At 46.6% G+C, this 61,658-nt stretch overlaps 2 protein-coding genes and 1 long non-coding RNA gene across 3 annotated transcripts in view; 2 read left to right on the top strand and 1 right to left on the bottom strand.

The window, feature by feature from the left end:
* Positions 1 to 10,559, top strand: part of LOC138829843 (uncharacterized) — a 15,535-nt gene extending 4,976 nt beyond the window's left edge. Inside the window, exons 2-4 of the long non-coding RNA XR_011372755.1 lie at positions 7,198 to 7,324; positions 8,258 to 8,403; positions 10,148 to 10,559. This is a non-coding gene — a long non-coding RNA (uncharacterized lncRNA). The remainder of the gene's footprint in view (positions 1 to 7,197; positions 7,325 to 8,257; positions 8,404 to 10,147) is intronic.
* A 22,876-nt stretch (positions 10,560 to 33,435) lies between these two features.
* Cdk5r2 (cyclin dependent kinase 5 regulatory subunit 2) lies at positions 33,436 to 36,006 on the top strand. The gene has a single exon (XM_070016906.1). It carries the CDS (start codon positions 33,605 to 33,607, stop codon positions 34,742 to 34,744), a length of 1,140 nt encoding a protein of 379 aa, XP_069873007.1. The 5' UTR covers positions 33,436 to 33,604; the 3' UTR covers positions 34,745 to 36,006.
* Positions 36,007 to 55,000: 18,994 nt separating this feature from the next.
* On the bottom strand, positions 55,001 to 58,958 carry Fev (FEV transcription factor, ETS family member). Its single transcript, XM_070026199.1, has 3 exons — positions 58,681 to 58,958; positions 57,866 to 57,940; positions 55,001 to 56,126 (listed from the first exon to the last, which is right to left on the bottom strand). Exons 1-3 carry the CDS (start codon positions 58,730 to 58,732, stop codon positions 55,534 to 55,536), a joined length of 720 nt encoding a protein of 239 aa, XP_069882300.1. The 5' UTR covers positions 58,733 to 58,958; the 3' UTR covers positions 55,001 to 55,533.
* Positions 58,959 to 61,658: the final 2,700 nt, after the last annotated feature.

Genomic DNA, 61,658 nt, shown 5'->3' with positions numbered 1-61,658 from the left:
AGTTCTTCATGGGTAAGTTAGGGAGATGCTATCTCAAAAACAAAATATAAAATAAAATGGCTGTGTGGCTCAAGTATAAAGCACTTGTCTGGAATGCTTAAAGTCATAGTTTCAGTCCCCAATATTAAGAAGGAAGGAAGGTAGGAAGGAAAAAAGGAAGAAAAGAAAGGAAGAAAGGAAAAAGAAAGAAAAAGAGAAAGAAAGGAGTGAGTCAAGCACTAGTGGTTCTCTCCTGTAATCCTAGCTATATCGGAAGGTGAGAACTGGAGGATCAGAATTCCAAGATGGTCTTGACAGGAAAATCTGAAGACTCCATCTCCAGTTAGCAGTCTGACAGAAAAGTCTGGAAAAACTCCATCTCTAGCTAGCCAGCAAAAAGCTGGACTGGAGGTGTGGCTCAAGTAGTAGAATGCCTGCCATGAGCAAGAGACCCTAAGTTCAAGCCCTAATTTCAGCACAAAAAATTAAAAAAAATAATTAAAAAAAGTCCGGGTTAGGTATGGTTCAGTTAGTGGAGCATAAGACATGAGTGAAAGCATCAGGTTCCAGTTTCGGGTTAGAGAAAGCCTGTCAGGCACTGGTGACTCTCACTTGTAAGCTTTGCTGCTTGGGAGACTGAGATTGGGAGTTTTTTTTTAAAATTTTTTTGTCAGTCGTGGGGCCTGAACTCTGGGCCTGGGCGGCGCTGTCCCTCAGCTCTTCAACTCAAAGCTAGCACTCTACCACTTGAGCCACAGTGCCATTTCTGGTTTTTTTTCTGCTTATGTAGTGCTCAGGAATCGAACCCAGGGCCTCATGCATCCCAGGCAAGCACTCTACCACTGAACCACCTTCTCAGCCCACTTGGGAGGGTTTTGAAACCCACTTCTTGACCAATAGCTGGTCATAGTGGTATGTGCCCATCAGTCTAGCTATGTAGAAGGCTGAGATCGGAAGGATCAAGGTTCTAAGCCAACCCTGGCAAAAAAAAAAAAAATCTATTAGACTCCATCTTAATGGAAGAAAGCTGGGTGTGGTGACATGTGCCTGTCATCCTAACTATGCCAGGAAGCCTAAAATAAGTGTTTAGTTCAGTCATATACTTAGGGCCCTATCTCAAAAATAACTAGTGCAAAAAAGGGCTGCAGGTATGGCTTTCAGCAGTAGGGTACTTACCTGTTAAGCATTGAGGCCCTGGATTCAAACTCCAGTACTACCAAAAAAGAAAAATTGGAAAAAATGGGCTGGAAATGTGGCTTAGTGGTAGAGTGCTTGCCTAACATGCATGAAGCCCTGGGTTCAATTCCTCAGTACCGCATAAACAGAAAAAGCTGAAAGTGGTGCTGTGGCTCAATTGGTAGAGTGCTAGCCTTGAGCAAAAGAAGCTCAGGGACAGTGCCCAGGCCCTGAGTTCAAGCCCCAGGACTGGCAAAAAACAACAACAAAAAAAAAACAGGGAAGGGGCTGGGAAGGTGGCTCAGTGGTAGAGCACTTTCCTTGCATGCATGAGGCCTTGGGTTGGATTCCTCAGCACCATATAAGCAAAAATAAAAAAGCTGGAAGTGGCGCTGTGGCTCAAGTGGAAGAGCACTAGCCTTGAGCTGAAGAGCTGAGGGACAGTGCCCAGGCCCAGAGTTCAGGCCCCACAACCGGACCCCCCCCCCCCCGAAAAAAAAAAAAACAGGGAAGAAATACATCATGTGTCTTTCATGATAGTTTTTTTCACTTGTCCTATTTTTAAGGGTTGTGAATGCTGTTGCATATGTGTATTGATATGTTGTTAAATTCCAGATGACAGGCCACATTTTATCTAGTCGTTAGCTGAAGGACATTTTAAAATATTATGAATTAAGCTGCCATGATTGATCCTATAAAATTCTTCTTTTTTATTGTGAAAATACTGTACAGAGGGGTTACAATTACATGGGCAAGATAATGAGTACATTTCTTATCAAGCATTGTAGCCTCCTCCTTTGTTTCCCCTTCCCATCCCTCCCTATAAAATTCTTTTTGTATGAATATATGATTTAATTTCTTGGTACATGTTTATAGGAGTGGAATTACTGGGTCATATGGTAACTCTTATGCTCAACATTCTGAGAAACTGCCATTCTGGTTTTCAGAGTGACTTCATTATTTTACATTTCCACTAGCAATCTATCAAGGTTCTAATTTATCTTCTTGCTGCCATAGGTTGAATTGTGTCTCCTACCTGAATTCATATGCTGACTCCCTAACCCCCAGTACTTTATATGTGAACGTATTTGGAAACAGGGTTATTGAGGTATAAGTAATTAAGAAATTGTCATATTGGAGTAGGTTGGACTCCTGGTATCCTTTATAAAAAAGGAGAATGCTGGATGTCAGTGGTTCATGCCTATAATCCTAGCTACTCAGGAGGCTAAGATCTGAGGATCACAGTTCAAAGCCAGGCCAGGCAGGAAAGTCTGTGAGACTCTTACCTCCAGTAAACCACCAGAAAACTGGAAGTGGTGCTGTGGCTCACATGGTAGAATGCTAGCCTTGAGCTGAAGATCTCAGTGACAGCATCCAGGCCCAGAAATCAAGCCCTGTGGCCGACAAAAAAAAAAAAAGAGGGGAGAAATTTGGATACTGATAGGCACATGAGAAGATTACCACATGAAGATCAGAATTATGCTGTGAAGAGGTAGGAAAGAGGTGTTTCCTTTCCTAACCCCTCATAAAGGTCACAATTAATACTTTCTTAACAAAAAAGCTAATATAACTATAGAAAGACATGACATTTAATCCAGGTTTTATATGACATGGGAAACTTCAGGATGAAGATCCCGGAGCAGTGATACAGAGGAAGAATGTATCTGAATTTATGCTTGGGTTGAATGAAGCCAGGATAGTCAGTTAGGGTTAGACAAAAAAAAAGATGTAAATAAATGGTAAAAGATAGAGGGTAAACCCAGCCAGGTCTTCTATCTAGATTCTTCTTAATCTCTTTTTTTTTGTAGCATTTCTTCCTCTCTGATGTGGGGCAGGTTCCCTCTAGAATGAGAGTTCCAAATTTCTTTATGGTCAGTTATAACATACATAAAGAAAGTCATAGTTTTAGAACTTGTGGCTTTGGAGAAGAAGGACTCCAGTTTCTCTGACCTGCCTTAGGGCAAGGAATGAATCCCCTTTCCTTTCCATTCCTTTCCTTTTCTTTTCTTTTCTTTCCTTTTCTTTTATTGTTTTGTTGGTTTTGGGGCTTGAATTGTGGGTCTGGCCTCATGCTGGAACAGTTCTCAACTCAAGGCAGGCTCTCTCCCACTTTGAGCCACAGGCCACAGTGCCACTTCTGGTTTTCTGGTGGTTAACTGGAGATAAGAGTCTCACAGACTTTCCTGCCGGGCTGGCATTGAACCGTGAACTTCAGATTTCAGTCTCCTGAGTCACTAGGATATAGGTGTGAATCACCAGTACCTGGTGATAAATTCCATTTTCTAGGATTTGCTTGAATGGAGAAAGTGTGAACAGGAGACAGAACAAGGGAAGCTGGGAAAAAAAGAGGGTAGGGCAGAGAAAGAGAGGGGGGGGGAGAACGTGAGAGATTGTGAGAGAATGTGATTGTTTCCTGAGCCCTTCTAGTTTCTTTTTGCTCAAAGGACTCTGTATGCCAAAGTGCATCCTTTTGGGGATCATTTTCTGGGCCTAACAATGTCTCAAGCCAGCACCTATCAGAAGGTGGAAGAGGGACCCTGGCATAGCACCTTCTATCAGCATGGTCTATTATACCCTTGATCTTGGACTATCTAGCAGCCAGCACTGAGACAATAGTTTGTTATTGAAACCACTCACAGTAGTACTTTGCTATTACCTCTGCAGCAAGCAATACACTCTGTGACATTTGTGTTTTTTTTTTCATTTAAAAATTATTATAACCATCCGACTGGATGTGATGTGGTATCTCACTGCAGTTTTGTTTGCATTTCCCCAGTGCAGATGATGCTGGGCATCTCTCATCTTTCACGGCCATGCCTAGTTCTTCTCTGACAAAATGTCTACCAGAACCTTGTTCATTAAAAAAACCTATTGGGGGCTGGGATTGTTGCTTAGTAGTAGAATGCTTGCCTAGCATGCATGAAGCCCTGGGTTCAATCTTCAGTACCATATAAACAAAAAAAGCCAGAAGTGGCACTGTGGCTCAAGGACAGTGCCCAGGCCCTGAACTCTAGCCCTAGGACTAGAAAACACACACACACACACACACACACACACACACACACACACACACACACACACACACACACACACACACACACACACACACACACACACACACACACACACACACACACACACACACACACACACACACACACACACACACACACACACACACACAAAACCGGTGGTATTTGTCTTGTTATTGAATTTTAGAAGTTCCTGATATATTCTAGCTAGGTCCCTTATCAGATATTTCTGTTCTGCATTTTCTCTTGTGCTTAGATTGTCTTTTCATTTCTTTGATGGTGCTTTGTTTTCTTTGCAATGCTAGGGATCAAATCCAGGGCCTCATGCATGCTAGGTAAGTGCTATATTATTATGCTACACCTCTAGTTACACCTTGATGGTGTTCGTTAAAGCACAAAGGTGGCTGAGAATGTGGCTTAGTGGTAGAATGCTTGCCTAGCATGCATGAAACCCTGGGTTTGATTCCTTAGTACTGCATACACAGAAAAAACAAGAAGTGGTGCTATGGCTCAAGTGGTATAGTTTTAATCTTGAGCAAAAGAAGCTCAGGAACAGTGCCCAGGCCCTGAGTTCAAGCCCCAGGACTGGCAAAAATAAAGAAAGAAAGCACAAAAGTTTTTAATTTTGAGGAAGTGTTGCTTGTGTTTCTGGGGCTGCATTTAGTATCCTTCTGTCTTGGTTTGTGACAAATGTTACTTCTTCAGGGAAATTGCATTCCCTTGTTTTCACAAAGCCATCTTTATGGAGCTGGGAAATGTAGCTCAATGGTAGACTGCCTGCCTAGCATGTGTTAGGCCCTGGCTGATCCTCAGCATTGAAAACAAAATGAAACACCCTCTTCCCCCGCCCCCAACAGTTTCCCATCTTTACTACTGCAAAGTTTTTGGTGAAAGTTGTTGGGTAGTCTTTTGCTCTAAACTATAAACTACAGCAGAGTGGGAGCTCAGTCAGCTTTTCTCTTTCCTCATATAGCTTTTCAGTGTTATACATTTTTAAGTATTTCTTTCAGCAGCATCCCACCTATGTCTTGTTTTCTTTTTCTTTTCTTAATTACTTTATATTTCTTTATTACTTTTTTGCAGTACTAGGGTTTGAACTCAGGGCCTTGAGTTTGCTGGGTAGGTACTGTACTGCTGCACTTCCAGCCCTTCCTTGCACTGGTTATTTTGGGATAGGGTCTTGCTTTGTGCTTAGACCCATGCTTGGACCATCATAGCTGGGAATATAGCATGCACCATGACAACTAGCTTTTTTCTGTTGAGATGAAATCATGAGCAGTTCTGCTGAGCTGGCCTGAGCCTCAGTCCTCCTGATCTCAGCCTCCTATGTAGCTGGGATGATAGGTATGTTTTGCCATATCCAGCTATTGTTTGAGAAAGGGTAGTGCCTGGGCTTGTCTCCAGCCAAAATTCTCCCAAGCTCAGCTTCTGAAGTAGCTAGGATTACAGGCCGAAACTACCACTCTTCCTTTCTTTTCCTTTTCCTTTTGAGTTCTCTCTTTCTGTTCTTCCTTCCTTCCTTCCTTCCTTCCTTCTTTCCCTCCCTCCCTCCTTCCTTCCCTTCCTTCCCCCCACCCCCACTTCCCTCCCTGCCTTCCTTTCTTTTCTTTCTCAAGGCCTCACACTTGCTAGGCAGGCACTCTACTACTAGAGCCATGCCTCTAGTCGCTCCCTCTCCTTCTTCCTTTCACTCTCTCTCCAGATCTTATTCTCCTGAATAGCTAGGATAATAGCTGGGCCACCAGGGCCTGAATATAGCCCATGTCTTTACATTAATCATAATCTATTATCTTTACATTCACTATTTTTTTCTCTGTAATACCTACTCTGCTATGAATTTGTTTCTGAGTATAGTTTATCTTACATAGTATAGTTGTCCTCTTCAGATGATTGATTTACATTGTCAATTTTATATAGCTATCCCATTTGTTACCTAATTTTCAAACATGTAGGATATAGATATATGACTGTTTTAATTTGTTTTAATATTCTCGTTTGGTAATCCCAACAGTTATGCTAGTTCTGAGTTGGTTTCCTTTTTCATAACACAGGTATGTTAGTCAAGTTAATGTAGCTTTGACAAAATACCAGAAATAATCAGTTTATAAGGTTTTAGTTTATACTTGATTGCTTTTGGGCCTGTGGTGAGGCAAATGTTATGGGAGGGAGCACATGGCAGATTAAAGCCGGTCCCCTCATGGCAACCAGGATGCAAAGGGAGAGGAGGGTCTGGGGTTTCAATATCCCCTTCAAGGTCATGTCCCCAAAGAACTAACTTTCCGACCATAGGCTGTACCTCTTAAAGATTCCATCATCTTCCATCAGTGACAGTCTGGCAGCTTTTAGTTTATGAGCCTTTGGCGGACATTTAAGATCAAACCACAATGCTAGGTGCACTTTAATTTGGTGTCAAACATTATAAGTTTTACTTAGTTTAGTGCTAGATTCTTTTTAATGACTTTAATTATGTTGATATCTGTTCTGGGGTACAATCAAGTATTTGCAAAAAGTTTAATTCTTTGTTGTTGTTGTTGTTGTTGGTTATGGGGCCTGAACTCTGGACCTGGGTGCTGTCCCTCAGCTCTTCAGCTCAAGGCTAGTGCTCTACCTCTTGAGCCATAGCACCACATCCAGCTTTTTTCTGCTTATGTGGTTCTGAGGAATCAAACCCAGGGCCTCATGCATGCAAGGCATGCACTCTGCCACTGAGCCACCTTCCCAGCCCCAAGTTTGATTCTTTTAAGCCTTGTTTTAAGATAAGCCATAGAAGTAACATCAGTGAATTTGACTGAATTAAAGTCCCTAACAAATCAAGAAATCAATAACAAAAAACAACTGCCAAATATTTTTAAGTGAAGACATTTGAAAAATTAATAAAAAATAACAAGACATAATAAGAGGCTTACTAAGATCATCAGATAAAATACTATATGATATTTAAATGACATTTAAAAATATAGCAATAGGAGCCATGCACTGATGTTTCACATCTATAATCCTACCTACTCAGGTCACATAAATCTGGAGGATGATGGACTAAGGAAACTCCATTAGATTCTGTCTACAAAATGGACAGCAAAAAGCAAGACTGGTGACATGGATCAAGTGGTAGAGCACCAGCCAAGCAAGAAAGCTAAGTGAGTATAAGGCCCTGAGTCCAAATCTCAGTGCCACTGATGATATAACTTGTTAGTTATGTTTTACTATTTTAGTAAGTATTACAACGTGTATCCTTGACTCCAAGTTTCCTTTAAATGAGTACTTTTACCCCTTTCTAGATACTCTTCTGGTTTTCATGCTATTGTTGTCAAACTTTCATTGTAATATATTATAAATTCTATAATAGGCAGTGTTCTGCAAAGCCATTTTCAATGACATTGACTATAAATTTAGTTTTTCCTTCTTTTTCTGGTTCTGGTATTGGGGCTTGAACTCAGCTTCATGCTTACCAGGCACTATATCATTTCAACCTTCATCCTTCTCCACGCTGAGCTCTCTCTCTCTCTCTCTCTCTCTCTCTCTCTTTCTCTCTCGCTCTCTCTGTCTGTCTCTTTGTCTCTGTCTCTCTGTCTCTCTCTCTCTCTTCACACCACCCGATAATTTGGCCTTATCTCTGGTTAGAAGAGAGACATACCGAGCTCCGCATGCAGTGGGTGAATTCATAGAAGCATGTTAGAGCTGATAATAACAATATTTTCTTGTGCTGGTACTGTGGCTTGAACTCAGGGCCTTATGCTCTTCCTTGGCTTTTTTTTCTCAAGGTTGGCACTCTACCACAGCTCCACTTGCAAGAATAATACCTTTTACAATGACCAGTATTTACTGAATGCTTACTAAGTGTAATTTTAAGCCTTTCTTAATAACTTGAGATGAAATGATATCCAAATGTCTGGAATTGATTCCTGAGATCTTTCAGAGGGTCTTATAAGCACCCTCTGGCTAATTCTAGAGAAAGTCCAGAAGCACAAAAAGAAATAAGGAAAATTGCAAAAATGTCATATTGTTTTGGCCCCGTTATCAACACCACTAGAACAAGGAAAAATATAAATAATGTCTGATTTTGCAACCAGGTACAACCCAATGGTGCCCTTGTCGGCTTTCATTTCAGCAAGCTTTCCTATGAACAGTCGATGTGCCAGGCACCATGCGTGGGGGCACTGGCCCGGAGATGAAGAGGATGAAGCTTTTATCATTAAGGCATGAAAAGAGGGAGGAGGTACGTGGATAATTCCATTGCCGGTGATCGTGCTATGACTGAGGTGTGAACACAATCCCATGGAAGCAGAGAAAAGTGACTCATCTTCCCTGGGGGTGTCTGGTAACATCTAAAAGATGTGGAGGTCTTTTAGTTGGGTCTGAGGGAGGATTAGCAGATTGCCAGGTGGCATAGGGCAGAAAGGGACCTAGGCAGAGGAATAGTTTGTGGACAGTTTGTTGCAGAGGCTGTGCATGGATAACCTGATGAATAGTGAGGGCATGAAGGCAGGGGAGTCCACAGGGATTCCTTAGACTTGTGTTGATTTAGGTTACATGAGTCAGTTCATAGGAGCTCAACCTTGCTTCTCTATGCAGAAATCATCTAGATGGCCACCACAGCTTTTCCAGCCTGTGTATCAGACAAGGTGTCATGTGTATATTCCTCAACAGAGATATAAACTGCCATAATCCCTATAGAAGGCAGATTGGCAACAGCTGTCAAAATTACAAATGCATATAGCTTGTGAGCCAGCAATTTCTCATCTAGAAATCTGCCCTCAGATGCATGCACTCATGTGTGGGATAACTGATATATAAGCATTCATCATACAAATGTCACAGCAAAAGATTAGAAACTAAATAAATGTCCACCAAGAGGATTGACTAAATACATAATGATATCTTTTAAAAACAAAATAGTATTTAGTATAAAAAGAAAGTAAAATATGACATGATGGGGGAGAATGATGACAGGAGTGACTCTGAAAGCACTGGACACATAAATGGAAATATTGAATTGTAATTCCTTTGTACATCATTTGAATATTTATTTATCTATTTATTTATATTTATTTTTGCCAGTCCTGGGGCTTGAACTCAGGGCCTGCCACTCCCCCAGCCTTTTGTTCAAGGCTAGTACTCTACCACTTGAGCCACAGTGCCACTTCTAAGCTTTTTCTGTTTATGTGGTGCTGAGGAATTGAACCTGGAGCTTCATGCATGCTAGGCAAGCACTCTACCACTAAGCCACATTCCCAGCCCCTGAATATTTTAAAAGTTAAAAAGTATAAAGAAAGGAAGTTAAAAGCTGGGCACTTAGGAGGCTGAGGCAGGAGAATCTTAAATTCAAGGCCAATCTGGACTATATTAGTTAAATACTGTCCTAACATACTAACATGTTTGAAAGTCCTATAAAGCTACCAGAGGAGTTTGGGATTAAAACTTGTTTTTCAGCTGGATGCTGGTGGCACATGCCTGCAATCCTAGCTACCCAGGAGGCTGAGATCTAGGATCGCAGTTCAAAGCAGCCTGGGCAGGAAAGGCTGTGAGACTCTTCAATGAATCACCAGAAAACCACCGGAAATGCAACTCTGGTTCAAAGTGGTAGAGCACTAGCCTGGAGCAAAAGATTTCGGGGATAGCACCCAGGCCCCAAGTTTAAGCCCTACAACTGATTAAAAACAGACAAACCCTTGTTTTAATCTAGGACTGTTTTATCTATCACATAATTATATTTAAAAATGCATATACATGGTCCTGGTGTTAGATAGATGTGTTTGGAGTTGTACAGTCTTAAATAAAAATTTTGGTTCTATTCTTTCTAAATAGATAAATAGTGTTGTCTCAAAACAAATGTCAAAAACAAAGCCCAATCAAATGAAGTCAAAATAACTCTTCCTCTTCTTCTCCTTCTCTTCTTCCTTTTTGTCTTTCTCCCTCTCCTCTTTTTCTTTCTTCTCTTCCTTCTTTTTCACTTCTATTAGGAATGATTAAAAAAAATCATCAAATGAGAAAAGCCAAGGGGTCGACAATGTACATGAAATTGGGATGCAGAGAACTCAAGTCCTGTATAGACTGCTGAATTAAAAGAGCCCTAGGCTGCTTCACCTCTAGACTTCTTGTAATGTGGGAATTTCATTGTGATTTCTGCCAGCTGAAGAATCTTCTGTGACTTGAAGCTAATGGCATTCAGATGTATAACTCTAAGGTTTGGGGAACCCTTTGCATTTGGATTTAGAATAATGCATAAGAGAGTATCAACTCTTCGATTAGCAGAGTTTCTTCATTTTCCCCTGCTAAGTCTAATGGACACCCCAAGTATTTTACCCCTGTGTATTTGGGGTCTTGAACTGCAGAGCAGCTAGCTGCTGTTCACACAATGCAGCTGAGGGAGTTTCTGTGTAGAGATGCAATTTGGCAGGATTCAACCTGTCTGCCTTCTTTTTTTAGCGCAAGCTCATCAGAGCACAAGCTAAAAGCCTGGCAGAATCTATTTCCAGCCAAGGGAGCAAGAGGGCAATGCAGCGGTTGCTAGAATCAAGGCTTGTAATGTGGAATTCACACAACCCATTCTCTGCTCACAGGAGGACTCATAATGCAGACTGGCTAGAGTGACTACAGGGCTTCTGTGTCAAGCCATGCATGCAGTTCCACACCTGGTCCACACAGCTGAAATTGTCCTGTCAGTATCAGACAGACAGCATAAGGATTCAGTTGTCCCATTCAAAAAAGGAAATATTCATCCCCTATACTCTGTTAGGTGCTACTAATACAATGAGCTAATACTAATACTAATGAGCACAATATTTATTGGCTTATAGTTTAGAGAAAGGATGGCAATTAGTTAAATAGGTATACAACAAAGCCGAATATTATAGAGGAAAGGTTCATGTGAATAGGAATGGTTAAGAAAACTACCCGTGGTAGAGTGGGGATCGGGCCTGCTTGAGGAAATGATGCTGAGTTGAGATCAGAAGAATGAGGATGAGTTAACTAGATGATATGTGAGAAAGAACACTTTGTGCAAAGACTCTGGGGTGGGAAAGAGCACAGAACACTTAAGAACTGAAAGAAAGCCTGTCTGGTTGGAGGGAAGAGGGGCTTTTTTTTTTTTTTTTTTTTGCTGGTCATGGGGGCCTGAACTCTGGGCCTGGGCACTGTCCCTCAGCTCTTCAGCTCAAGGCTAGCGCTCTGCCACCACTTGAGCCACACTACCACTTCTGGCTTTTTCTGCTCATGTGGTACTGAGGAATCAAACCCAGGGCCTCATTCATGCAAGGCAAGCACTCTACCACTGAGCCACCTTCCCAGCCTGGAAGAGGGGCTTTTGATAAAGGGTAAGACTAGAACATAAGCCAGGACCACAGAGGCCATGCCAAATGTTTTTATAATTTGAGGTATAGAGTGTTAATTGTCTCCTAATATTTATTCCTCCTTTATTTTACTATTAGAACACCAGAGTTTTTGGCTTAATACATGACTATTAATTAGACTGTTTCCCAGATTCCTTGGCATAGAGGTTAGCCCATGTAACTAAGGGAAGTCAGGGAGTCTTTGATTTCTTCTTCTTCTCTTCTCATTGACTAGAGTGCAGTCATGATGGGGGAAGCAGAAGGCATATCTGACACCATAAGGTGGAAGTCATAAACTGAGGATGGCAAAGAAATAAGATAGAGGGGAACTGGATCCCTGTCACTACGGAGCAGCTAATGCAGCAGTCTTGGGCCATTAAGCTCATATGTGACACATAGATAAACTTTTAACTTGGTCTTTGAAGTTACATCTGTCTTCATAATGACACACCATTGATGTGTTCTAGGTGAGAGAATCTGCTTTCCATCTTGAGATGTGACTACTGTGTGGAGCCGCTTTGAGGAATAAAGGCAGTGAAGTCACTTAGGGACCTTATAGCAGCTGTGGAGCTGGAGCTAGAACTGGTAGGAATCTCTTGTGCCTGAGGGAGTGGGAAGAACATGGACTCCAGCCTCAAGGAGCACAAAGCTCTCCTTGATCTACTACTTTCCAGCTGTGGCACCTGGGGCAAAGTACTAAGTATCTCTTAAGTCTCACAAAGCCAAATTAAGGTTCTTCTCTGTGGCCTGTGATGATTAATTTTAAGATGGCTTTCATACTTGTACTATGACAGTGGATCTTTCCTGAGTCTTCAAGTTGACAGCCCACCCTGGAGATTCTGTACTCAGCCTCCATGATTACAAGAGCCAACTCTTACAATCTCTCTGTGTCTCTTTCCCTCTTTTTTCTCCATTTCCTCTCTCTCTCTCTCTCTCTCTCTCTCTCTCTCTCTCTCTCTCTCTCTCTCTCTCTCTCTCTCACACACACACACACACACACACACACACAAACACACACACACACGCATTAGTTTTGTTTCTCTGGAGAACCCTAACACAGAGGTTAACTTCTCATTGATTTATAACACATATAGTACAGAGCACACAAATATGAAGAACATGGCTCAGTGTTTACAAAGTGAACATATTCAACCAGTATTCCACAAGAAGTTATAGAACCTTGGAGACCTGTAAAGATAGCAGTGGCAGAGTACATCACTCACTATTTCTACATGAAGACAGATACCCAGTGGCAAACCTAAAAGCCCTTGGATAATAGTTATAACAAAACTAGGTATTAAGGTATTCCCCAGTACAGGGCAATAAGACTTGCATGAAGTGGGCTATGGTGGCCTGTGCCTATGTCCTAGGCCAGGGGATTGTGAATTCTAGGCCAGCCTGGACTACATAGGAGACTGTCTAAAATGATCTGTATGGTATTGGTGTCTGGTAGAAAGAGTAGGGCTTCTGAAGAAATTGAGACCAGGAGGATGGCATGATAACCAGCAGGTGTGCACAGGCTAAGGAAGAAGCTGAGATTGGGCAAGTGTTTGGCCAGATTCAGTGGTAGATGAGTAGGCCCCTTGCAATGAAAACTGAAGGAACATGGAGCACCCAGCCCCCATGAATGCCCAGCCCCGACCAAGAGGCTTTCTTTTAGGGCAGGGTTCCATACTGAGAAGAAACTGTGGCCAGGTGCTAGTGGCTCACACCTGTAATCCTAGCTACTCAGGAGGCTGAGATTGTGGTTTGAAGCCATCCTGGGCAGGAATACAGGAGATGCTTATCTCCAATTAACTAGCCAAAAAAGCTAGAAGTTGAGTTCTAGCTCAAGTAACAGAGCACTGGCCTTGAGCAAAAGAAGCTCAGGGACTGTGCCTAGGCCCCAGGACTGGCATGAAGAAGGAAAAAGAAAGGAGCAGGAAGCAGAAGGAGAAGAAAAGAAGAAGGAGGAAGAGGAAGAAACAACTAAAAGAAATAGGAGAACGAAAGGAAGAGAAAGAGAAGAGGAGGAAGAGAAAGAGGAGAAGGAGGTGGTGGAGGAGGAGGAGGAGGAGAAAGAGGAGGAGGAAGAAGCAGCAACTGTGAGAAGAATAAAAATTAAGCTACCCCAAACCACATCTCTCTCCACCAGTTCAATAAATTAATTTCACATAAAAATAAGTAACTGAAAAACAGGCCAAATCACATTATTAAAATGAATATGAAGCTGAACAATAAAATCCATGAGCACACACAGCATGCTCACCAAAAACCGTAAGCATAACTATTTGAAAAGAAGATAAAGGGAATTAAGAATAATATGAAGCATGAAAGAACAGCATAAACCAGAGTCAGAAAAGCTCTGAAATCAGAAAGGAATTAGAAATGGAAAAAGTGAGGGCCTGGGCATGTGGCTTAGTGGTAGAGTGCCCGGCTAGCATGCATGAAATCCTGGGTTCGGTTCCTCAGTACCACATAAAGCTGGTAGTAGAGCTGTGGCTCAAGTGGTAGAGTATTAGCTTTGAGCAAAAGCAGCACAGGGACAGTGTCCGGGCCCTAAGTTCAAGCCCCAGGACTAGCAAAAAATAATAAGTGATTGAGAAGAGATGGCTAACCTGGAAGATCACTGAAGTGGGTTGATGCAGCAATTGATATCTGAAGAGAAATGAGGTGAAAAAGAAGAAAATATGAAAAACTGAAATTTCATAAGACTTAAAAAAAGAAATTGGCAATTACTGAAAATAGGCAGTAAGGTCCATGACAGTTAGTGGAAGCTCCTGGAGGAGAAAAGCAAGGCAGGGGGACTGAATGGACACTGCGGAAGGGCCCCTGAGAAGAGGAAGCCAATCCTGACCATCAGCATCAAGGAAAGGAGGCCAACATTCACCAGTGCTATCACATGCCCATTGAAACCTTCACTGTAAACTCACAAGAAACCCTGACCAGAACTAGTTGAGTCACTGAGATATCCCTGATTTTAAAGGCTTTCAGAGTTTTGAAAAAAAATAGGCATTTTAAGTATTATGCTTTGGAAGTCATTTTTATGCAACAATAACTAATAGAAGTGGCATCTAAGTAATACTATTGTATGTTAATACATGTGCATGTCTGCTGGATGTAAACCTGGGAGCAATTTCAATTGTGCTAAGTCACAGATTATACATGTTTTCAGCTTAACGAACATTGTGAGCTTTTCCACAACACAATTTCAATTGTGCTAAGTCACAGATTATACATGTCTTCAGCTTAACGAACATTGTGAGCTTTTCCACAACACAATTTCAATTGTGCTAAGTCACAGATTATACATGTCTTCAGCTTAATGAACATCGTGAGCTTTTCCACAACATGATATCAGTTTACACCCTCACCAGCAATAAAGAGTTCTTATTTCTCATTTCTCACCATCATTTGATATTTTCCATTTGTTTTACTCTGGCTACTCTGGCTATGTGTGGTAATGGAATCTCATTGTGGTTTTAATTCACATGTGTCTTGATGTTTAATGAGGTTTAGTACCTTTTCAAAAGCTTAAAGTATGCTTAGACACTACCATTTATGAAACACCTGTTCAAGTCATTTACCTATTATAAAAGTCGAGTTGTTGCCAGGTGCTGGTGGCTCACACCAATAATCCTAGCTATTCAGGTGGCTGAGATCTAGAGGATTGTAGTTTGAAATCATCCCAGGCCAAAAGTTCATAAGATCCCCACCTCAGCTGGGAGGGTGGCTCAGTGGTAGAGCACTTGCCTTGCATGCTCGAGGCCCTGGGTTTGATTCCTCAGCACCACATAAGCAAAAAAAGAAAAAAGCCGGAAGTGGTGCTCTGGCTCAAGTGGTAGAGCGCTAGCCTTGAGCTGAAGAGCTGAGGGACAGCGCCCAGGCCCAGAGTTCAGGCCCCACGACCGGAAAAAAAATAAAATAAAATAAATAAGATCCCCACCTCAACCAATAGTTGGCCCTTGCTGGGAAGGTGGCTCTGTGGTAGAGTGCTTGCCTCTCATGCATGAGGCCCTGGGTTTGATTCCTCAGCACCACATAAGCAGAAAAAGCCGGAAGTGGTGCTGTGGCTCAAGTGGTAGAGCGCTAGTCTTGAGCTGAAGAACTGAGGGACAGTGCCAGGCCCAGAGTTCAGGGCCCATGACCAAAAAAAGAAAAAGAAAAAAAAAAGTTGGCCCTCGTGACATTCACCTGCAATCCCAGGCTAGGTTGGGGAAAAAAGTTTGTGAGACTCCATCTCAACAGACTGGGCATAATCCTAGCTACTCAGGAGGCTGAGATCTGAGGATGGAGGTTGAAAGCCAGCTGGGCAGAAAAGTTCCCATGAGACTATTATCTACAAAACTGGAAGTGCACTGTGGCTCAAGTGGTAGAGCACTAGCCTGGAGTACAAAGGGGCTCAGGGACAGTGCTCAGACCCTGAGTTCAAGCCCTATAACTGACAAAAAAAAAAAAAAAAAAGCTAGACATGGTTGTATATGTTTGCCATCTAGTTATGTTGTAAAATAGGAAGATCATAGTCCAGGTATGTACCTGGGCAGGAAATGAGACCTCCCAACTAAAAAATTATCAGTGCAAAAAAGGCTGGAGGCATAGCTCAGCAGTAGAGTGCCTGCTAGTATGTGCAAGGTTCTGAGTTCAAACCCCAGTACAGCAACCAAAAACGAAAAGAGAGAAGCATTGGCATTTGGCTGCTTATACTTGAGCAGTCACTACACAATCACCAAACTGTTTGGGGAAGTGTCACATAAGGAGGCCTTCAGTTTTGTATCATGTGCTAACTCTGCCCTATTTGGAAAATAAGTCCCAGGCCTAACTTTGGGCAGCTGGCCTTTAACTGTTCATCCCTATCTTTCCTCATGCTGTCATTTCTAAGAGAAACTTTTCACAATGTAAGTCTCTCTTTACTGTACTTTCCTTTGCCTATTGATTCTCCTCCTTCCTGCTACCAGGATAGTGTTCCAATTTTAAGCACAATGCCTAAAGGACGGATGTTATTACAATGCTATCCTACCCACAGACCGCTGAAACTGGTGTGTTTCCTCCATCTATTTTGGTTATCTTTGATTATTTTTCTCAGTAAAAAGCTTGCTAGTTTTGCATATAGAATCTTGAATATAGTTCATTGGAATCATTCCTAGATATCTCATTTTTGATGTTTATATAAATTGTTAAAAATTAATTTTAGGAAGAAACACATATTTTTAAATGGTGCCTTATTTCTATTTTGCCTGTACTCATTAATTCTGCCCGGTCCTTTTTATTTTCTTCATGCACAGTCTCCAATAAGCAGATTATTTTTTCTTTTACATTTATTTCTCTTCAGCTCAGAGGTCCAACATAATGTTGACTAAAAGGAATGGTCACGTCATGCAATACTTCATTAGCATTGTGATGCTTGATGTGGAGATGTCCTGAGTCTCTGAGCCTGGGTGTGGGTGAGGCAGACATAGGAGGACACCTGGCCTGAGGCAGGTATGGAGGGTATCCTCATGAACAGGGTCCAGGGCAGGGTGTCAGGGCCCAAGAGGATAAAGGAAGGCACCTGAGGGTTATGTGGTCTTACATGGCACAGTATGAGACCCTATGAGGACACAGAAGAGCTTTCCCATCACAGTTGACCTGGCACAGTGGTGTCAGAACCCAAGTGGAAGGTGCTGAGAGGAGGGTGATAGAAGGCTGATAGCATGCAAAGCAACTTGTGAGGTGAAGACATAGAGTGAGGAAAAGGTGGACCAGAATGAAGTTACAAATGAATGCTGATGGTATTAGAGATTTAAAGTCTTTAGAGCCCTAAAGTCTCTAATATGCAGCATACATAATGATGTGTGTGTGAAGATGTGTGTGTGAGAGAGAGAGAGAGCAAGAGGGGGGGAGGGAAATAAGAGAGAGAGTGAAAGAGAAGGGGGAGGGTATGTTTCCTAGCTCTGTCAGAGGAGCTGAGAGCAGCAATAGCTCTATGGCTATGAGCACATCTAGTACTCAGATCTTACTTTCTTTTTTTTTTTTTTGGGGGGGGGTCCGGTCGTGGGGCCTGAACTCTGGGCCTGGGCGCTGTCCCTCAGCTCTTCAGCTCAAGGCAAGCGCTCTACCACTTGAGTCACAGCACCACTTCCGGCTTTTTTCTTTTTGCTTATGTGGTATTGAGAAATCGAACCCAGGGCCTCAGGCATGCAAGGCAAGCGCTCTAACACTGAGCCACCTTCCCAGCCCTCAGATCTTACTTTCTAAATCTCTCTTTTTTCCCTAACAGAACAGGAACCTGGCTTCTTCAAAGAAGATTGCTTCTAGTTTTGAGACAGGAAACATATAAGATAAGCCTACAGTATCTCTTTGTGTCAGAAAATAAAGAAGTACTTAAAGAATTACGTTCATTCTCTGAGAGGGGTAGAAAACAGCTTGAAGGAGCTCCCATTGGCCAAATCTAGGACAATTTGAGACAGAAATAAAGATAGTAACAGATTATGCCACATTGTATAAAACAGGAATCCCAAAATTCATGTGATATAAATAAATTAATTAATTCAACTTTTTATGAGGAATGGGGTATTCACATAGTCCCTAAGGAAAAGAGGAATAAGGAGTAACTTCACAGTTGAGAAACTAGCAGATACTGTTTTCATCCAGTGACCAAGTTAAAATCACCAGGGAAGAGACATAATTATTAAATACAATGTGAGATTCAAGATTGGTTTTCCTGGAACTGAAACAAAGGGCACTAATGAGCTAGGCACAGTGGCTCACACTTGTAATCCTAGCTACTCAGGAAGCTGAGATCAGGAGGATTGAGATTTGAGGGCAGACCAGGCAAAAAAGTTCATGAGACTCCCATCTCATCCAACAAAAAGATGGGTATGGTGGTGTGCATCTATTTTCCCAGCTAGGCAGGAAGTAAAAATAGGAGGACTTAAGTTCAGACCTTCACAGCAGTTACTCACTCAAGAAATATTCAGCCGGGCACTGGTGGTTCACGCCTGTAATCCTAGCTATTCTGGAGGCTGAGATCTGAGGATCACAGTTCAAAGCCAGCCTGGGCAGGAAAATCTGTGAGACTCTTATCTCCAATTAACCATCAGAAAACCAGAAGTGGCGCTGTGGTTCAAGGTAGAGCACTTAACCTTGAGCTGAAGAGCGCAGGGGCAATGCCAGGACCAGAGTTTAAGCCCCAATACACACACACACACGCATATACATGCATATATATATATATATATATATATATATATATATATATATATATATTCATTGAGTTCTAGGTACTTGGACTCTGTTAGTGGACAAAAAAAGACAAAAATCTTGTCATTCATAATTTGTGTATGGGCAAACAAACATAATAACCAACTAAAATAACCAAATAAAATTATATAATAGTTTAAAGGTTCACCAATTCCAGAGGAGAATAAAAGTAGAGAAAGTAAAGGAGATTAGGAGAGGGTGCTCAGGAGAAAGAGAACAGGTTGCAATTTTAATTTTAGTCAGCTTGGTCTGCAATACCAAATATCACAGCCTGGGAGCTTAAATTACAGAAGTTGACTTCGTGCAGGCCTGGAGGCCAGAAAGTCTGAGATCAGAATGTCTGCACAGTCAGGTTCTGTCCTACCGGTGACCCCTTTCTCACTGTGTGCTCCCATGGCAGAGGGAGAGAAAGAGGGAGAGGGAACTGTGGGGTCTCTTCCTACCAGGACACTAATTCTAACATGAGAGCCCCATCTAGTCTCATCTAACATCATTATCTCCCCAAGGTCTCAGCTCTGAACACCATCATCTGGGGGTTAGGTCTTACCATATGGGTCACATCATTCAGTCCATAGCAGGCTAGTTATGGTAGATCTCATTAAGACAGTGGCTTTTGATTTCCATCAAAATTTGAATGAGATAAGGAACTAAACACACACACTCACACATACACAGTATATTTTTGTATATACTTTTATTGTAAAAATACTGTACAGAGGGGTTACAGTTACATGAATAAAGTAATGAGTCTACTTCCTATCGTGCATTGTTACCCCCTCCTTTGTTTTTCCGTTCCCATCCCTTCCCTCCCCAACTCTTCCCTCCCCACCCAAGTTGTAAAGTTCCTTTTCAACAAGTGTCTTGTACATTTCATTGTTACAATGGGTCAACCTGTATCCTTATTTCGGCATTTTGTTATTTCCCTTCCCCTCCCCAAATTAGAAAAATGTATATACAAGATGCAGGGCACTGGAGTCAAATACAGTGAAACCAGGGGTTATACCATAGGGAAAGAACATACAAAAGAAACAAAAAAATCACATGGTACATTATAAATACATTAAAAACAGCAAGAAAGATAAAACCACTTTTGTCTCTAGCTTGGTATTCATTTAGTTTAGCATCATCTTACATGGTCATATGTACATAGCTTTTGACCTTTTCTGTTTGTCCTAGACATCTGGTTTTGCAAATAAGGGAAACCATGGGACCTATGTTTTTTTGGGTCTGGGTTATTTCACTTAATATGATTTTTTTCCAAGTATTTCCATTTCCTAATAAATGGTGTGGTGTCATTCATTCTGATGGAGGCATAGGACAGGAAATTTGTTTATTTTGTTCAATCCTTGATATTTAGTAGTGCTGCATAATACTTATTTGTTGAACAAAATTAATATGTTACTATAATAAGTTATTTCACAAATATCAGGGTAACCAAAATTAAAAATCTGATAATATCAAGAGTAGTGGGCTTTGGTTATAACTCAAGAGATCTAGCAAGGGTGAGGCCTTGAGTTCAAACTCTAGTATTACAGACATATAACACACATGCACACAAGTTGGTGAAGACACAGGTGTGAGTGTGGCACACTCCCCTAGGAGAACAATTTAGTAACAAATAGCAGGTTGAACACATGCATGCCCAATAGCCCAGCAATATCGTACTGAGGTATATTCCTAGAAAAATGACTGAACATGTACACTAGACATATAAATCAATAGTTCTCACAAAAGTGTTTATAATAGCAAAAATATTGAAAACAACCTAAACATTAGTCATCAGGAAAACAAATAAAATTTGCTATACTCATACAGTAAAATGTTATGGGGAAGGAAACGTCAACTTCAACAGGATTGACAAGGGTGAATCTTATCAACGTAATGACAAAAAGAAACAAGTTTCAGAAGAATGTGGTGGTCTGTAGGTTCACTTACACGAAGTTAAAGCCATGAACACTGTCTCTAGATAGATAGATATATTGTAACAGAATTCTAAGATAGCCTCCATGGTCTATGATTATGTTATATGGTGAGGTATATTTTTTTCAGATTAATTTACAATTGCTAATCAGTTGACCTTAAAATAAGGATGTTATGGGGGAGGAGGAGATACAGTTAACCTTACTGATCATATGAAACCTTTAAGAACAAAAAGCTGGGCTGGGAAGGTGGCTCAATGGTAAAGCACTTGCCTTGCATGCCTGAGGCCCTGGGTTCGATTCCTCAACACCATATAAGCAAAAAAGAAAAAAGCCAGAAGTGGCGCTGTGGCTCAAGTGGTAGAGCACTAGCCTTGAGCTGAAGAGCTGAGGGACAGCACCTAGGCCCAGAGTTCAGGCCCCATGACCGGACCCCCCCCCCCAAAAAAAAAAAAGAACAAAAAGTTTCCTTCAGCTGGAAGACATGTAAATAAGAGATATTCCAGGGCTGGTGGCATGACTCAAGTGGTAGAACACCTGCCTAGCTAGCTCAAAGCCTCCCAGTTTATGTGGTGAGGGATCTGGTGGGAGACATATTGCAGTTCTGGGAAGGATTTGATGCACAATTGCTGACCCTGATAATGAGGGGGACAAGTGATAACGAATATGAGAAATCTACAGAAGCCAAGAAAGCTCCCAACCCTGAAAATAAGCATCTCAGCCCTCTAACTGTAAGGATTTGCCAGCTTAAAGAGCTTGGAGGCGGATTCTCCAGAGCCTGCAGATAAGAAGAACCCAGATCTTGGCTTGAACCTTATAAAGTCTTAGCAGAAAATCGAGGCAAGCCTGCCTGAATTTATGACCCATAGAAATGAACTACACTGATATTGTTTTAATTATAGAATGTGTAAATTTGGAGTCATTGCTGCTGCAACAACACACACATATACACACATGCTTAAACAGGGCATATGTACACATGTAAGAGAATAACCATATGGAAAGGATAAATATCAGATTTGGATCTTTTCTGTAGGGAGGGTTTGTGGGAAGAGGTTATTGGGGAGAAAATATGAAGGGGATTAAATTGCCTAAATTATTTAAACTAGGTGGTAGATATGTTTTATTAATTTATACCTTTTTTTTTTTTGGTTGGTCATGGGGCTTGAACTCTGGGCCTGGGCACTGTCCCTCAGCTCTTCAGCTCAAGGCTAGCACTCTACCACTTGAGCCACAGTGCCACTTCCGGTTTTCTGGTGGTAAATTGTAGATAAGAGTCTCACAGACTTTCATGCCCAGGCTGGCTTTGAACCGTGTTCCTCAGATCTCAGCCTTCTGAGTAGCTCCACTAATTTATACCTTTCTATATGTCTCACATATAATATTTTTGTTTTTGTTTTTGTCGGTCGTGGGGCTTGAACTCTGGGCCTGAGTGCTGTCCCTCAGTTCTTCAGCTCAAGGCGAGTGCTCTACCACTTGAGCTACAGCGCCACTTGCAGTTTTCTGGTGGTTTATTGGAGATAGGAGTCTCACAGTCTTTCCTGCCCGGGCTGGCTTTGAACCGCGATCCTCAGCTCTCAGCCTCCTGAGTGCTAGGATTACAGGCGTGAGCCACCAGCGCCCGGCTCACATATAATATTTTTAAAAGATTTTTGGCCCTTAGTCACAGCCTAGAAATGGTAAGATTTTTGCATTTGTGGGTTTGGATTACAAATTCCTTCAAAGGAGCTAGAAACCTTCCTTCCTTTTCTAAAAATATTGTATAACCTTTAAGAGAAGGACAGAAGACTGATAGCTAAGACAGAATTGTCCCTCCCTCCACTCTAGTAGAACCAGCATTCTTAAATTTGTATTGACTGGCTGAAGTAATAGAAAAATGAAAAGATGAATTATGAATGGATGCCTGTGTCAGGCAGCTTTCTGTTAATGTAACAACAACCTGAAATAACGAACTTCTACTAAAGAGAAAAGAATTGTTTTGGCTCCTACCTAGTTTTTTTTTTCTTTTTCTTTTTTTGCTGGTCCTGGGGCTTGAACTCTGGGTCTAGGCACTGTCCTCGGGCTTCTTTGGCTCAAGGCTAGAACTCCACTTGAGCCATAGCTCCACTTCTAGTTTTTTTTGATGCTTAATTGGAGATAAGAGTCTCACAGACTTAGCTGGTGCCGGTGTATCATCCCTATAATCCTAGCTATTCAGGAGGCTGAGATCTGGGGATCACAGTTCAGAGCCAGCCCTGGCAGGAAAGTCCATGAGACTCTTATCTCCAATAAACCAATAGAAAACTGGAAGTGGTGCTGTGGCTCAAGTGGTAGAGTGCTCTCTTTGAGCTGAAGAGCTGAGGGATAGCGCCCAAGCCCAGCGTTCAAGCCCCAGACCCCCCCCCCCCCAAAAAAAAAGAGTCTCACAAACTTTCCTGCTTGGGCTGGCTTTGAATTGCGATCCTCAGGTCTCAGCCTCCTTGAGTAGCTAGGATTACAGGCGTGAGCCACTGGTGCTCAGCCTCTTACCTAGTTTTAAGGGTTCAGATCATGACTGGTGGGTCCCATTTCTTTGGGACTATGGTGGTGCTCCACGGTAGGAGCATGTGTAGAGCAAAACCAGTCACCTTACCTCATGGTGGAGAAGCAAAGGAGGTGAAAAGAATGAGGTCCTACTATCCCTTTGAGGGTATATCTCAAACTTTCCTCTAAGCCTACCTCTGAAAGCTTCTACCATTTCCCAATACCACTATTCTGGGACTAAAGCCTTTGGGAGACAGTTAAGATCCAGATTATAGCAATCCCCAACTACTCATAGAATTCCACAGAATAGCAAGCAAATAGTGTACTATTGCAGAATAATCCAGAACCTACTGAAAAGCAAAGAGCTTTGAATTTAAAATTTTAAAAATATTGGGCCATGTTGTTACTGGGTAATTGTGGTTTGATTGAAATTCCAGCCACTTCCCTGAGAAAATTCCCCTAAAGCAAACCAGACAAGGGGTCCTACCTAGAGTCATATACAAAGACACTGGAGCAACTTTAACCTCAAGTCTGCTTTCCTCCTCCCTCAAAGACCCTGTTCTACAGCCTTGGGGATAACAAAGGATCTGTGTAGCCACAGACCATGCCTCACACTGGGGGGCAAATATAATTCAGAAACATGACAGAGTGAAACATCAGATTTCTTACTTGAACCAGGAGCCTGATTCAGAATACAACCTGGTCACAGCCCAGAAGACTTGTCACTTATACAGGGCAAAAACTCTTCTGTTCCAAAGTTTCCACTTTAAGGAAGGGTCATTGAGAACCAATGAAGACCAAACATTACCTGTGGCTTGAACAAAAAGGTTGGAGGAATCTAGTAGGAAATGGACCTTACAATCAGAACCTAGTGGAAGTCAGCATTGCCTTTTCCAGATTTAGTCATTTACTGACAACAGAATATAAGGGATCACCCTTTCCAGCCAAACACGTATTTATCTGAAGCTCGAGACGGATTTCTGAAGTTTCCAAGTAAATCACATAGGTTGAGAGTGTGGGAAAAGTGGTTTTCTGAGGTAAATTAGGATATTCCTTCCAAGAAGAGGCAGAATGGGTGGTCACTTGGTCAACAGTAATAGTGACAGTAGTATCCTCCACAAAGACACATGGATCCAGCCATCTCCCTTCTGACTTTAGCTTGCAGAGATTCCACTTGGAACCCACTCCAAGAAATTAGGACTTCATAGATCTGAGGTAGAGCCAGAAACCATATTTACAGAATCCCTTCAGATAGTTCTACTGGGCAGAGTAATTTAGAAGCCATTAATTTGGTGGAAAATTTACTTCTTTCAGCTTCTTACTCAAAATCAAAAGTCAGTATATATGGGCATTTAGCTTAGAAAGTTAGGAGGTCAACAGAAAGAATAGTCTTCATGTTTTGAAACCAGAAAGAGGCAAGTGTAAATTAGTGAGCCTATTTCAAAGCCCAGGATTTGTCCAGGATTGTCTTCTAATTCTGGACAAAAAAAAAAAAAAATGGTAAACAAGAGCGGCTTCTATGTGACAAAGATATTGGGGCAGTAAGTAGGCCCACCACAGCCCTTCACACAGGAGCTATTCATTAACCCTTATGAAGCTGGGAGTGAAGGAGTGGAATCATTATCACTGTAAAAATGGAGGGGGGGGGTGTTGCTGAACTCTGGCTCTATCTTGGCAAAGGTTCTTATCATCTTGGGGTCTGAAAAGAAAGGCCATGGAGCTCAGGAAACACAATACCAGTTGAAGGAACTGAATCTCAATTAAAAGTAGGATTTCATTCCCTGCCCACGAGAATTTAGGACAAGCTGGAGCTGGATTAGTTGTTAGGATGGACGGTGGAGGGGGATGGGCAGGATTAGCTGAGTGGAGTTGTCAAATCCTATCTAAGTAACTGATCCTAGGGTGCAGATCATCTTACTGTCTGCTATCATCTCACCTATCTATGCTGCCCATGTTGCACATTTGTTGGGAGCTGGCTCCCTACCTCACACCTTTTGTATTCCTATCACCTAGCCTAGTACCTTGCAGGATACAGCTTGTTAAGTAGATTGGTTCTTCACACAGTGAAAACAAAGGAGGATATTCTTAGGAGATGATTGCAAGGGCTCAATAACTATGTGCATAAGATCATATAAAATGGTGCTTATTGAAATGAACTCCAAGAAATGGGTAAAAGGTTTTCTTTTTATTATATTGTTAGTGGGTTTTTTCTTCTTTGCTTCTTTCCTTTTTTCTTTGGTTAATTCTCTTCTGTCACTGTTTTTGATTTCTTTTTTTTTTTTTTTTGGGTCCGATCGTGGGCCTGAACTCTGGGCCTGGGTGCTGTCCCTCAGCTCTTCAGCTCAAGGCTAGCGCTCTACCACTTGAGCCACAGCGCCACTTCCGGCTTTTTTCTTTTTGCTTATGTGGTGCTGAGGAATCGAACCCAGGGCCTCTGGCATGCAAGGCAAGTGCTCTCCCACTAAGCCACCTTCCCAGCCCACTGTTTTTGATTTCTGTACCCTTTATCTTGTATAGAAGTTTATCTGATTTGGGGAAGGGAAGGGGAAGCACAGAAATGGTGGGACAACGGGTGAACCAGTTCAGCAGTGAAACCCACTAGACACTATGTTGGAAATAAACTGTATGACTTTGGGGGAAGGGAAGCTGAGAGGGGAGAGGATGACATTGTTCAAAGAAAATGTACTCATTACCTGAATCATGTAACTGTAACCCCGCTGTACATCGCCTTAAAGAGATTGATTCATATGAATTTTATAATTGTGCAGAACATTTTTCTCTAAGCCCTTAAAGTGGGCTTAGAGAATGCATTTCCCATTGAGTCTCTAGAGTTTTGGGGAGACAGTGGGACATAGAATGAGCAACTAGAAAATGTCTCCTGAAAAGCAGAGTCAGAATGTGGGGCCAGTATGGTACCTGTCACAGAACAGGTTCACAAAGTTAATGAGACCACAAGATCTTCTTGACTACAGGAATCAAATCCACCCCACAAGAATAGTTCGAGTTCACATAACTCAATATAGAAATTGAGAAGAAATAACAGCTGTAAATGTTGGCATCAGAAGAAAATTTAAAAAAATATGATAGTACTGCCTTGACACTCCAATGAGAGAATGACCACATGCTAACAATACAAGTCAAGCAAAGCTTTCCTGATCATGTAATGATCATATAATGTGTGACAACCAACTTCCCTTCCTCCTCCATACCAGGGCTTGAAATCAGGGCCTATGTGTTGTCCCTGAGCTTTTTTCTTTTTTTCTTTTTTTTGGTCGGTCGTGGGGCTTGAACCCTGAGCCTGGGCACTGTTCCTCAGCTCTTCAGCTCAAGGTGAACGCTCTACCATTTGAGCCACAGCACCACTTCCGGTTTTCTGGTGGTTAATTGGAAATAAGAGTCTCACAGACTTTCTTGCCCGGGTGGACTTTGAACTATGATCCTCAGATCTCAGCTTCTTGAATAGCTAGGATTACAGATATGAGCCATCAGCACCTTGCTACAACTTACATTTTTAAACACCAAGCATTGTGCACACACAATATGCAAGCACTGTTGAATATTGAAAGATTAAATAAATTAAATAAAATCTATCAATAACTGTATTATGAGGATCCACTTTTTTTTTTTTTGTTTGTGGAGCTTGAACTCTGGGCCTGGCACTGTCCCTCTACCACCTGGGCCACAGCACCACTTCCAGCTTTTTCTGTTGATGTGGTGCTAAGGAATCAAACCCAGGGCCTCATGCATGCGAGGCAAGCACTCTACCACTGAGCCACCTTCCCAGTCTGAGGATCCACTTTTATAGAAGTTAAAGAAATTAAGAAATTTGCCTAAGCAGGGTGCCAGTGGCTTATGACTAATCCTAGCTAATCAAGAGGCTGAGATCTGGGGATCGAGGGTTGAAGCCAGCCTGGGAAGAAAAGTACCTTTGAGACTCTTGTGGGTTTTTTTTGGGGGGGGGGAGGAGGGGTCCGGTCGTGGGGCCTGAACTCTGAGCCTGGGCACTGTCCCTCAGCTCTTCAGCTCAAAGCTAGCGGTCTACCACTTGAGCCACAGCACCACTTCCAGCTTTTTTCTTTTTGCTTATGTGGTGCTGAGGAATCGAACCCCGGGCCTCAGGCATGCAAGGCAAGCATTCTACCACTGAGCCACCTTCCCAGCCCAGCTTTGAGACTCTTATATCCAATAAACTGCTCAGAAAAGCCAGAAGTGGCACTGTGGCTCAAGTGCACTAGCCTTGATCACAAAAAGGCTCAGGACAGTGCCCAGGCCCTGAGTTCAAGCCCTAGGATGGGCAAAAAGAAAGAAAAGGAAGAAAAAAAAAAAAAAAAGAAATGCAAGCCAGGCGCAGGTGGCTCACACCTGTAATCCTAGCTACTCTGGAGGCTGAGACCTGAGATCAAGGTTCAAAGCCAGCCCGGGCAGGAAAGTCCGTGAGACTCTTATCCCAATAAACCACTAGAAAACCGGAAGTGGTGCTGTAGCTCAATTGAACTGAAGAGCTCAGAGACAGCGCCCAAGCCCAGAGTTCAAAAAAAAAGAAAGAAAGAAAGAAAGAAAGAAATGCAGAGATTGCAGCTTCTAAGTAGAGGAGGTGGATTGGAGCCCAGACCTGAGTGACCCCAGAACCCAGATAGGAACCCCCACAGTGTCTGTTTCTTGTGAGGTGAAAAATAGTTTGTGTTATTTGTGAATGAGTCCAATATCTTCCTGGCCCCTCCTTCTGCTAATAAAGGAATCTGAGCTCTTTGTTGGGATTTCAAAGGAGGTCTGAGTTTCAGGGGTCAGCCCTTCTCAGGAGGGATTCCTGAAAATCAAGCTATGAAAGGTTCTCAAAGTCATGAATGGAGTCTAGGGACCAAGTATTCTGCAGGAGTTGTGTGGGCCAGAGGAGAATCGGCCTTGGGCAGAGCGGAGAAGGCTGTGTGCTGCTCTGGGGTACATCAGAGCTGGAGTTCTCAAAGGCCTTTCTTTTTCCCCAGTTCCAGCAGCTGAGTTTGCAGGCCTTTCTGGGCTAGGCCAGGTGCAGAGGGAGCCTCTTCATGCATGGTACAAGAGTAGGAACAAGGCTTCTCTGAGGGTCTGTGCTCACGGTGTAGAATGGGGACAGGGAATGGATATGGAAGTAGACCCAATCACAGCAGCAGCTCCTGTCAGCCACCTGCCTGGTTGAGATGGAAACGCTGATTCCAGCTCCAGCCCCCAGACAGGCTAAGAATATCTCAGCCGAGCAACAGCCACCACCCCCGTCCTTCTTGATCTGCTCCTACATCTGTAGTGCTATCCTGGGCACCGTGAAGAGACTGACTGAGTGGGGGTGATGCTTGGGGTACAGGACAAAGGGGTGGAGACCCAAAAGAGGCTTGGTGGAGGCAGGTGAGGTGAACCTGCATTACAGAGAGAACTGGGGAGACAGGTAGGATTGGGTTAAGAGCTTTTCTCGGGAGGCATCAGAACCCTCTGTGGGTTCTGGGGTCACTCAGGTCTGGGTTTCAGTCCACCTGGATGAGAAAGGGAGAAAGACATGGTTCTCCCATCCTGGAAGGACACAGCTGGTACTGGGGCTTGAACTCAGTGCCTAGGCACTGTCACTGAGTTCTTTTGCTTAAGACTAGTGCTCTGCCACTTGAGCCACAGCCATATGTCGGATCTCTTGTGGTTAATTGGAGTTAAGAATTTCTTGGACTTTTCCTGCTGGGGCTGCATTTGAACTATGATCCTCAAACCTCAGCCTCCTGAATAGCTAGGATTATAAGGCATGAGCTGCTGGCTCCCAGCTTACCTCCATTCTTTTCTGTCCCTTCATTCTGGGCCCTCTACCCTCATAGCATTGGTTCTTTGTCTCCACTCCTGGACAGCACATTCCTCTTCTGAGTTCCCAACTCTATTCTCTGTCTTAAAGAACCTGTATTTGGATCCCTTAAGGCCTTCTAGCAAGGAGTCTATTAGGGAAAGAGGTAGAGGGTCTCCTTCTTAGCAGCTAGCAGCTCCTCCATTGTCAGCTTCATGGCTTCTCTGTGCTTACCCTCTCTCCACACTCCTCTGTTACCTGGGAAGGGGTTCTGCTCCCCTCCACCATCTCCCTAAGCACTCCCTCCTTTCCACCCCAGATCTCCTGGTCTAAGATTCTCAGGTGCAGGGGGAGGGCAGGGGTGGTACATAGCCTCCCTCTTTGCACACCTCAGGAACTGAGAGCTTGAGGTGGGGGTGTTGTATTGTGAGGAAGTTGTGTGTGTGTGTGTGTGTGTGTGAAGGATCTAGACATTCCAATGCCCAATATTCTCAATTCTGGCTGTTTTAAGAACCCTTGCTGCTCTTGGTCTGGATGCAATGGGGATACAATGACCTTGGGATCTAAGATCTATAACTTTGATGTCTCTTGGGGAGCCCTGGACTTTGGACTTCCTGGCCTCTTTGGCCTCCTTTCTTGTGCCTCCCTACCTTCTAACGGCTCCTCTTAGGCTTGGAGGGACTTAGGGACATTTACATTGCTTAGAGCCAAGCTCGCCTCCCTCTTACTTCACAGGCTGAACTGCAGAAGTGCAGGCCTCACATGGATGCTGTGCAAACAGACTGAGCTTGTCAGACAGAAACAGATTAGGGAGAACCAGACAGGGCTGGAGCTAGAGACTGAGACAGATTCCTAGGCAGATTTGATTTGGAATCAGATCTATAGAACTGGTAGAGGCCTCCGGAATCCTCTTTAGTGCAATTCCTAAAAATGTTATCATATTCTTTTAATGCTCATTTTTTAGCTGATAATAAAAGTAAAATATGTAGAATCCTTGCATTTCAACATGAACAAACAGAGTCTCACAGAGCTGAAATGATGTTCTCAAGGTCATCCAACCAGCTAGCTGTAGATAGAACTCCTGCTTCCTAGACTACATCATCTCTCAGAGGGAATCATGAACAACCAAAAGGTGGGAGACTCTGGGCTGCATTACCTGGAGACTGTCCCTTAAAGATGGTGTTCATTTGCCCAGGTAGGTGAGTGACAAGCTCTTCCAAGGTAAAATTGACAGTAACTCTCATCATTGAGCCCACAATCCTACCCAGCTAAAATCTCAGTCTGGGTCCTAGAGCTCAGTTGGTTGGAAGAAGCTTCAAGAATAACTAGTTATCTGTATAGAGTGTTGTTTGAGGTAACTTGAAGAGTGATGGACAAAGACAGGAAGCCTGGCCTCAGGGGGTTTCCATCTATGGCAATTGGGCACAGCCAGCACTGTCCCAGAGGAGCACAGAGGAAATGGCCAGATCAGAAGCAACATCCAGACACGAATATAGACACGGCAACAATAAAATACAGACTCTGCACATAGCCCAACCAGAAACAGAAGCTCAGAGCACTGAAATGGCTTCCTCAAGGTGGTGAGGAAGTCATTGCCCTTCTGTAAAACCCACCCACTCTTGGTTCCACTACTCTTATCCCCTGTGGCCTCTACCCTGTAGAAACACAGCCTTCCGGAATGGGAAGGTGGCTCAGTGGTAGAGTGCTTGCCTGGGATGCATGAGGCCATGGGTTCCATTCCTCAGTACAACATAAGCAGAAAAAGCCGGAAGTGGCCCTATGGCTCAAGTGGTAGAGCACTAGCCTTGAGCTGAAGAGCTGAGGGACAGCGCCCAAGCCCGGAGTTCAGGCCCCACAACCAACCAACAAAAAAGAAACACATCCTTCTTCTCCCTCTACCCCTCAGTGCCTCTAGCTTATATATAACAGCAACACTGTCCCTCTTTATGGATCTGTTTTGATTACTTGGCTTTAAACTTCTATCTATACTCATCTTGAACATTCTGGGATTGGGACCCAGAGCCTAACTCTCATCCAAGTTACCAGAGTGGAAAAAAACTAGAAAGCCTGGAGTCAGAGAAAGCTTCAAGCTCTCCTATCCGTCCAGAAAGGTTTCCTGGAGGAGGTGGGATTTCAAGAGCTAACAGAATACAAGGTGATGTTCTGAGGGGTGAGTTCTAGCCTATGGTAACCCTCAGAGATGCAGGAGGGGTTCCTAGAAGCCAAAGGAGGAATACAGGAGAGCCAGAAAGAGGTCTGAGGATATGGTGGAGGGGGAATGAGACCCCCATGTGGGTGGCTTGGGGATCCTGAAGCACAGAAGAAAATGCTTTATTCTGACCAAGAGGATGACAGGCCACAGCTGTGTCTGCAGTGGTGACACCTGTGAGTGTTGCAGCGCACTTGTCCTAGATGATACCAGCAATAGGCCTTACGTCAATGAGAGACTCCTGGGAGCAGAGCTGGGAGGACCCACGTGCCATCCAGATCCACGTGCCCAGTGTTTCCACCAGCACAACTCAGTCTCTGTGGGGCCTGTCCTTAACTACCGGTGAGCCACTGTTCCTTGAGTGTCAAATAAAGGCTGACTCAGAAGGGCTTGTAGGAGGAAGTGGGGCCAATTACAGGAGCTGAAAAGAGGGAACATTTCCCTGCAACTTCAAGGGGAGAACTGGAGGTTGGCCAGGTCAGCTTGAGCAACAAGAGCAAAAACATCAGACCCTTCGAGGCAAGAGAAGGGACCCTACTGAGAAAATGCACATTGGGCAGGAAGCATACATCTCTGTGTGGTAAAGGAGAAATCACGACAACCAGACTACAGGCTTCCAGGAGAGTGTGAGGGGGTGGGGTGGGTGCTGAGAGACTGCTGAGAAAAGCTGGAGCCTCTAGGGGCCAGAGCTGCAACCCAAGGGAATTCTAGAATAGTCTATTTGGAATGAACACACACACACACACACACACACACACACACACACACACACACACCGATCCCGATAGGAGTATATCCCTGGAGCAGTGTAGGGTCTATGAAGAGATGAAGAAAATTCTGAGGATTTTACTGGTCTTCTTGCTCCTCCATGAGATGGTATCAAAACCATACTCACCTGCAATATCGACCTAAGAAATTGGAAGAGTTCTGTGTTGGGAAGCCAAAGATAGCAGGCCAGGATGGGGCACTCATTAAGGCATTCATGAAGGGTGGATAAAGCAAACAGAACAGGCCCAGACCAGTAGTGGTCAGGGAGGTGGAAGTACGGCTCACGCAGTAGAGTACTTGAGCACTGAGTGAAAAAGCCAAGCAAGAGTGCAAGGCCGAGCCCAAGGCCCACTACTGTCTGTCTTCTTCTCTCTCTCTTTCTCTGCCAAAAAAAAACAAGAACAAGGGCCTGCAGGTAAAGTTCAGAGAGTCCAAACTCCAAGGACACTGATGAGGAAACAGCCAGATCCCGAGATAAATAGAACTCAGCCTAGCAACTTGCTAGGGCCTAGGTCAAGTTGGATCTAGGTCTGGATGGGAGGTTGCGCCAATCCTCATGGGGCTCCTTCCACATTGAAGGCCCTGTTCACTGTCTAGCTTGAAGAGACTGACTGTTACAATTTCCAGTATTTCCCCCAAAGACGAATCCATCATCCACCCAAGTGTGAGATCAGTGTATGTTGGTGGGAACAACCAATCAAATTGTGCCGTCCAGGGGCCAGAGCCATAGGCTCCCCTGCAGAAAACCAGGCCGGCAATTAGAGGCATGAACAACATATTCTGAAGATCTTGCTTCCCTCACTTGGAAGCCCCTCTCGGTCCCCGTCTCCCCCTCCCCCGCCCTGCAAAGGAGGAATGCTTTGACCGGCAGGAAGTGTAGTGTAGCTGCCAGCATCTTCTCACAGGTAAAGCCACCCAGCAGCACCTGCTTGTAATCTTGGTATTGACAGGAGAGAGAGTTCCCAGCCAGTCTGGAATACATAGTGAGGGACTGTGGCATTAAAAAAAAAAAAAAAAAAAAAAGCTGCAGCAAACCTCCATAAAGTAAGTGGTGGAGAAAGGGGATTGGAAGAGCCAGTACTGTGAAACCCAGCTGGGACTGGACCAGCTGGAAGAGGTCACTTACTACCACGTTGACCCCCTAAACAAACTCAGTGGCTTTCCCCATGGCTTCTATACAACCTGCTTACCGCCACCCGGTGCAACAAAACAAGCTGACCCACAGCCCTGGGGGGGTGTGTGTGAGAGCAGCCTCCCCCCCCGTACCCATGAGAGACCCTCGAACCACCGCCATCTTCCCTGGTTTCCCCATTCGGGTTTTCGGGGAAAGGACCCCAGACTCAGGGTGATGGATAAGGCGGGACGCGATATTGCACGCGAGATCCTATTGGTTCGAAGAGCCGCCGGTCAAAAAGACAGCTTGCGCGAGGATTGGCTGCGTGAGGCGGGGCGCGGCGCGGCGCCGCGAAAGAAGGGGCCCAAGGGGTGGGGCCGACGCTGCAGCTGGCGCAGCTCAGACTCGGAGCCGCCGCCGCCGAGTAGCCAGGCAGCTCCTTCCCCAGCCGGCCCGCGCGACCGGGCCGGGGCCAGGGCCCCCCACCGCCGGGTCCCCCGGGGCTGCAGCAGCAGCGGCGCCGCCCGCGGTTCCCGCCGGGGCCCGGGCGCCGGCCCCGCTCTGCAGGATGGGCACGGTGCTGTCGCTTTCCCCCGCCTCCTCGGCCAAGGGCCGGAGGCCGGGCGGGCTGCCGGAGGAGAAGAAGAAGGCGCCGCCCGCGGGGGACGAGGCGCTGGGGGGCTACGGGGCGCCGCCCGCCGGCAAAGGCGGCAAAGGCGAGAGTCGGCTCAAGCGGCCGTCCGTGCTCATCTCGGCGCTCACCTGGAAGCGCCTGGTGGCCGCCTCGGCCAAGAAGAAGAAAGGCAGCAAGAAGGTGACGCCCAAGCCAGCGTCCACGGGTCCCGACCCTCTGGTCCAGCAGCGCAACCGCGAGAACCTTCTCCGCAAGGGCCGGGACCCCCCCGACGGCGGCGGCGCGGCCAAGCCGCTGGCTGTGCCGGTACCCACCGTACCCGCGGCGGCCGCCGCCGCCGCCGCCGCTGCCGCCGCCGCCGCCGCCGCCGGCGAAGCGCCGTCCGCGGGCAGCGCTGCCGCCCCGCCGCCAGGCTCCGGCGGGGGGAAGCCGCCGCCGCCGCCGCCCCCAGCCCCGCAGGCGGCGCCCCCAGTGCCTGGCGGCTCGCCGCGGCGGGTCATCGTGCAGGCGTCCACCGGCGAGCTGCTGCGCTGCCTGGGCGACTTCGTGTGCCGACGCTGCTACCGCCTCAAGGAGCTGAGCCCCGGCGAGCTGGTGGGCTGGTTCCGCGGCGTGGACCGCTCGCTCCTGCTGCAGGGCTGGCAAGACCAGGCCTTCATTACGCCCGCCAACCTGGTGTTCGTGTACCTGCTGTGCCGCGAGTCGCTGCGCGGGGACGAGCTGGCGTCGGCCGCCGAGCTGCAGGCCGCCTTCCTCACCTGCCTCTACCTCGCCTACTCCTACATGGGCAACGAGATCTCCTACCCGCTCAAGCCCTTCCTCGTGGAGCCCGACAAGGAGCGCTTCTGGCAACGGTGTCTGCGCCTCATCCAGAGGCTCAGCCCGCAGATGCTCCGGCTCAACGCCGACCCCCACTTCTTCACCCAAGTCTTTCAAGACCTCAAGAACGAGGGCGAGGCCGCCGCGGGCAACGGGGGTCCACCAAGCGGGGGCGCGCCCGCCACCTCCTCCTCGGCCGCCAGGGACAGCTGCGCGGCGGGAGCCAAGCACTGGACTATGAACCTGGACCGCTAAGGGTACCGGGGGGCCGCGCCCGATCCCCGCCCCAGCCCTCTCCCCCAAACCCCCCCATACACACCCGGAACCCCCCCGGGACCATCAAACCACCGCTGCTGTTAACCACCGCTCCGCGCCCAGGCTGGGCCTAGGAGGAGCCGCCCCTGCCCCGCAGGGGAGGGTGGAGGCTAGGACACCAGAGGCCAGCGGTGTTTGGATTTACTGGGTGTGGGGTGGGGATGGGGGTGGGGGTGTGGGTGGGAAGGGCAGCCCCAACTGCACCCTTTCGGTCTGTCTGCGCCCTCATCTCTCCATTTTTGCCCCACTCTCCCCTTTCTCGGCTGTGCACGTCTGTAAATCCATCTCCCCTGGATCCTGTCCGCTTCCTCTCTCCTCCTCCTCCTTTCTGTACCTTCATTTTTTCCTCCTGTCTGCATTTCCATGTCGTAATCTGCCTTGCTATTGAACATTCCTTGAGAGAGAGAGAGAGAGAGAGAGAGAGAGAGAGAGAGAGAGAGAGAGAGAGAGAGAGAGAGAGAGAGAGAGTCCTATCATCACTTCGCCCTGAACCTGACTACCCAATCGCCCCTATCCTCCCTTCTCTTCTCCCTTGCTCCGGTTATGTGTCACCATCCTTTCCTTCTGTCTGCCTTTCCCCTCTGCTTCGGTCATCCTGCATTTCTTCTCCTGAGACCCCATACCCACTTCCCCAGATCCAGTGGACCCTCCGTTTTTCATTTGGATGGACTGAGGAGCTTCAGTCCCAGGTGCCCAGACAACCTCCAGGATGGTCCCTCGTCCCCCCCCCCCACCGCCCGCCTCCACACAGCCTCTCCCCCACTTTTTCCAACGTGTTGCATGCTGGGAGATGGAGGGGGAAATGGGCTGCCGGCTTCATTCAAGAGGCTGAGATTTGGGGGCACAATCCATCTGGGAGATCATCCCGGCGGCGGTACCCCCTGTGGACTGGTGGAAAGAGGAAGAAAACCCTTCTTATTGTCGGGGAGAGGTGCCCCCTCTTCCTTAGATTTCATATTATCTCACCCCTTTTAATTTATTTCTGCTGTTTCCGAAGGGAGGGGGGTGGGGGTGGGGGAAGGCTGGGCCGGGAACTGTCCGAGGTGCTGAGTTGGGGCGGCCCTGAATCCTTCCGGGAGAGTACCAGGGACTGGGTCGGGCCTGGGGCCGTGTCCAAGGTGCCAATGATGCGGGCCGACGGCGCGGGCCGCACCGTCTCTGTCCGTCCTGAAGAGAACTATAAAGCGCAGAAAGCGCCTGCAGATGGTTTTGCGCCGGCCTTTCTTTGGGGTCCTGGGTGGAATGGAACGGGAGCGGGAGTAAAGTGATATGGGTAGAGCATGGAAGCAAGAAACAGGTCTAGTGAGGGAGGTTATGTCCCCTGAGAGAGCTGCTACCCTCTTCTCACCCCCATTGACTTTTTACAGAGTAAAGTGAGGTAACCAAAGGCTGAATCCACCCCACCACCCCAGCCTCCATCTTGTTAGACCTAGCTCCTTATTAATGCCCGGGCCACTTAAGGACAAGTGGTAAGGACAGCAGAAGATGTTCCCATTCCACGAGGTGACCCGTTGAGACAGAACTAGCAATCAGAAATAGCTATCACCATTTTTCTGCACTGTTCTCTTGTCACATATTGGGTCAGGAGTTTTCGTCAGACCTAAGTCTATGTTTACCAGTCTCAAGGTGCGGCCTGATTTACCACACTTGACCTTTCCTTCTTAACCTGCCCTCCCCCCCCCCGCCGTGACCAACCCTCCCTCTCTCCCGGGGAATCTTGTGAGGCCCATTCCTTTTAAGACACTCAGACCCTATCCCTTTATTTCTGGGGAGGAGCAGGTACAGGCAGAAACAAAGTGGGGGAAAGAAAGCTATTAATTGGGGTTCAAGAGGGAAAAGGCGAGGAATATGGCCTAAGATCTCTGCTCAGTGCCCACTGCCATCTCAGCTACAGAGCTAAGCGTTCACTATTACGTTGGCGGGCTTCAGGTGGAGTGCTTGCGGGTCCGACCCTGGACGCCTGTGTGGCCGCGGAAGACTCCAGAAGCCCCCAGCAGGCGAGGCCTCTAGCTCGCTGTCCGTGGTGCTGAGATGGGTGAGGGATGTACCACAGGAAGCGTTGGGACTCAGTCTCAACTAGGTCTTCTGGATAATTTAGGAATAAGGTGTGCGCTTTTCTGGTGTCGAGTTACAGAAGTCTTGGCCCAAGAACCCAGGAACGTCGCCTCCCGCTTTTACTCCTAGGGCCTGGGCCCAGGTCCTAAGCACCCTGCCTGGAGCCGGAAATCCACAGTCCAGATTTGTGAATTGAGTTCCCGGGGGGGAGGGGGGGGAGAGCTGGCGGAAAGGGAGGCGGGAGCAGCCGCCCATTGGCTGGAATTTGGCGCAGTCAGCGCGGTGCCGTCATCTCTTTGGGTTTGGGAGGAGGGAGGAAAGGAGGAGCAGTTGGCTCACTACGCGGCTGTCGCCAAGGTAACCAGACTGCGAGGGCGGGGCCTTCTCTCTACTCTAACCTCTGCCTAAGAAACAATCCTGGTTCCCTTTTGAACTAATCAGTGGGACTACTTGATTGGAATTTCTGAATTAGGGGAAACTAAAGACCAGAGAGCCTACAGAAATCCCAAAACATCCTTTTGGGAGGACCCTGGATACTCCCCCCAACTCCTAGACCTGGCACCTTTCCTTTTTTTACACATGTGTGTACAAACACACCACACACACAAACACACCGCACGTGCATGAGTGCACCTCCAGGAACCTGTGGTCTGGCATTAAATGAGGGGGTGAAAAAGCTACAGTGAGTACTGTCACTTTCTTTTACCATGTACCCCAAGCTGAGACACCGTTGTAATCTTATTAATGGAGAGAAGCTGGAAAAGGATCAACAGGAGTAGATGGAAGATTTAGCCTCCAGGGTAGAGTTTCATCTCGTTTTTTTTCTGGGAGGGGGACAGTGGAAAGAACGGCCCAGAACTGTCTTCGGAGAAGGCAAAGGGATAATGAGTCATGCCTTCTCTTGACTGCCGGTGAGTGGATTGGGGAAAGTGAGTCCAGGGTGGTAGTATAGCAGTGAGGAGGGACTAAAGGGGTAGCAGGGGTGCTAAGCCTTTGTTCTGCTAAGAGTCATTTGGGATATTTACATCATCTTGGGGCCAGATCTACTGACTTGATTTGGGAAAATAAAAGCTCCTAGATTTATTGAAGATTTTAGTCTTTTCAAAAAAAACATATAAAGGTGATGTACAGGAGGGTTACTGTTTCATAAGCCAGGTAATGAGTATACTTCTTTTTGGACAATGTCACCTGATTTATTGAATTTTGAGTCCTGTCTTCAGTTGCTTTGACAGGGTCAGACCAAATGATTTAGAGGGCCTTACATGGTTCCAGGCTGTGGTTCCCCACTTCTGCAGGTCTGGGACATATTGAGGAAAGCAAGGAGATGGAGGCCTGGAGAAAGAAACACAACTGGAGCCATGACTCAGCACCTCCCCCCCTGCAGAAAATGGAGGCCACTCTTCCAACACGGGCATAGGGGAAAAATGGAAGGATGGCAGGAGAGCAAATAGATGGGTAACAAGTGATCCACCCCTTGGTACAATATATGCACTGACACATAACCAAATGCTCAAATTATAACTCAGAAGCCTTATAACAAATGCACGTACTGCATGAAGGTTCAGACACAATTTACACACACCTCTGCTTCCTGTGTTCCCTGCCACCCTTCCTGGAACAGAGGACATTCTGTCCTCAGAGCTATGCTTGTCTGTCCCTAGAATACCTTGGTGTTTATTGGAAAAAGGGAAATGCAAAAACCTCTCAGAAGTATGGGTGTATGTGTGTGAGGGTGTGTTGCCATGGTAACTTCCTGCCAAGCAGAGTGCCCAGCAACCAGAGCATCTGGCAGTATCTGCGAAGACATCCTATGGCCTCTGCACACTGAGACCCTGCTGCGGGCACACAGATGGGCATCCCTGGAATATTGTGACAACAGAGCCACCAAAGCAGTCCCTCCAATCGGGAATAGCTGGAAGCCAAATATAAACATAAAATATATTTATTATACAATGTAAATATTATATAACCTGCCTCCCCATGATTGCTACCCAGGGCCTCCTTACATATGACAGGCAGTTTTGCAGTGAGTGGTCCAAGACAGTAGTGATAACAGTTCAAGACCACAGCCTATCTCTCTACACATCCTATGACACAGAAATGTAAATGGCAATTAGAAAAAATTGGTTTTATGTGATGAAAGATTGGGTAAAAGACAAACTTCAAGGTACAATCTCAGAAAGTTTAATACATCATGAAATTTTTGGAGGCAGGTCTCTGTTATATTTGGAGGCTAGTTGGCTGATTACTCACTTCAAGCCTTTTATTTTTATTTAGTATTCTCTTAAGGATTTTTTTGGGATGGGATTTGAAGTTATGGCCTCCTGTTTGATCTATAGGCACTCTACCACTTGGGCTGTAACTTCAGCCTGGCTTTTTTTTTTTTTTGTCGGTCATGGGGCTTGAACTCTGGGCCTGGGCGCTGTCCCTTAGCTCTTCAGCTCAAGGCAAGCGCTCTACCACTTAAGCTACAGCGCCACTTCCGGTTTTCTAGTGGTTTATTGGAGATAGGAGTCTCACGGTCTTTCCTGCTCGGGCTGGCTTTGAACCGCAATCCTCAGATCTCAGCCTCCTGAGTAGCTAGGATTACAGGCGTGAGCCACCAGCGCCCGGCCAGCCTGGCTTTTTTTGCTGATGATTTTGGAAAATAGTATCTCAGGACATTTTTGCCTAGGCCGGCATTTGAACCTCAGTCTTCTGAATCTCAGCCTCTTGATTAGCCAGGATTATAGATGTGAGCCACTGGCGCTTAGCTGCTATAGGATTTCTTTATTATTATTATTATTTTTTGCAGTTGTGGGGCTTGTACTCAGGCCCTGGGTATTGACCCTGAGCTCTTTTTCTCAAGGCTAGCACTCTATTACTTTGAGCCATAGCTCCACTTCCGGTTTTGTGGTGATTAATTGGAGGTAAGAGTCTTATGGGGACTTTTCTGCCTGGGCTGGCTTCAAACCATGACCCTTAGATCTCCGTCTCCTGAGTAGCTAGGATTACAGGTGTGAGCCACTGGTGCCCAGCTCTTAGAGGATTTTTAAGCCACCCAAGAGCTAAGGGTATGCCTAGCAGTACAAGACCCTGAGTTCAAACCCCAGTACTGCCCAAACAACAACAAAAGACCAAATATTCTAACCCAGTTTAGAAATTCATAGACTTTCCCCCTCTCATTCTTTCTACTGTCTCTCTCACACACAAAAATGTCTCATGATGCTAAAGTAGTTAAAATATATGGTATTAATACAGGAATAGATGTATTAGTAGAACAGAAAAGATAAGTCAAAGATACATACATAGGAATTTAATACAGTATAAAAGCACCCTTTGAAATTCATTGGGGGAAAATGTAGATCAGTCAGTAAATGGTTCTGGTGTGGTTGGGTAGTTATTTAGACAAAGAGGTTCTTATTGCAAAAATAACCAAAGCCAAAAGGGTTAGAGATGTGGTTCAAGTAGTAGAACATCTGTATAGCAAACACAAAGCTCTGAGTTCAACCCCCAATAGTGAAGGGAAAAAATAGCCAATATATTGGGGCTGCTCACCTATATCCACAGCTATTTGGAAAACTGGGGTAATGGACACTTGAGCCTATGAATTCAAGACCAGAATAGGCAACACAGTGAGACCCAAATTTCCGAACAAGCAAGCAAATTTATATATTATCCCAGAAAAACACAATATGAAGAAAAGCCTATTCCAAATGTAAATGACAAGGCTTGCTCTATCAGAAACTGAAATGTACTATGGTGTCAGGTGCTGGTGGCTCATGCCTGTGATCCTTGCTACTCAGGAGAGTGAAATCTGAGGCTCTCAGCTCAAAGCCAACTTGGGCAGTCATATCTGAGAGATTCTTATCTCCAATTAACCAGAAAAATGTCAGAAGTGGAGTGATAAAGTGCTAACCTCGAGAAAGGGGGGAAACTTAAGCAAGATAGGTAGGTTAAGATCCAGAGAATTAGGGCAAGACCAGTCCAAAATAACCAGAAAAAAAGTTGGGCTTGATATTTGGTTCAAGTGGTAGAGCTCCAGACAACCAAGCCACGTAGTAGCAAGTAGGAAGCCCAAAGTTCAAACTCAGTACTTAAAGAAAATATAGATTACTTATTACTTTGACTATTTTTTTGTTATTATTGTATCTTGGATGCCTTAAAGGAAAGGACTAAATCATCTATCTCCATTTAAACCTTTGAACACCAAAAATGTCAACCTATACCCCGTACCTCTGACTCACTTTCTTTAGACCATTTTTCTTTGGCCTGTCCTCTTGATCAAGGCTGCACCTGTTCCCTGCTAGATTTCTTTGGAGCTAAGAGTGCTGGGCACACACTAGAGAGGCAATTAAGAAGAGAGAGGAAGAAAAAAATAGAAAGGGAAGTGAGGCAGGCAGGCAGGCAGGAAGGCAAGAAGGCAGGCAGGCAGGCAGGCAGGAAGGAAGGAAGGAAGGAAGGAAGGAGGGAGGGAGGGACACACTGGATACAATGGTAAAGGAGAAAAACCCATCTATACTGCACTGAGTCCTCCTCTGTCGTATAGCAACAAAGTCTGCTCTCTCCCTTAATCTCTTTTCAAATCCCTAGAATTTTAAGCATGTGGCTTGCTGGGTAGTTTAGATACCAATGTATCCCAGCAAGCATGTGTGTGCACACACAAGGCTCACATGCATGGTACACACATACACAGCATGAGGGGACACAGGCACAGACTCTCACAGGATCTAAAACCATTTAACAGCTTCTCTATCTTTTTCCTAAGTGCCACAGAAAACACACTGTTCTCTATTCAAGCAATAAAGCTAGGGGAGATTTTTTTTTTTTACAAGAACTTCCTGTATATTTTTCAAACAAGAATTAGCACACTGCCTGGCATAGAATAAGGCTCTCAGTAAATGAGAGCTGATATCCATTCGGGTTGTATCCAACTCATTACTATAAATGATGTTATGATAAACATCTGTATTTCTTGTCTTTTTCTACTTATCTTCTTAGGGCAATGAATAAACAAGTTTAAACAAAGGGACAGTCTTAATATCTCTTTGATTGCCAATAAGTGTACAACAACATCTAGATCTTTGGAACACAATGTGGTAACTAACTCCTAGATATTTATATTTTTCTCCCCTTTCCAGATGTTCTTGTTTTATGCTTAGTTTGAAGGTTAACTTTTTCTGTATTTAAATTTTTAAATTTTTTAGTGCTTGTAACTTTCACTATTTAATATATTTGAGATAATTAATTAATTATATTTATTTGTATGTGATGGGAAGTAGTGATAATACTATTTTCCCAAAATTAATAGCATGGTATTCCTGTCTTGCCTTCCAGTGAATGCCATCTTATTCTTTGTGAAATTCTCACATATTCATGTGTGTGTGTACACGCACGCGCGCACGGGAGCCAACCCTGGGGCTTGAACTCAGGGCCTATTGGTAGGCTAGCACTCTCCACTTTTGACTTTTCAGTGCTTAATTAGAGATGAGAGTCTTACAGAAGCTGGCTACTCAGGAGCCTGAGATCTGAGGATCATGGTTCAAAGCCAGCCCACTCAGGAAAGTCTGTGTGACTCTTATCTTCAATAAACAACTCAGAAAAAGCTGGAAGTGGCACTGTGTTTAAGTGGTAGAGCACTAGCCTTGAGTAAAAGAAGCTCAGGAACAGTACCCAAATCTTGAGTTCAAGTCCCAGGACTGGAGAAGAAAAAAAAAAAAATCTCCCAGACTTTCCTGCCTGGCTGGCTTTGAACTATGATCCTCAAATCTCAGCCTCCTGAATAGGTAGGATTACAGGTGTGAGCCATCAACACCCAGTCTTTTGCAAGACTCTGCTTTATTCCATTAGTCCACCTGACAACTGCAATGCCAAGCTACACCTTTAATAATTTGTTTTGCAGTATGCTTGTTGTTTGGATAAATTATTTTGCCTATTTATTTATCTATACCTGTCTTGAACTTAGGGCCTGGGCACTGTCCCTTACCTCCTTTTGCTCAAGGCTAGTATTCTTCAACTTGAGCCACAGTGCCACTTCCAGTTTTTTCTATTTATGTGGTCCTGAGGAATCGAACCCAAGGCTTCATGCATGCTAGGCAAGCACTACCACTAAGCCACATTTCCAGACCCTTGTCTGTTCTTTAACATAGTCCAAAAGAACTTTATAAGCTGCCTTAATTTCCATGCATTAATTTTCATGCATGCTAGGCAAGCACTCTACCACTAAGCCACATTCCCAGCCCCTTGTCTGTTTTTAACATGGTCCAAAAGAACTTTATAAGCTGACTTAATTTCCACAAAACTCTTTAGGGACTAGGTTGGGACTGCATCACTTTTATAGATCACTTTTGAGAGATTGGACAGTTTTCGAATACTGAGACATCTTCCCATTTCTTCAAGTCTTCTTTATGCTCTCCAGTGAAGATTTGTATCTTTCTTTGTTTCTTTTTCTTTCTTGCTTGCTTGCTTTTTCTTCCTTTTCTCTCTCTTTCTTTCCTCCTTTCTTTCCTTCTTTCTTTTTTGCCAGTACTGGGGCTTGAACTCAGGGCCTGGGCACTGTCCCTTAGCTTCTTTTTGCTCAAGTCTAGCACTCTACCACTTGAGCCACAGTGCCACTTCTGGCTTTTTCTGTTTATGTGGTACAGAGGAATCAAACCCGAGGTTTCATGTATACTAGGTAAGTACTCTACCACTAAGCCACAAATGTATTTTCTTCCTCTAGATGTTTCTAATGCTTTTTTTTTCTGGTCATGGGGCCTTAACTCTGGGCCTGGGCACTGTCCCTGAGCTCTTCAGCTTAAGGCTAGCACTCTACCACTTGAGCCACAGTGCCACTTCCAGCTTTTTCTGCTTATGTGGTGCTGAAGAATTGAACCCAAGGCCTCATGCATGCAAGGTATTGAGCCACCTTCCCAGCCCTTCTTATGGTTTTTATTCAACTGATTTTTATTATTATTGTTATAAATCCATTATTTCCAATTCCTTTTCTTCTTCATGCACAGTTATATAGAAGAACCATAGATTTAGCCATGTTGATCTTATATATTACTAGAATTTCATTAGTTCTAATTGTTTTCTAGTTGAATCTATTGGATTTCTAAGAGACAGTCATGTCTGCTAACATAGATCTTTTAATATTCTCCTCTCTAATATTTACACACAACATTTATCCTTTCTTGTCTTATTGTGCTGACTAGAACCTCCAGTCCAATAGCGGTGATCACAGGGTTACACGAGGCAAAAACAACATCCCTAGGTTTGTTCCTAACTTTCACAAAAATTCTTCTCATAGTTCACCAACTTTAAAATTTTTGTCATTTATATTTGAATATTGTGTTTTGTGTATACTACTGTATCATAACTGAAACTATTTTTCTGGAAGTTGATAAAAAAACTTTAATTGACATGATTATCTGAATTATTCATGTCATGTAGAGTACCCACTGAGCTAAGTCACACCACATGGTCCTGGGCTTGAACAATTTGGGGACAGAGGAGATAGTAGAGGAGTACTCCCCCAATTCTCCTTTCTTCCCCATGACACAAAACTAGTGTGATGTGGCCAGGTGCCAGTGGCTCATACCTGTAATTCTAGCTACTCCGGAGGCTGAGACCTGAGGATCACGCTTCAGAGCCAGCCTGGGCAGGAACCTCTGTGAGACTCTTATCTCCAATTAACCACAAGAAAGCTGGAAGTGATGCTGTGACTCAAGTGGTAGAGCACTAGCCTTGTGCTGAAGAGCTCAGGGACAGTGCCCAGGCTCAGAGTTCAAGTCCCATGACTGACAAAAACAAACAAACAAAAAACCCACAAAAAAAAACAGTGTGATGTGGACAACACTAAGAATCAGAGGTTTGAGTTCTCTACCTCTTATTAGCCATTATCTAACCTCTTTGAGTTTCAGTTTTCACATCTATCTGATGGAAACAAGTACCTCATTTCTTGTATCATCAAATACCTGAAGTGATGCTGTGGGCTCAAGAGGTAGAGCGCTCACCTTGAGTTGAAGAGCGCAGGGACAGCGCCCAGGCCCGGAGTTCAAGCCCCACGACCGACCAAAAAAAAATCAAATACCTACCAGAGGAATGACAGTATAACTGTTCAGATAACTATTACTATGGCACTCAGCACTATTAATAAATATTGGCAGGGGACCAGGGGATAGAAACAGAGTTTAGAATGGGGCCCTGGGATGCTCTAACCAGCTCTGGTGGCCCCTGAGGTTGTGGAGACCCTAGAGGCCAAGCCTCCCTCGAGCTCTCCTGTGACCTGGGGAACATGTGTTTACTCTTTTCTGCCAGGTGTGGAGCCCCTTGGGACCCACGTGCCTCTCTCTGGCATGTGAGCCAGGAGTCTTGGTGTGTGGGTAACTTATGCCAGCCTAGCCTAGCCCAGCATTCATGAGTCTAGGCCTTGGGGCCAACAGGCCTGGTTCTTCCAGGAGCTCCTCCCAGGGATCTCCTCAGGCTCACTGGATCTTGGTTAAGCCAGTGGGAAAGGGGTGCTCAGTCCTGCTTCTACAATTGGCCTACATTGTGAATAGGAGCAAGAAAAGGTTACATCTTGGGGCTTTAGGGCCTAAGAATGACATGTACCATGAGTGTGCTATTTTGGGAGCTAATGGCCATACTACAGGGAGTAGTGAAGTTATCCTGAGATGTGTCGCACACCTGGACTCTGTTAGTGTTCATTGCAGGAACTTCAGACATTTTTTGGTCACCTGTGATGTAGGAATAAAGACATTCCTCAGCGTCTTTAAGAAATTGGTTGTAGGACTCCCCCCACTGGCTATTAAAATCTGAAGATGCTCAAAAACCTTACTCAAAACAGTGTAGTGTTTCCATATGCACATCCTCCTGTATACTTTAAATCATCTCTATATTACTTATACTGAATACAATGTAAATGCTATGTAAGTTCGTGTTGCATGTGTCTTGTTTAGGAATAATGACAAGAAAACAGCCTGTATATGTTCCACACAGATGCAATTATTTCTTTCTTCTTTCTTTCTTTTTCTTTCTTTTCTTTTCCCTCCCTCCTTCCCTCCCTCCTTTCTTTCTTTCTTTCTTTCTTTCTTTCTTCCTTCCTTCCTTCCTTTCTTTCTTTCTTTCTTTCTTTCTTTCTTTCTTTCTTTCTTTCTTTCTTTCTTTCTTTCTTTCTTTCTTTCTTTCTTTCTTTCTTTTCTTTCTCTTTCTGTCGTGGAGCTTGAACTCTGGGCCTGGTTGCTGTCTGTGAGCTCTTCAGCTCAAGGTGAGCACTCTATTACTTGAGCCACAGCGCCACTTCTAGTTTTCTGGTGGTTAATTGAAGAGAAAACTCTCACAAACTTTCGTGCCTAGGCTGGCTTTGAACCATGATCCTCAGATCTCAGCCTCCTGAGTAGCTAGGATTACAGGCATGAGCCATCAACACCCAGCTAGTTTTTCTAATAATTTTGATGCATGATTGGTTTTATCCATGAATACAGAACCTATGATTACCGAAAGCCAACTGTCATAACACACTTTCTATGAAGAAGCTGTTGAAACTATCAGGTACAATCAAGTTGATGCATGTGCTTTGTAAGATGGAAAGCACAGAATAGACACAAGGAGGTGGCCCTGAGTCTGGCCCTTAGGTGCATACCACAGACGAGTGCATTGCACAGATGTGTGCACAGGAAGAACCAAAGGGGAAAGGAGGGGGAAGAATTGGGAACGTGATCATTATGGAAAGAAGCTAGTCATCCTACCAGAGGTTACCAGTGAAGCCTGGGACCCTTCCGTACTTCCCCTGTTCATTGTCCCATGTAGCTTCCCCATACCTCTTCCTGTTGCAGAATGAAAAAGGACAGTGCTGCCTGGAGCTTCCCTGACAACTCCTGCTGTGTTGCTAAGCAACCTGATATCCTTTTCCAAAAAGAGGAATCCAGTGTTGTGGGGGGGGCTCTGGCCTTCTAGCATTGTTAGCTACTTCCTCCTCCTCTTCCAACCTCAAGGAAGGACAGAAATACAAGAGAAAGCTAGTCTGACTCATGGAGGCAGGACTGTGATGCAGAAATGAGGGATTCAACAATAGAGAGAATGGTCTGAGCCTGCAGGGCAGGTCTCTGCTTCTGTATTGATTAATACTGAGGCCAGGACATTCATGGCTTGCCCTCTGTGCTGGTCTGCTTAGGCACATGCTCTGTTACCCTAGCAAAATGAAATCAGCATTGCCATTTTACAATGAGGTCACTGAGGCTTATAGAAAGTAAGTAGATTCTCAGACCCACAGGGAACAAGCTGAATGAGGTCTGAAGCCACATCCATCTGCCTTCCTTCTACTCTACCATACCACTGGAGATAAGTGCAAGAATGATGGTGCACTGCACGACTTCTGAAATGCATTTCTCACTTTCTTATGGGTCTGGAATCCGTGGTGAGTGCTGGAATTGGGACATATCCTGGAGTTGGGGTTAGGGTTTAGGCATTTTGACCTGTCACTTCCTGAGCACTCTGGTTGGTCCATGGGAAGGGAATAAAACTTGAAGTATGAGGGCTTAAACTACATCTTTACCACTTGGGTGCTCTGTATACCAAGTGGGTTGTTTAAAATCTTCTGCCTTGAGTTTCCTCATCTATAGAATGGGACTAACACTAGGACAATTCCAGAGGGTACTACTGACTGCATGAACATAGGCTTTCTGCACAGTGTCTGCACATAAATATTCAGTAAGTGTTAACCTTTCTTGTTCTTACTTCTGTGAGGTCTTAAAAATTCATATCCTCAGTGGTTAAGAACTCACTGCCTCTGAATCAGACTGCGTTCAAATCCTGCTCTGTCCTTCTTCTCTGTGTAGCTTTAGGTAAATTTTCCTTTCTGTGTCTCATTTTTCTCATCTATAAAATAGAGGAATCTGGGTGCTGGTAGCTCATGCCTATAATCCTAGCTACTCATTAGGCTGAGCTAGGAGGATCACGGTTCAAAGCCAGCCCTGGCTGGAAAATCTGTGAGACTCTTCAATTAATCACTAAAAAGCTGGAAGTGGAGCTGTGTCTCAAGTGGTAGAGCACAGGTCCTTAGCAAAAGAGCTCAGGAACAGCACCAAGGCTGTGAGTTCAAGCCCCAAGTCTGGCAAAACAACAACAAAAATAAGCAAACACAAGTTGGTTGTTCATTATGGTAACGTTAGTTGCTATACAAAGAAAGCCTCTTTCCTCCAAATTTCATGTAACAATAACCATGGAAGGAAACATTGCTATTATATACACCTACAGGTGAAAACTGTTTCAGGATGGTATAGACGTATCTTTCAAGTCATGTAGCTTTTACCTAGCTGAGATAGTTCTAACTTCTGACCATTTTCTTAGCCTAGAAAATAATTGGGGCTGCTCTAAGGATAGGAGTCAATGGTGTGGCTCCAACAGGAGTCAAAAGACTGCTTCTCAGCCAGGCCCCTATGGCTCACACCTGTAATCCTAGCTTCGCAGGAGGCTGAGATTTGAGGCTTGTGGTTTGTGAGACTCTGATCACCAATAAACTTCTCCGAAAAAGTTGAAATTTGAGGGTCGAGGTGCATGAGATTCTTATCTCCAATAAATTACTCAGAAAAGCTGCAACTGGTGCTATGGCCCAAATGGTAGAGCACAAAGTGGCTCAAAGATCCTGTCCAAGCCCTGAGTTCAAGCCCCAGCACCACCACACCACCAACAAAAAAGGCTGCTTCTCAGTGAGGTTCACCATGCAGGCCCAGAACAAGGTCTGCACCAGCATGGAGAAGAAGCATAGCCACTAAGTTCCTTCCTAGGGACCTGGAGGGTATCTGATTAGGATTGGAGCAAGAAAAAGCAGGCCATCGCTTTGTTTTTGACTGTTCATTTGTATAATAATAGAACACATTGGTAGATATGCCAACGTACTTTCATGGTCCTTAATCTTTATGGCAACGCTATGAGGTAGGTTCTGCGATTATCATTGCCATTTTACTACGACTTGCTTGTGGTCACAGAGCTTGTGACAGAGCCAGCAATCACTACAAGTGCAATCACCATGTCCTGGCTCTAAATACCATACTATGCTCCCTTGTGATTACAACTATGGTGTATGCAAGGAAAGAAGGAGATGCCAAGCAGGTACCAGCTGGAGAGGATTCCCAGCACTATAAAAAGTTCACTGGTAGCTCACATCTGTAATCCTAGCTACTCAGGAGGTAGAGATCTGAGGATAGAAGTTCAAAACCAATCTAGGTAGGAAAGTCCATAAGATTCTTATCTACAATTAACCACCAAAAAGCTGGAAATAGGGTTATGGTTTGAGTAGTAGAGTACCAGTCTTGAGCAAAACAGCTCAGAGACAGCACCCAGGCCCTGAGTTCAAGCTCCAGGACTAACACACACACAAAGGAAGAACAATGTGGAGCCACTCATTTTTAGGATTGTGTGAGACCCAACCCTAGCACAGAGGAGTGTCACAGAGAGGTCCTGCTGACCAAACTTCCATGGGACAGCCCATTCAAGTCAAGATCCAGCCAGACCCCACCCTCATCCCCAACACAGCCATCTGCTCTAACCTCCTAGGACCATGGGAAGGAAAGTGAAGGCTGGCAGAAGATATAATAAAATAGTTCCTGATTCATTACTGATAAGGAACAAACAGGGACACTTACAAGCCCAAACAGGGACACTTACAAGACAGGCTGTCAATATGCCCTTTATAGCAAATATCTTATGCTATGCTGGGACAGTTAGACAGCTCACACCTGCAGTGAGAAGGTAGAAGTCACATTTCTATGCCAAAGCTGTCCGGGAAGGCTCACCATGAGAGGAACAGGGGGATACTGAAAACTTGAGCTCTGGGGTCATGGGACCAGAGCAGTCACTAACTTTTCACAGCCTCAGTTTCTCAGCTGAGACTCACACTCACTTGGTAAGATCTGGTCAGGTCAAAGAAGACACCACCTCTAAAGCATTTGCAGCCTGGCCCAGAATCAAGCTGATGAATGGCCAGGCATATTTGTGTTAACAGGTGTTCACAAATTATATGTAGCTCAAACAACAGATGAAAGTGGCTTCTGATATATTTTAAAGACATGTGGAAGATTGGATGTGGTGGCTCATACCTATAATCTACTCAGCAACTTGGGAGGCAGAGATAAAAGGATCTTGGTTTAAGGCTGGCCTAGGTAAAAGTATTAGGCCCTATCTTAAGTAGCAAATAAAAACAAAACAAAACAAAACAAAAACCCAAACAAAGCTTCGAGTTCCATCTCCAGTACCACCAACACTACCATCAATACTTAAACAACCCCCTACACACATATAAGAAAAGATGAAAACCAGGAGAACCGTCACATCACAGCAGCCCGATGGTCACACGGGCTACCACATGAGAGAATGTTTGGTCAGCTTACCTACCACAGGTAAAGGGTACTATGGCTTCTCTCTAGCCATGCGGGCTAGATGTCCTCACAGATGTCCTCACGTGACATGCCATTGGGGGAGTGCTGATGGGGGAGAGCTGAGGCACACAAAGCACACGTTACTGGAGGAGACATGGGTAGGTGTACCTGCACAGGACTCTAAAACCAAGATGACCCATGGGTGGGTGTACCTGCACAGGACTAAAACCAAGATGACCCATGGGTGGGTGTACCTGCACAAGACTCTAAAACCAAGATGACCCATGGGTGGGTGTACCTGCACAGGACTCCTAAAACCAAGATGACCCATGGGTGGGTGTGTCTGCACAGGACTCCTAAAACTAAGATGACCCATGGGTGGGTGTGTCTGCACAGGACTCCTAAAATCAGGATTACTTAAGGTGGCTTGGGACGATGAAGTCACCCAGAGGAATGGGAAATGGTTTGGTAAAGGAAACAGATGACATAGTTCCTAGAACAAGCCCCCAAACCTTGGCCAAGTCATTTCACAGCATGGGTCTTGGTGTATTTACCCTCCAGGTAGATGAAGTCATACTGGACATGTTGTCCAACCTAACTTGGTTTTTTGCCAGTCCTGAGGCTTGAACTCAGGGCCTGAGTGATGTCTCTGAGCTTTTAAAAAAATTTTTATTTTGTTTTGGTTTAAGGCTAGTGTTCTACCACTTGAGCTACAGCTCCACTTTGTTTTTTGTTTGTTGTTTTTGTAGTTAATTTGAGAGACGAGTCTCACAGACTTTCTTGCCTAGGCTGGCTTCAAACCATGATGATTCTCAGATCTCAAGCATCCTGAGTAGCTAGGATTACAGGTGCTCAGCTCCAACCTAACATTGGAGGGATCAACAAAACAATGGATGTGAAAGCATTCTGTAAACTCTGTACTACGAGCTAATGGCAAAGGAAGGATTGGAGAATGGACCGTGTATTTTTATCAGTAACATGAATTGGGTGATGATAGAGGAAGGCTCAGAACTTGAGGGACTATTAGCACCTAGATTGGAAGAATCAATGATAGACCAACACTTTGGAGGGCCAAGCATTAAGGACAGATCTGGATTTTCAGGAAGCTAGGTGTGGGAAAGAGACTCTTCTTGGGACTAAGCACAGTGGTAGAGTGCTGGCTACCACGCAGGAGTCCTGCGCTCTACTCCCAGCATTGCAAGAGTGTATCTTTTTCAGGGATTAGGCTCAGCAGTCACACTGGGGATATGGTAACCTCAAGTTTGGACACATTACAACAGTAGGGGAATTACCAGAGCTGAGGTGGTTGGGATGCTGCGGCTGGACTTGACCTTACAGAATTACCCTGGACAGATATTTTCCAACTCTTATTGGTTCTGGAACAGAGACTAAGAAAAGCCCTGAGGATCCAGAGAACAGAGATCACAAATCTTTGCTCTAGTCTCATTAGTTGAATGAGATGAGAATGGAATCCCAGAAAAAGATGGGATTCTCTGAAGGTCATGCAGCAAGGTAGTTGTCACGCTGTGACTGGGACTCAAGTTTTCTGGTTCCTAAGTCCTAAGATTTAGCCTCCCAAACTAGCTATGTGTCAAGAAAAGAATGGGCAAGTGAGGGAGCCGGTCTGTGAACTTTTAGGATGAGTTTACATAAGCGAGAAGACCTCTTTTTTGGGGGGGGGGAATCCGGTCATGGGGCCTGAACTCTGGGCCTGGACGCTGTCCCTCAGCTCTTCAGCTCAAGGCTAGCGCTCTACCACTTGAGCCACAGCGCCACTTCTGGCTTTTTTTCTTTTTGCTTATGTGGTGCTGAGGAATCGAACCCAGGGCCTCAGGCATGCAAGGCAAGCGCTCTACCACTGAGCCACCTTCCCAGCCTGTGAGAAGACCTCTTAATGGAATAACTCCTCCGGCTGCTCACCAACTCACTCACCTTGAGACCTTACAGATGTTACCTCATCCCCTTTCGGCTGCTGTCAAACCCTCTGGTTTGACTGAAAGAAAACTCCTGATTTGGCAGATCAAGGTCACATCAGTCTGTAGCTTCCAAGCACCTGTTCCAGTGCTGCCCTATCACCTCCAGATGCTGTCCTTCCAGATGGCTCTGAATAAATGAGGACAGCTCCTCATGCCCTGTCCCCAGTCCATTTCTAAGACAATTGTCTCAAATTGTTCATGTCTCAGAGTCCTTCCTCATCCCTCTGGGTCTATTACTCTGTCTCTTGTTTATCTCCTGATGATTTTATCTGAACTTGTGTCCAATGCTTCTGGGGCAAAATTATTCCTCCCTCCTGGGTGTCACCGTTGTGTCAATGCACCTTCAGATCATGACTTTTCTTTTGTCAGTTGTAGAACTTGAACTCAGAACCGGGGCACTGTCCTTGAGTTCTTTTGCACAAGGCTAGCACTCTACCACTTTGTGTCACAGTGCCACTTCCGGTTTTCTGGTGGTTAATTGGACATAAGAGTCTCACAGACTTTTCTGTCCAGGCTAGCTTTGAAGCATAATCCTCAGATCTCAGCCTCCTGAGTAGCTAGGATTACAGGCGTGAGCCGCTAGAGCCTGGCCAAACCATGACTTTTCTACATTCCTGCATTGCCTGACACCTCTACTTTCCTTTCCTGCTCTGGCTACAAGAGCCTTGCCCAGACTCTACTCTGGCCTCTGGTGGTTTCATTTAAAGGTCTGATAACAGGGCCTCTCACCTCTTTTGCTAGGAAATTTTATCTCATTACATTCAGTCTGTAATTCTTAGTAGCCCAAATCTTCCTAGATCTTGGCTGTCTCCTCCAATCTGCTCCTTCCCTGCAAACAGGGCTATAAAGAGGTCTTGCGTCCATCTATACAGTCGCCGAGCCATCAGCAAGCCAGATGCCACCTCTCTTAAGTACTTTATGGACCACCTAAGCCCATTCTCCATCCCATGAGGACACAAGGACATGTTAATGCAATAATGTTAGGTGATGAAGGTACAGTATCATTAGATTGTGTGTGTGTGTGTGTGTGTGTGTGTGTGTGTGTGTGTGCCAGTACTAGGGCTTGAACTTAGGGCCCAATCATTGTGTCTTAGCTTTCTTGCTCAAGGCTAGTGCTCTATCACTTGAGCCACAGATCTATTTTTTTTTTTTTGGTGGCTGATTGGAGATAAAAATTTGTCTCACAAACGTCACTGCCAGGCTGGCTTTGAATGTAATACTCAGATCTCAGCCTCCTGAGTAGCTTGGATTACAGGCATGAGCAATTGATGCCTGCCGTGTTTAGATTTTTTTAAAGTACAGAGGACAAGAAGGATATATGACAGTTGTCAACAGTGCCCTCTGTAATGGAACTGCAGGTCATTTTTTTCTCTTATGCCTCATTACATTCTTCATCTAAACTATATTTAATAGAATCTTTATGTGTTTATTTTTTGGTCTTTGTTGTTTTTGAGTCAAGCTCTTGCTATGTAGCAATGTAGCCCAGGATAGCCTCAAATTGCTTCGGTTTCCCCAGTGCTGGAAGTACAGGTGTGTGCCACAATACCCAACTGGATTTTCTACACTAAGTATGTTATTTGGAGAAACAGAACCAAGTGAAAGATAAAATAAACATGAATAAAGGCTCTTTTCCCTAGATTTAAAACTGGGTATTTATGAGTTCTCTTGGAAAAGGGCCTACCCCACACACAGAAGTGTCTAGTTTTCCTCTTCCTGCCCAAAGGACATTAAGGAAATCTCAGCCATGCAGAGGCGCAGGGCATCCTCCTGCTCATTAGGGGGAGCCTTTGGTCCAGAAGTATTTCAGGGTAAAAAAGAAAAAGAAAACCCCAAATCCAGGCAAAATAAAACCTAACAAAGGAGAGCCAGGGACTTCCTTTGGGTTATAGCTTGAGTGCCTCGCAGGGTTGTTTTGGTCCAAGGGAAGGTCTACACGGGTGCTTTCCAGTTCGGTTTGGGTGGGGGCAGGCACAATTTTGACAGCATCAGGAAACAATATTCAGAAAGCCCCCTAGGTTGTGAAAAGGGCCCGGTCAGAGTGACCCACTCCACCCACGTCCCACACTTCCCAAAGCCGGATGGGGTGAAGGTCCACAGGGTTCCTTTCTCCCTCCTCTCGGAAGTCTAACCTAAGTCTGGGGACACCTAGTTCTCCTCCTTCGTCTTGCGCGACCCCTGAGGTTCCACCACGCGGCGCCCCGAGTCTCCGTGGCTCCGGTGTAGCCCTGGCTTACGCGCTTCCGACCAGAAGAGGGCGCGCTCCACCCGCGAGGAGGCGAGTGCAGCCGCGCGCGCTGGCCGGAGCCGCGGGCGCAGAAGCCCGGTCTCCTCTGAAGTTGGGACGGAAGATCCAGAGACAAGATAGCTGTGGCTCTCGTGGGGCAGAGGCTCATGGTGAGAGGGAGAGGTCGGAAGAAGAAGGGAGAATGGCTGGGAAAGAGGTGGAAAGCAGGGAAAGATCTGAAGGTGCGGAAACTGGTGGAAAGGGAGTTGCTGATGGAAGGTGGAGATGGGGCAATGATGACAGGTGGGATGGAGGTGGGGTGAGGCGAGGGGAGAAGGATGAGCTAAGATCAAATGAGATGAGGTGCCCGTCGAGATGGGGCAGGGGGTGCGCAGACGCTTCCTTCCCCCACAAAGCCCACCCACCAGGGGGCTTCTCACACCAGCCCAGCGGCGCCTCGTCGGGATTGCACCCCTCCCCTTCTCTGGATCTTTCCCTGCGCTTGTCTGACCTTCTTCCACCTGGCCCCCTGAAAAGGTTCCTGGTGCGGCAATGAACAGAGAGGAGGCAGCGGGGCGCTAGGGAGCTTTAATGGGGCTGGGAGGGCGGAGAGGAAGGAGAGGCGAGAGTCTGTTCGTGTCCTAGGGAGAAAAATATATTAGAGGCCTCCAGACGTTGGGATCTGGGGCAGATCCGTGTTGGGGGGTGGGGGAGGAAGACCTGGAATCAGGAAAAGAGGGGTCACCATGGAGGGAGTTTCTAGGAGGGGCAGGCGAAGGAAAGAAAAAGAGGACTGGGAACGCCCTTCCAGGGTGTGGAGACCTAGAAGAGAAAAATTAAAGAGGGTCACACGTATGTGTGTGTGTGTGCGCGCATGTGTGTGAGGGGGTCAGAGTTGAGCTAGGGGCAAACCTACTATTTAATGGAAGACCCCAGAGGTTTTTGGTCCCGTCTCCCTGGGGCCGTGGAGTGAAATCTGGGCTGAAATTACGTCGGGGGAGGTGGGAGGAGAGTGGAGGACGCTCCGGCCGCCTCCCCGGGATGTGCACGGGTTTGCACGCGGTTCTGGGTGTGTGGGTGTGTGCGCGCGCGCGCGCGCGGAGGGCAGGCCGCGCGATCCCCCAGCCACCGCCCCGTCTAGTGGTAATGACCCCCCAAGTGTGAGGCTGCGGCCACGGCGCCGAAGGGCCCGGGCGGGGGCTGCAAGCCGGGGCTGGGGTAGAGGGCGGCGGTGGCGGCGGCGGCGGCAGTGGCCGCGGGATTGGGGCCCGGCCAGTAGGAGAATCCCGTGGGCGCGACGCCGGCCGAGGCGGCCATGAGGTTGAGTTTGGAGAGGCCGGGGAAGGGCAGCGGGGCGAGGCCGGCGGGCAGCTTGTAGAGCGCGCCGTCCTGGGCGGCGGCGGCGGCGGCGGCGGCGGCCGCGGCGGCGTGGGCGTGCGCGGGCGGCGGCTGGCAGGCCTGGGCCAGGCCCTGGAAGTCGAAGCGGTAGGCGTAGCGCTTGCCGTGCACCTTGCTCATGATGTTCTTGTCGTAGTAGTAGCGCAGCGCGCGGCTCAGCTTGTCGTAGTTCATGTTGGGCTTGCTCTTGCGCTCGCCCCAGCGCCGCGCCACCTCGTCGGGGTCGGTGAGCTTGAACTCGCCGTGGCCGCCCTCCCACGCGATGCAGCCGGCGTTCGCGCGGTCTGCCAGCAGCTCCAGCAGAAACTGCCACAGCTGGATCTGCCCGCTGCCTGTGGGGGGGGGGGGGGAGGGGCGGTCAGCCGCGCGCGCCCGGAAGAAAGCGGTGATTTGGGAAAACAAAAACCAACCCGACCCGGCGGGACCCGACCGCGGGGAGGGCGAGGGCGCGGCCAGAGGTTCCGCAGCTAGAGCGGCCGCAGGGCGGGTGGATCGGAACGGTTCCCAGGCCGCCAGGAGCTTTTTGCACAATAGAAACTCAACTCCCTCTTAGGAGAACCTAGGCCCCGGGACGTGTGGGGAGGCTGCAGCCCCTTTCTCCCAGGTCTGCATCCAGGGCAGAGCATTGCATAACCGCACAGGGCAGTCTCTTGCAGGTTGGTCTGCAGGGCGGGGAGGAAGAGCCCTATCTGGATCACCAGTGACCTCAGAAAGGAAGAGACAAATGAACAAGACGACATATGCCCCTCAGCACTACTGTAACCAGGTCCAGGCTGGCATCCAAAGGCTTAAACAGGCCTAAACAAGACTAAACCGGCCTGAGGTGAGGACTGAGGCCTTGTATATCAAACTCTGGAAGGTTCCCTTTTCCAGGTTCACCCAGGTTCAGCTTCTCAACAGGCGGGATTTCCTGCAGGGAACCGTGCCCTAATCCCCTGGGGATGGCGGACAGCTCTGAGAAGGGGGGTTCAGACTGGAAAGGAGGTCTGCTTATTAGCTTCTGCTGTTGGCCAGTTTCCCTCCAAATTAAGGTGGCTAGGAGGAGGCATGCCTTTCCCTAGATAGGAAGATAGTAAGGATGTTGGCCCCAGAATTCCATTCTCCCATGTGTAGCCACAAGCAATGAAAAATCGTGATGCAATTATCTCCTTTTTAGAACAAAACGGATTTTTCTCCAATCTGTATGATTACTGCCTCAAAATCCAGTCCGGGGAGCTCCTTCTGGAGTCAACCTTTCCTCAGAACTCAGAAACTGTCTTCCCTACAATTTCAATCCTGGTTTCTTTAAGCCAGCCCAGCGTGAGCACCAGGTCACCAGCAGGAGGATCAGGAAGACAAGAAGGTTTGGGTTAAAGACCTGTATCCCATGCTGTTTGGGTGGGAGTGGGGGAGGTTTGTGAAGCTCTATTGAGCATCAGGTTCTCTTTTTGTATGGAACAAGCAGTTACCCAGTGTGTGTGTGTGTGTGTGTGTGTGTGTGTGTGTGTGTGTGTGTGTGTGTGTGTGTGTGTGTGTGTGTGTGTGTGTGTGTGTGTGTGTGTGTGTTGTGGTTTCTGTACCCTTGTAAGATTTACAGTATCAACCGGAGAGCCAACAGCCAACAGAGCAATCCGTTGACCTGCTCAGCACAGCAGCAAACCTGACAATCAGTCATTATTTCCCTGAGACTTGGTGGGCAGGGATGCTGGGCACCATCAGGCTCAGGCAGGTGAAGCTGGCAGTCGGCATGATTGAGGGGAATTTCTCCCAGTCCTCTTGCCTGAGAATGCTGCAACCTTGTGCCCCAGCGGCCAGTTGCAAAAGGACATCAATCTCCCCCCCCACCCCACCCCCAGCCCCTGGCTCCACAGCTCAGAAAACCCACACACCACCGCGGGCCAGTATCCTTTCCGTCTGCCCTTGCCAGCAAGCCGTCCCTGGTACACAGAAGATGCCAAAGACTAAATGAATGGCTCCCCCAGGCCTCTCCACAACCGAGCCAAGCTTTCCGAGAACCTACGAGTAAACATCGCTTCCACCCTCTGTCCAGTGGCGACGGCACCCGTCCTGCCCGGTGTTCTGACCTGCTCACCTTTCTGCACCGCTGGGCTCAGCGGCCCCCAGCTCGGGCTCTTCCCTTCCTTGAAGAGACCGTCTCCGACGGGATCTGTGGCAGCAGAAGAAAAGAGTCAGGCAGATCTCAGCGGAAGTTGCGGACTTGACCGAAAAAAGGCCCTGAGCCAAGTCTCTCGGGGGCTGCGGTGTTCTGGGGGCCCGGGCGGCACCCAGCTCCTCCTCCCGGAGCCGGGCCGAGCGGCGCGCGCGGCGCAGAGCCCCTCCGCAGCGCCCAAGTCAGGAAACGCGTCCAGGAAAAAGGAAATCCGCTTTCGGAAGGGGCCGACTGGAGCCTTATAAAGCCCCGCGAGGAGCGCGCGCCAGTCGAACCTGAGCGAGCAGAGCCCCTCGAAGACAAGAAGAGGGCGCTTGGAGGACCCGGCCGACACGAACGCGCTCGGACGACCAAGGTGAGGAGCTGACCCGGCGCAGAGGCGATGCCCGGCGGACCACAGCGTGGCTGGGCACGGACAGATCCCTCCTGCACGCCGGGAGACCCTTCTGCTTCCACCAGGCTCTTTTGGGTCCCGGGGCCCTGCCCTCAGCGTCCGAGTCTTCTTTCCTTCAGAGTCTCGAGACCCCACAGTGAACCCCCCCCCAGCTTTCCAGACGCCTTTGATTCCCTACACGCCCTAAAATTGCCATCAGCGCCTCCCCTCATCCCTCTGCAACCCAGTTTTGGAATCGCACCCCCTTCCTTCGGATCCCCGAGCCCCCTTCCTTCCCCATGCCCTAGCCTAGACTCCCCGCCCCGGGCCCGGCAACCTCCAGCCCCGGGCTGGTCCCTGGTACCTGGCAGGTACATGTTGATCAGCAGGGGCTGGGAGGCGCCGCTCTGTCTCATCGCTGCCGGGGACTGGGCGGTGGGAGATGGGGGGGGCAATCGGGGGGGGCGCGTCAGGCTTTGCGCTTCGGGGCACCGATCTCCGCCCCAGGCTACCTCGGGTGACGGGGAGGAGAAGACGGCGCCGGGTCCAGCAGGGCCTGGCGGGAGGGGGCAGCCCGGGTGTGGCGGGGAGGGGGGGTCGACGAGGAATGGTGAGGGGGGGGGTCCTGGAGCTTTGCTCACAGCTACAGGGCGACTTGGAACCCTCCGGGCCCCGCGCGGGCAGGGGCCGCAATTTCCGTTTTAATTAAAGTGCGGCCGCCTCGGCCCCCCGGACCCCGCCCCCGCCCCTCTTATCTTGCCATCGCAATAAAGTCTCCAGCGCGCCGTGCGACAGCCAAGCGCACCCGGCAGCCCCCCGCGCCCCGCCGCCCGGGAGACGGGGCGCGAGGGCGGGGGGAGCGCCGCGCGCTCGGGTCGGGGCCAGGAGCGCATTTCTTTTCTGCCTCCCTGATTCTGCACACAGTGATGGGGCGGCGGGGTGGGTGGGTGGGGGGACCAGGCCCCACTTCGGACTCCGGAGACCACGGCCCCTTCCCCAGAGCTCTCCTTCCAACCCGCTCCCGCCCCTCTCCATCACTCACTCCTCCCTCTCCCCCCCCCACTCCCACCCGGTTCCCGTCTCCAGGCTGCGTTATCTGCATCTTCACTTTTAAATTTCCGCTTCCCTCCCTCTCTCCTGTCGCTGAGCTCCCGGCCCAGCAGCCGTCGCTCCTTTTATCTCTGCTTATCCTCCCCCCCCCCCCCCCCAGCCTTCTCCCTCCACGTCTCCCACTCTGCTCCTCCCTGGAGACCCGAGTCCCCAAGCTTTCAGCGGTTTCCTGTCTCCCTATGGCCCCCAAGCCGAAGGGCTCCAGGCATCACCCCTGGCTACTTGTAGATTGCTCCTTCTCTCCTTCCTCACCCTCTTTCTAGATCTTTCGGGTCTTCCAGGTTTTGTCATATTTTCCTCCTACTCTTGTAGCCCTTCCAGAGACACTGAGAGGTGGATAGACTCCTGATTCCTTCATCTTCCTTACAGTGCGCTCTCTCTCTCTCTCTCTCTCTCTCTCTCTCTCTCTCTCTCTCTCTCTCTCTCTCTCTTTCTCTCTCTCCTTCCTAGTCTGCCCCCACTCCACCCCTAGCACTCTCATGCTGGTGGAGTTCCAGGGTTACGTACTGTACTTGGCTTTTTCTAACTCATACAAAGAAGCGGAGGCTGCTCCCAGGTGGATGAGGGTCTCTGGGAACCTGTGGGACTCTCTGGGTCTGCAGAAGCAAACTAAGGAAGGATGGTAACTGAACACCTGTCCCTCTATAGACACTGGTGAGGCATCTGTGGTGTCCCTCTCACTTGTACCCAGGGCTGAGGGACCTGAGAATGGGCAGATTTCTAGCAGAATCCTGATCCTGGGCTCTGCTATTTGAAGGTAGCTGCAAAGCCCTACTCCTGAGGTTCCACGGGCCCCAATCTACCTTCATTTGCCATAACTTTGAGAGTCTGGTCTTTGCTGGTGAAGGGTGAGAAGGAGCCAGGAAGTACACTTTTGGGGGAAGCATATGGGAAGAGTCCCAGGACCTCTGAGGATCCTAGAGGGATGAGCATGGGAGATTCAGGATCCCAACATGGAGTCCAGTGGGAGCAAAGATAGAAGTTAAGATCTTCCAGGGGATCAAACTCAGTGCCACAGGAGAGAGCCTTGAGGTTGGGGACCAAGATTCCAATCCTTCTCCTGTGCTGCATTACTGCTTCTTTCCAATCACTAATGACTGAAAACAAGGAGATGGCACGGAGGTCCACTAACTCAATACTCTTAGCAGAAGGCTGAGACAAAAGATAGATGCTCTGGAGGAGGAGGATTCTACCCAGACACTACAGTTCTCTTTAGAGCAAAGGTCTATAGCTCAGGCTTTGTGCCCAGCCTGATAGAGTACTCAAGTGCTGAAAAGGGTGGGTATTGGCCATAATCTCTGTGTGGAAAGGTGCCCCTCTCTACTTCCTCCATGTCATATTGCTGGGCACCAGTGGCCTGCCCAGAATGAAAAGGGGTGAAAACATTCTGATCTCTTTGACCTAGCTGTCTATCAGTGATGGATGTGGGGAGCAGACCTAACCCTTGGGTCCAGAAAAGCTGAAAAGATCCATGCTGGCGAAGGCTATGGCAAATATTATCGTGCTCAACCCACTACAGAGGGAGGAACTGAGACCCAAAGATCAGTGCCCTCCTCCCAGCTCCTGAAACCATCTTGATTTTTCCCAGCAACCATAGGCCATCCTGGAAACAGGGGAGCTCAGTGAAGGAGAAATATCTGATTTCCCTTTGTCTGTTCTCTACTCGTGGAAGGAGGCAGCAGAGGGGCAGGTTGCTAGCTCTGAAGTCACTTCAACTCCTATTCACCTGTTTCCTACTTGTATGACTTCTGGGATAGTCCCATGACATCTGTATTATACTTTATTTTCCCCGTCTGTAAAATGGAGATCTAAATACCTGTGTAGAGAATTGTACAGCTTACATACAATGATACTTGTGATGTGTTTATAACAGGTGATATACAATTAATTCTAGTTGTTATTACCATCTTGCAAAGGGAATGACCAGCCAGGAGGTTTAGGCTCCTTTAGGGCTTACAGATGCTTGGGATTCTGCTAACGCTGAAGCTTTTGGTAGCCACAGCTCAGCTCCGCCTTGACTTAGCCTGAATCTGGCATCAGGAATCCTGTACTCAAATCTTGTCACCAATTAAGTGGGTGACATCACTCAGCCCCAGTTTCTTCATTAGTGAAATAAACAGTGGAGGATAATCAGAGGATCAAACGCAACAGGGTGGGTCTATGGGCCCAGAAGTCCACCAAGTGTTAAGAAGAATTCATATCCTCTCTAGAGCGCTGTCCCTTATTCCCCTG

This window comes from Dipodomys merriami, unplaced genomic scaffold (genome assembly GCF_024711535.1).
Source record: "Dipodomys merriami isolate MVZ:Mamm:240054 unplaced genomic scaffold, mDipMer1.0.p SCAF_1, whole genome shotgun sequence".
Lineage (NCBI taxonomy): Eukaryota > Metazoa > Chordata > Mammalia > Rodentia > Heteromyidae > Dipodomys > Dipodomys merriami.
The sequence above is the reverse complement of the archived record's forward strand: the minus strand, read 5'-3'. Positions and strand labels throughout refer to the sequence as shown.

Excerpts from the sequence above, each read along its gene's own strand:
- Fev (XM_070026199.1), bottom strand. The coding sequence starts at position 58,732 with ATGAGACAGAGCGGCGCCTCCCAGCCCCTGCTGATCAACATGTACCTG. Across the intron at positions 57,941-58,680 it reads GATCAACATGTACCTGCCAG|ATCCCGTCGGAGACGGTCTC; the intron begins GTACCAGGGACC and ends CTGCTGCCACAG. Across the intron at positions 56,127-57,865 it reads GAGCCCAGCGGTGCAGAAAG|GCAGCGGGCAGATCCAGCTG; the intron begins GTGAGCAGGTCA and ends CCCCCCCCACAG.
- Cdk5r2 (XM_070016906.1), top strand. The coding sequence starts at position 33,605 with ATGGGCACGGTGCTGTCGCTTTCCCCCGCCTCCTCGGCCAAGGGCCGG.